Consider the following 72089-nt stretch of genomic DNA (forward strand, 5'->3'; position numbering starts at 1 on the left):
GCCAGACTCAGATCAAATACCAAGAACTCGTTAAGCGTGTTATGTTGAAGTAACCGCGGACGCCGTCCAGGGCCAGGCCCACCTCTCGCCTAGGTGGTCTCAACCTGCCCTTTCGCTCCGCCACAAAGATCCACTTGCGGGTACTCCTACGAGCCGACCCGACTTTAGTCACCACATGTGTCATGTATAGAGTATATAAGTGTATACCCGTGATCACCGCCCAAGTGATCACGGCCCGATAGTATAGCACAGCAGACGGACAAGAATGTAGGGCCACTGATGGAAAACTAGCATCCTATACTAAGCATGTAGGATCGCAGGTAAAGGTAACAACAGTAGAAGCAAGGACAGGCTATGCATCAGTATAGGATTAACGGAAAGCAGTAACATGCTACACTACTCTAATGCAAGCAGTATAGAGGAGAATAGGCGATATCTGGTGATCAAGGGGGGGGGGGCTTGCCTGGTTGCTCTGGCAAGTAGGAGGGGTCGTCAACTCCGTAGTCGAACTGGGCAACAGCAGCGTCGGTCTCGTAGTCTACCAGAGAGAAGAGGGGGGAAGAAACAGTAAATACAATGCAAACATAAGCATGACGATGCGTGACATGACAATGAGCGGTGCTAGATGTGCCCTAACGCGGCAGTAGGTGGTATCGGCGAAGGGGGGGAACATCCGGGAAAGTATTCCCGATGTTTCGCGTTTTCGGACAGACGGACCGGAGGGGGAAAGTTCCATGTTCACTATGCTAGGAATGTGTGGCTGACAAACGGACCACGTATTCGGATTCGTCTCGTCGTTCTGAGCAACTTTCATGTACAAAGTTTTTCCATCCGAGCTACGGTTTATTTTATATTAAATTTTAAAGATTTAAATCATTTTTATAATTAAAATAAATAAATAAAATTCGAAATTTAATTAATGCATCAGCATGACGTCAGCAGTCAAGGTTGACCGTTGACCTGGTCAACCTGACAGGTGGGTCCCAGCTGTCAGGGGATGTTAGCTAATTAACAGTAGTTAATTAGGTTAATTAGTTATTAAGTTAATTAATCTTAATTAGTTAATATTAACAGGATTAATTAAGTTAATTAATTATCTTTATTATTTATTTATTTATTTTTATTAATTTAATTTAAATTTTTTTAAATCATTTTTTAACAAACGTTCTGGGGGTGGGGCCCCACATGTCATAGGGCCAGGGGCACTGACCCAGTGGTCAGGGGCACTGACCCAGTGGTCAGTGGCCCTGGCCACAGCGGGTTTGGTCCAGCGGGTGCGGGCACACCCGAGCGAGCGCTCGCCCGCAGGGCGGGACGAGGGCGCCAGGGCACCGATGGCGGGGCTCGCCGGCGCGGCCAGGGGCCACGGCGGGTGGAGGCGAGGGGTGGCACCGGTGCGGGCGCAGGACGCGTCCCGAGCGGGCGCACGCCTAGGTGCGGACGGACCCGGCAAGGCGCCGGAGCAGGGGACGGTGGCCACGGCAAGGCCATGACCGGAGCGGGGCGCGCTGGCCATGGTCGGTGGAGAGGCGCCCGCGGGGAGGAGCGCTGGGCAAGGGGCCGCAGCGGGCGGACGGGGCGTGTGCGCTTAGGCAGGAGCACGGTGCTACGGGCAAGGAGGCTACCGGGCGGGGAGGCCACGGTGCGGGCGCTCTGCACGGCGGGGTGGCCGCGGGCACCAGGCCGTGGGGAAGGCTACGGGGCGAGGGTCGGGCGGAGCTGCGGGAGCACGCGGGCGAGCGAGTCCCGTCGAGGACGACTCCGGCGTGGTGTCAGAGAGGGAGATGAGGGTGGCGCTCACAAGGGGTTGCAGGGGACTGGGCAGCGGGGCTCGAGGTGGGGGGACAGGGACGACGTGCGTAGAGGGAAGCAGGCCGGCGAGGGGGGGTCCGGCGAGGTCCAGGCGTCGGCGGTCGTCGCGGGGCGCAGTGGTCTCCTCCTCTCGATCCCGATCCAATTGGGGGAGAGGGGGGAGGAGATATTTTCGTGGGGGGAAGTGGGGCTGTCGGTGGAGTACTGGGGGAGTGGGGGAGGTTATGGCGGCGGGGTGGGCCGGCCTAGGTGGTGGCCTGGTGGGCCGAGGCCGTTCGGCCAAGTTGGGCCACGGCCCAGTGGGGTGGCTCCTTTTCCCTTTTTTTTTGTTAGCTTTCTTTTCTTTTTATTTATTTTCTTTTCTGTTTTACATCATTTTAAAATATTTAGGCATTTTCTAAAAATGTGTTTACTTCACCATAATTAACTATGCCTTATTTGGCACCCACCGAACATTTTTGTTTTGACTTTTGAAAACTTTGGGTGTTTGCCACTATTTAGAATTTAAATTTTGGAACGGTTTCGAATCATTGTGAGGTTAACAACAGTAACAGAGGTGACGTGGCATGATTAGCGTGGGATTACTGTAGCATGATTATCCGGGCGTTACAATGTTATGCATTATTTAGTTAGAAGTATGTGATGAGCCTTACAATTTAGTCTTTTGGAATGAATGTTTTGTAGAAATATATATACTATAGTATGTGTGCTTGAATTTGTCAATGTATCAAAGATTATGTTATGCATGTTAGTATGCATGATAATATCCTTAGCAGCCTTCTTTGGAAGAGGATTAGTTAGAAGTGTTGCTAGTTTTGTATTGATGATATGCCAAGCCCGCCATAACAACATGAGAAGCATAGAACGTTCAATTTCTGGAAGAGGTTCTAACACATGTAGAAGCCACTCTTTCCCAGTATGGAGCATCGTAGAAATACTTGGCAATGTCCAAACTCCAGCCATTGTATCCCATAGTACACGTGAAAAGGTGCAGCGGCAAAGGGCATGAAAACTATCTTCAGTTTCAGTGGCACATATAAGACAAAGTTCACTAGTCTCAATTCCACGAACATATTTATTCTTCCAGGTTGGCAATGAATCAGTAGCAACTCGCCATGCAAAGTTGCGAACTGTTGGGGGAACATCCGATGACCAGATTAGTTGCCAGCAAGAACGACGTCCGTCTGGTCTGTAGCTGGAACCTGTTGCTGACCCCCTGTGCGCTTCATCAAAGCCTAGTTGATAAGCACTTTTTACTGTAAACATACCGTATTTGTCAGGACCCCATGCCAAGGTGTCATCCTCCAATCTGGGCGAGGCCCTAATCTTTATTATCTCTGCTACGTCCGCCGGTACAAAGTAGTTTTGCAGTAAAGCCTGATTCTAGGAGCCATTACCGTTAAGTAATTCCGAGACAAAACGAATTCTGCACCTCCCTTGAGACGTGATGGTTTTATAGGAGTAGGGACGCGGAATCCAACTATCTCGCCAAACTCGAATACTCTGCCCGTTACCCACCCGCCAGATGAGTCCTTTCTTCAAAAGATCAAGACCATAACTAATGGCATGCCAAGAAGATGACGCATTGCCTGAAAAAAACGGTGTCCTCAAGATTACCATCCAGGTAGTATCTAGCTTTTAAAACTTGTACACACAAACTATCCGTTTTAGAGATCGTTATCGGAAAAAAAATCCGTTTTAGAGATCAAACGCCAAGCTTGTCGAGCTAGCAAAGCTTGGTTCAAAATATGGAATTCTCGAAAACCAGCACCTCCTTTACTTTTTGCACTACAAAAAATAGACACATCCGTGACATTTTGGGCTGAACAATTTTTTTCTGTCATATTTATGACACCTCTATGACAATAATTATGACAAAACACGGTATCATCATAGATGTGGTGGGGTCCTACTTCTATGACAAAAAATCATGACAGAAAATGGGCTTTCCGTCCTGGACGGGCCGGAGACGCAGCTGCATGACATTCTTTGGGCGGCCATGATGGGAAAAACCGTGGTAGAAGCGAGGGCGATGAAAATATCGGGGTGTTCCCGGTTACGGTGGGTGGTCGGGGCCGAGCGATGCGCGTTTCTCTCATACACGCACGCGCGTGGGTGCGAGGCTTTGGGCTCTAACTGAACCCGAGCGATTGCACTGTAGGCTACGTGTTACTGAACCCGAGCGATCGATCAATGGCTTTTAACTGAACCCGATCGAGCGATTCCTTCGCTACTGCTGCTAACTGAAGCCAATCGATGCTGCCTCTGGATGAACAGTGAGCGTTGCGGGGGGGGGGGGGGGGGGGTTGGATGAACAGTTTCCGGTGGGGGTGGATGAACAGGACCCCGTGGTGTTGCCTCTGGATGAACAGTACCCCGATCGATCGAGCCGGTTGGGGTTGGATGAACAGGACCACCCCGTGGAGGGCAGGATGAACAGTAGATGATGGAGGGCTGGATGAACAGGAGTCCGTGGAGGGGTGGTTGAACAGGAGCCCGTGGAGAGGGCTGGTTGAACAGTAGCCGGCGGAGTAGCGCGCGGTGGAGGCTGGATGAACAGGAGCCCGTGGATGAACAGTCGCAGGTGGAGGCTGGAGGAGGTCGACGGTGGATGAACAGTAGCCCGTGGAGGCTGGAGGGGGTCGACGGTGGAGATGAACAGTATCCTGTGGAGTCCCGTTTTATGGTACGCCACACCACTCCCGATGAACAGGACCCCCGTTTCGACCGTAGCGCTCCAACACAAGTCTGTTTCCTCCGTTTTGTGGTACGCCACACCCCTCCCGATCAACAGGACCCCCGTTTCGACCGAGGAGGTCCGTTTCCTCCGTTTTGCGGTACGCCAGACCCCTCCCGATGAACAGGATCCCGTTTCGAACGTGGCCGGTCGAACACAAGGCTGTTTCCTCCATTCTGCGGTACGCCAGGCCTCGTTTCCATTGGCTGTTCCGTCCAAGCCGGTTGGCTCCCAAGCGTTCCGTTGCCTCCCGATGAACACGACGCATTCCGTTCCCTCCCCATGAACACGACGACGACGTTATTTCTCCGTTCTGACCCAGCCATGTACACGAGCCCTGGCCGTACGTACGCGCGAGTAGGCGTTCGAGACCTCGCCCGTATGTACGTACGTGGCCGTATTTACTTTCTTGCATCCTGGCCGCTGTACGTACATGTACATGCTACGTGCGCGCCTCTACTACGACACGTGCGCGCCTCTATATTGACCAGTATGTACGTACACGTTCGCGACCAGAATGACAATGCTACATACGCTTCGACCAGGTGGGTCCCGACTGTCAGGCACTTCCTTGCGTGCGAAGATGTAGCTGGTGGGTCCCAGGAGTCAGGGGGGCGAATCATTTTTATTTTTTTTGCCCGGACGCACTTCCTGGCGTGCGAAGATGTAGCTGGTGGGTCCCAGCAGTCAGGGGGAAACGTTTTTTCGCGAAATACGGTGGCCCGTCCGGTGGGTACCCGCTATCAGGTGGATGAATAATTATTTTGCGCGTAATAAGGAGGCACTTCCTTGCTGCGGCCGTGGACCCAGCTGTCAGCCTCTCCACGTACAGTCCACGTCCGATGGAAGCCGTTCCTTGACCACGTTGACCACGCCGCGCCGAGAGCACCAGGGCGGTGGACGACGGCGAGGCCTAGGAAGGAGACGACGCAGAGCCGGGGAAGACGCGGCAGTGGAAGCCCGAGCGGAGAGGAGTACGAGGGTTCACTGGTTCGACTGCGGTGTGAGGTTGCCGTCGCCGCAGGGCCTGGCTAGCGGTGGGAATAGTAGGGGCGGTGAGGCCTCCGCAGCAGCACAGCCGGCCACGGGAGGCAGGAGCATGCGGCACGACCGACGCTACTTTGGGCGGCTGGAGCAAGAAGACCGGAGGTTGAAGAAGCACTACGGCCATTGGATTGACATCGTACGGTCACTGGAGCTAGAATCGTTCATATTGACTAAGTTGACAAAGCACTCCGTCCCCGTCAACTTAGTAGGCCCACAAGTCAGCCTCCCACCAAGGTGGGTCCCAACTAGCAGGGGGGTATTCATTTTTTTATGCGTAATAAGGAGGCACTTCCGGTGGGTCCGAGCTGACAGCGGGGGGAACGTTTTTTCGCAAAATACGGTGGCCCATCCGGTGGGTCCCAGCAGTCAGGGGGAAACCTTTTTTTCGCCAAATACGTTGGCCCGTCCGGTGGGTCCCTGCTGTCAGGTGGAGAAATAATTATTTTCCGCGTAATAAGGAGGCACTTCCTTGCGTCTGCTGTGGACCCAGCTATCAGCCTCTCCATGACAGTACTCTTCCGATGGAAGTCGTTCCTTGACCACGTTGACCACGCCGCGCCGAGAGCACCAGGGCGGTGGACGACGGCGAGGCCTAGGAAGGGGACGACGCGGAGCCGGGAAGACGCGGCAGTGGATGCCCACGTGGTGAGGAGTATGAGGGTTCCCTGGTTCGGCTGCGGTGTGAGGCTGCCATCGCCGCAGAATAACAGGGGGTGTGGGTGAGTAGCGGGATGCCCCGGCCAGCAGTGGGAGTAGTAGGGGGCGGTGAGGCCTGCACGGGAGGCGGGAGCAGGCGGTCCCGCCGGCCCTGGATTTGGCGGTTGGAGCAAGAAGATCAGAGATTGAAGAAACACGACGGCCGTTGGATTGACATCCAACGGTTACGTCAGCTAGAATCGTTTGTTGACGTATATAATAACTAAAAAAAATCTTGCATACGCGTCAACTTAATAGGCCCATAAGTCAGACCATTCCCTCTTTTTTTAATAATTTATATATAGCTCACTGCGACTTCTTATGCAATTTATTGCAGTCCATTTTTTGGTTGGCCAGGGCCAATTTCGCATAATTCTGTGGGTTCCACACTATTTTTAATACCGAAATGTCGAGCCAGATTTAAAGTACTTTGAAGATATATTTAAATTAGGTTAATACCGAGTGAAATAGGAATATGAAAGTGTGAAAAAATTCAGAAATTATAAAGTAATTGCCAATTTGTCATCTGTTTTTATATTTACAACCCATTTCATATTACTTTCAAGATTTGCCGGCGTCTTGAAGGAGTTGCAGCCCACCAGGGCGTAGAAAAATAAGTAGCCTGGATTGGGTATTCTTCAGAAAAAATAAACTGGGCTCATTTTCACAAAGAAAAAATAGCTAGGCTGGTCACATGGTGAACATAAAATATAACCCTGGGCTAGACGGGCCACAGCCCAGTTCAAACCCTGCTCCGTCTTAACAATAACAAAAAAATTACTGCTCGAGCTGCTACGTCCCAGGTGTCAGCCGATCTTGTGTTGTTCTCTTATCAATTGACTATATACACTCACAATGTCGTGGGTCCCAGATGTCAGGAAAACACTAGGAGGAAGCATTTTATTTTTCCATACGCCACTAGTAGAAAAGAGGGCTTTGGTTCAGGCCGGGTCAGCCCATTAGTCCCGGTTCAGTCCAGAACCGGGACCCATGGGGGCACTTGTCCCGGTTCATGAGGCCAGGGGCCTGCGGGGCCTCGTGGGGGCATTGGTCCCGGTTCATCTGGCCCCTTTGGTCCCGGTTGGTGGGACGAACCGGGACCAATGGGCCTCGCTCCTGGCCCACCACCATTAGTCCTGGTTGGTGGCTTGAACCGGGACTACATGCTGCCTTTTAGTCCCGGTTCATGCCACGAACCGGGACCAATGAGGTGCCTACATATACCCCTCGTCCGCGAGCAGAGCACTCCAGTGCTCTGCTTTTCTCTGGCCGGCGAGGGGAGGGCTTTGTGGTGCTCTAGCTCACCTCCTATGCACATGAGGTGTTCGATGAAATGCCCGAGCCACACTAGTTAAGCTTTTTCCTCTCGAAGCTCTGATGAACCGGCAATGGATGTACGGTGACAGACACACCTCCGAGTACATTAAGGGCGTGCATGATTTTCTCGAAGTGGCTGAGGCAAGCAAGCAGAATGGTTTTATGTGCTGTCCATGCCCTAAATGTGGGAATACGAAGTCTTACTCTGACCGGAAAATCCTTCACACCCACCTACTTTACAAGGGTTTCATGCCACACTATAATGTTTGGACGAGGCACGGAGAAATAGGGGTTATGATGGAAGACGGCGAAGAAGAAGAGGACGATGACAACTATGTGCCCCCTGAATACGGTGATGCTGCAACGGGGGAAGCTGCTGAAGATCAAGAGGAACCAGACGATGTACCCAATGATGCTGCAACGGGGGAAGCTGCTGAAGATCAAGAGGAACCAGACGATGTGCCCGATGATGATGATCTCCGCCGGGTCATTGTCGATGCAAGGACGCAATGCGAAAGTCAAAAGGAGAAGCTGAAGTTCGATCACAAAAAGGGTTGTACCCCAATGGCGAAGATGGCAACACAAAGCTCGGTACCGTACTGGAATTGCTGCAGTGGAAGGCAGAGAATGCTGTGCCTGACAAAGGATTTGAGAAGCTACTGAAAATATTGAAGAAGAAGCTTCCAAAGGATAACGAATTGCCCGACAGTACATACGCAGGAAAGAAGGTCGTATGCCCTCTAGGATTGGAGGTGCAGAAGATACATGCATGCCCTAATGACTGCATCCTCTACCGCGGTGCATACAAGGATCTGAACGCATGCCCGGTATGCAGTGCATTGCGGTATAAGATCAGACGAGATGACCCTGGTGATGTTGATGGCGAGCCCCCCAGGAAGTGGGTTCCTGCGAAGGTGATGTGGTATGCTCCTATAATACCACGGTTGAAACGTCTGTTCAGAAACGAAGAGCATGCCAAGTTGATGCGATGGCACAGTGAGGACCGTAAGAAAGACTGGAAGTTGAGAGCACCCGCTGACGGGTCGCAGTGGAGAAAAATCGAGAGAAAGTACTGGGCTGAGTTTGCAAGTGACCCAAGGAACGTATGGTTTGGTTTAAGCGTGGATGGCATTAATGCTTTCGGGGAGCAGAGCAGCAATCACAGCACCTGGCCCATGACTCGATGTATGTATAACCTTCCTCCTTGGATGTGCATGAAGCGAAAGTTCATTATGATGCAAGTTCTCATCCAAGGCCCTAAGCAACCCGGCAACAACATTGATGTGTACCTAAGGCCATTAGTTAAAGAACTTTTACAGCTGTGGAATTGAAACGGTGTACGTACGTGGGATGAGCACAACCAGGAGGAATTTAACCTGCACGCGTTGCTGTTTGTAGCATACAACGATTGGCCCGCTCTCAGTAACCTTTCAGGACAGACAAATAAGGGATACCACGCATGCACGCACTGTTTAGATGACACTGAAAGTATATACCTGGACAAATGCAGGAAGAATGTGTACCTGGGCCATCATCGATTTCTTCCGACCAACCATCAATGTCGAAAGAAAGGCAAGCATTTCAAAGGCGAGGCAGATCACCGGAAGAAGCCCGCCATGCATACCGGTGATCACGTACTTGCTATGGTCAATGATTTACACGTAATCTTTGGAAAGGGTCCCGGCAGACTAGCTGTTCTGAATGACGCTGAGGGACACGCACCCATGTGGAAGAAGAAATCTATATTTTGGGACCTACCCTACTGGAAAGACCTAGAGGTCCGCTCTTCAATCGACGTGATGCACGTGACGAAGAACCTTTGCGTGAACCAGCTAGGCTTCTTGGGCGTGTATGGGAAGATAAAAGATACACCTGAGGCACGGGAGGACCTGCAACGTTTGCACGAAAAAGACGGCATGCCTCCGAAGCAGTATGAAGGTCCTGCCAGCTACGCTCTTACGAAAGAAGAGAAAGAAATCTTCTTTGAATGCCTGCTCAGTATGAAGGTCCGACTGGCTTCTTGTCGAATATAAAGGGAATAATAAATATGCCAGAGAAAAAGTTCCAGAACCTAAAGTCTCATGACTGCCACGTGATTATGACGCAACTGCTTCTGGTTGCATTAAGGGGGCTTCTACCGGAAAACGTCCGATTAGCCATTCTGAAGCTATGTGCATTCCTCAATGCAATCTCTCAAAAGGTGATCGATGCAGAAATCATACCAAGGCTAAGGAGTGATGTGGCGCAATGTCTTGTCAGTTTCGAGCTGGTGTTCCCACCATCCTTCTTCAATATCATGACGCACGTCCTAGTTCATCTGGTCGACGAGATTGTCATTCTGGGGCCCGTATTTCTACACAATATGTTCCCCTTTGAGAGGTTCATGGGAGTCCTAAAGAAATATGTCTGTAACCGTTCTAGGCCAGAAGGAAGCATCTCCATGGGCCATCAAATAGAGGATGTCATTGGGTTTTGTGTTGACTTCATTCCTGGCCTTAAGAAGATAGGTCTCCCTAAATCGCGGTATGAGGGGAGACTGACTGGAAAAGGCACGCTAGGAGCGGACTCAATAATATGCAGGGACGGGCATTCTTGGTCTCAAGCACACTACACAGTTCTACAGAACTCTACCTTGGTGACCCCGTATGTCGATGAACACAAGAACAGTCTGCGCTCCAAACACCCGGAGTAGTGCGACTACTGGATTATATGTGAACACATCAGGACTTTCAGCAGTTGGTTGGAAACACGTCTCAGAGGTGACAACACTGTTTGTGATGAGTTGTACTCGTTGTCCAGGGGACCATCTTTGACTATATTGACTTACAAAGGATACGAGATAAATGGGAATATATTTTACACGATCGTCCAAGATCAAAAGAGCACCAACCAAAACAGCGGTGTCCGCTTTGATGCAGCAACCGAGAGGGGAAAGGACACATATTATGGTTACATAGTGGACATATGGGAACTTCACTACGGACATGATTTTAAGGTCCCTTTGTTTAAGTGCAAATGGGTCAATCTGTCAGGAGAAGGGGTACAGGTAGACCCACAGTACGGAATGATAACAGTGGATCTGAACAATCTTGGGTACACTGACGAACCGTTCGTCCTAGCCAATGATGTGGCACAGGTTATCTATGTGAAGGACATGTCTACCAAACCGAGAAAAAGAAAAGATAAGGAAGCGAATACATCATACGATGAGCCAAAGCGCCACATAGTTCTTTCAGGAAAAAGGGACATCGTGGGAGTGGAGGGCAAGACAGACATGTCTGAAGATTATGAAAAGTTTCATGAAATTTCTCCCTTCAAAGTCAAGGATGACCCAAGCATCCTGATAAACGATGAAGATTATCCATGGTTACGGCGCAATAAGTAAATGACACAAGCGAAGAAAAAGTGAAGACTTTCTCCCGCAACTATTATGATGATACCATGCCAACTTTGTAACAGACGAGTATGATACCATTGTCCGTTTTGTACACGAAGTGCATCCAATTTTTGCCGTAACCCTCTCAACTTTCTTGCACATGCTATGTGGATGAAATGATGATACCATGCCAACTTTCAACCTTTTCAGAGTTCATTTGAAATGCTTTTCAATTTCAGGGTCTTATAGCTCAAAATAATCAATAAATGCATGAAAAATAAAAAATGAAGTCGGAAAGGGCAGAAAGAACAGGTACTAAAGGAATCAACTAAAAAGCTTTTATAAACCTCTAGTATTATTGAAACTAAAATTATATAGAATTTATGCAACTAAAATTATCAAAGTATTTTCTGTTCAAAACATTAAAAGCAAAAAAGAATTTTCATAAAATAAATACAAAAAGCAAAAAAGAAAATAAAATAAATAAGTATAAACAAAATAAACTTTTATAAATAAGTAGATACAAAATAAAATAAATAAGTAGAAACAAAATAAAATAAACTTCTATAAAATAAATAAGTAGAAACAAAATAAAATAAACTATAATAAAACAAAATAAATAAACCTTAATAAAATAAATAAAATAGCAACACTAAGTATTTTGTTGTAAGTAGAAAAACAAAATAAAAAAATAAAGCAACAAAGAAAACAAAAAAACTGGAAAAAAAAATAAAAAATGCCACCTCCTGGGCCACCACGGCATGAATACGACTAGAAACCCAGCTAGTTGGGCCAGGATTCAGGCCTGCAGAAGGCCCAGCAGGCCCACAGGCAAAGCAGTGTCAAATTAGGCCCATAGGCATGCAGTTCAGAGGAGTTCGAGAGAGAGGCAGCAGTGCTTATAAACAGGTAGTCGACGCTCTCAACTAGCAAGGTGGGACTAAACTCCCACCATCACGCCACTATGCAAGGCCATTGGTCCCAGTTGGCGGCACGAACCGGGACCAATGCCACCCTTTGGTCCCGGTTCGTGCCACCAACCGGGACCAATGCCCCCCCCTTCAGTCCCGGTTGGTGCCACCAACCGGGACCAAAGGCCGCCGCTTCCCGCCCTTTGGGCTGCTGAAAAGAGGCCTTTGGTCCCGGTTGGTGACACCAACCGGGACTAAAGGGTGGCATTGGTACCGGTTTGTGCCACCAACCGGTACCAATGGGTTTGCTATATAAGCCAGCACTTGTGAAAATTTCGTCAGTTCTTCGATCCCTCCGACGACGCCGCCAGGCTGCCCGAGCTCGCCGTGCCTCTGCCGCGCCCCCGACCACGCCGCCGTTGCCCCGCCCCGACCACGCCGCCGTCGCCCCTGCCCCCCAACCACGCCGCGCGCCCTCGCCTTGCCTCTCCCGCGCCCCGACCCACCCCGTCGACGCCGTCGCCGCCCTCTGCCCCGTCGACGCCATCGCCCCTGCCCCGACCACGCCGCCGTCGCCCCTGCCCCCCGACCACGCCGCGCGCTCTCGCCGTGCCTCTGCCGCGCCCCCGACCCGCCCCGTCGACGCCGTTGCCGCCCTCTGCCCCGTCAACGCCATCGCCCCTGCCCCGACCATGCCGCCGTCGCCCCTGCCCCGACCACGCCGTCGTCGCCGCCCTCTACACCGACGTCGGCGCCGTGCCTCTGCCCCTGCCCCGACCACGCCGCACCTCTCCTTGGTCAGGCCGGCGCCGCTCCCCTGTCCTCTCCTCTGTTTTTTCACATATTTATGATGTTTTTTTCCAGATTATATGAATATGTGTGAGTAATGTATGTGTGTACATCTGATTATATGTCCTTTTTAGATTTTTTGTTCATATATATGATGATTTGTTTTTTGCATTTTTATAAAAATGTATATATGTATGTATGTTCTCTGTGCATATAAAAGTTAGATTTTTAGTACATCTGGGTACATTTTAGATTAGTTTTATCTATATATGTTCTCTGATTTAGTACATTTTAGATTAGTTTCATTTTTAGAAAAGTTTTGTATATTTACAAAAAGAAGGAAGAGAAGGAAGAAGGAAGAAGAAGAAAAAGTTTTATATATGCAAAAGTTACATTTGTAGAAAAGTATTATATATCTAGCTAGGAAGATAATGAAGAAGAAGAAAAAGAAGGAGAGGAAAAAGGAAAATAAAAAGAAGAAAAAAGAAGAAAAATAAGAGGAGAAGAAGAAAGGAATAGAGGAGAAGAAGAGAAAATACAATATTCTATTTTCTCTTCTTCTACTCTATTCCTTTCTTCTTCTCCTCTTTTTTTCTGCTTTTTTTCTTCAATCTTCTCCTCTATTAATATCTTCTTCTCCTCTTTTGATTTCTTATTTTTTATCGGATATGTCGTTGTCGATATACCCCGTGTCCGATAACTTCAACACGAGGGGGGGGGGGGTTCGACCTACCCCCTCCCCGATAACATTATTTTCCCATGTATGTATGTCGTCGTTGTCGATATAACCCCCTCCCGGATAACTTCGATCGTGATAACTTATACCACGGGAGCAGCCCCCGGCCCTCTCGCTCGACCAAAACTCTTGAGGACACCCAAACCCTAGAAAAAAACGATGTCGGTCTCCTACCCCCTCCCGCCGCGCCCCTACCCTTGAAGCGTTGCCGAGGCCACCCCAAACCCAGAATAAGCTAGGTCTACGTTTGCACTAATATATCCACCTGCTGTCATGTTTGTGTAATAATTGCCATGTTGTAATATTTGCAGAAACAATGGAGCACGGACGAGACGTGGAAGCAGAAGAGGTGTTGGGGGACATAATCTTAGCCGGAGGTGATGTCTTATCGTATCTTAACGACAATGATGGTCTGGAAGAACAGGGTGAAGAAGTAGGCTACGGTGATCGAAGAGTGGAGGAGGAAATACATGATTATGATGGCTCCGGTGACCCAATGCTAGTGCAAGAAGGAGCCCGTGGTGACGGCTCCGGTGACCGAACAGAGTCCGGCCAGGTAAATATATTAGTTAAGCCTGTGCTGACTAGCTAATTGATGCATTCATTGTTTTGGTATGTAGACATATTAATTAACTCTTGTCTTTCTTCTATTTTCTAGCCCTCCGGATCGAGCACAACTTCGGTAAAGAGACGAGGCCCGAAGAAAAAGTTGTGCTCGGATGAAAGGTTTGAGATCACAGCAATCGCACGCGACGGCCAACCGATTGAACCCATCCGGACAAAGGAAACATTTGCTGCTCAGTGCGGGGTTCTTGTTAGGGACAAGATCCCGATCAGCATCCACCAATGGTATAAGCCTAAGAAGGAAGACCCTGAGGTGTCTTATGTCAATGATATGCAGAAAGAAGATCTTTGGATTGAGCTGAAGGCAAATTTCACCCTACCGCCAGAGGAGGATCCGGAGAAGCCAGTTAAAGAGCAATTAATCAAGTCTCATGCTCTTAAAAAGATGGCAGACCTATTCAGGAGGTGGAAGAATGAGCTGAAAATGTTTGTCGACAAAGAAGAGACACCAGAATTCATCGGCAAATATGAGAAGATCAGAGATCACTGGCCCGCATTTGTGGCCCACAAGACATCGGAAAAGAGTAAGAAGATGTCAGCGACAAACAAGAAAAATGATGCGAAGAAGAAGCTTCACCATCGCACGGGGTCAGGTGGCTACCTCAAAGCCCGACCTAAGTGGGCCAAGGCTAAGAATGATCTGCTTGATAAAGGGATCGAACCAGAGACAATGAACTGGCCAGACCGTTGCCGGACTTGGTTCTTCGGGGCTGGCGGAACCTTGGACCCTGTATCAAGGAAGTGCGTTTGGACGGACAAGCAAATGTGAATACCAGTCAAGAGGCTTCAGCACTATATCGATGCAGCGCAGCAAGGGACGTTCGTTCTAGATAGAGAGAACGACGAGCTCACAATGGCCCTCGGGAATCCCGAGCACCCTGGACGGACACGAGGCATGCCATGCTCCGTTCCGTGGAAGGCTGGTTTTCCAGACGCAGGCGGTTACAAATGCCAGGAGAGGAGGAAAAAAGTGGAGCAGACCCAAATTCAGAAGCTGCACGAAAGGGTTCAAGCGCTAGAGGAACGAGACGTAGCTCGCCGCAAGTGACCTGCCGAAACTACCCCCGAAGCTACCCCGCCATCTCAGCGGAGAAGCAGCGTGGCTTCCACCGAGCTGCTTCAGCCGGAGCATGTCTTGACGGCTCCTACCAGCTACCCCGTGGATGCTATCACAGAGTCTCAACATTGCCACCTTATGACGCAATGGCAGAACTTCAAAGTCAAGGCGGCTGTCGGCTCTGTTCGACCTCCTAAACCCGACGCAACTTTTCACTGTCGTCCAATTCCAGAAGGATATGCTAGGGTGACAGTGGACGAAATAACGGAGGGATTTGAGGACCTCCAGCTTGACCACCCTACCGGTGAAGGGGAGACTCGGCTGGGTTCTGCTCTGAAGACTCCATGCCTATGGCGGAAGGAGCTCATCAACCTTCCGAACTGGACGCCTCCGCCTCCTCCTCCTCCGGCGAGTAAGGGCACTCCGCCTCCTCCTCCGGCGAGTGATCAGGGCACTCAGCTTCCTTCTCCGGCGCGTGGCAGCACTCCGCCTCCTTCTCCGCCAGCGCCGGCGCGCCCGAGCAGCCAGCCTCCTCCTTCTCCGCCTCGTCAGCAAGGGCGGAAGAGACCCGCCGCCGCTCTGGCTGCTTCGGTGGGTCGTAGTCCTTCTCCTCCGCCTCGTAAGCAAGGAAAGAAGACAGCTGCAGCCGCTCCGTCTGCTCTGCCTGCGTCTAGCAGTACAGCCAGAGGCGGGAGGCAATACAGATTCGGTCCTTCTCTGAAGACTCCAGAGAAGTTACCATACGAGAGGACCCCGGAGGAGAACGCGAAGATCGTGCGAGCCGAAATGACGAACTTCTTTGAAGGGGTGAAAGCAAAGAAACATCCACCTCCGGAGGAGAAGGTAGATCCGGTGAAAGCGAAGCGCACTCTTGCTGCCCTGACAAAACCACCAAAGTCTCCGCCGAAAGGCAACTATGAGCGCATTATTGCAAAGACATTTGTCGAAGCAGAGCGGTCGGGAAGTACTGTCAGTGATCAAAGGTTAAAAGAACGACGAGCTAGGAAAAAAATTGCCCAGCTCAGCAAACAAGCGAACCAATCGGGGCCCCCGCTCAAGGTGTCTAGCGACATCGTCGCTAATGATCCGAGGATGGTGCCCGGTTATAGGAATCTTGGAGATTACCTGCCCGACGATGTACATTATGATTTCTTGGAGGTGGAGGAACACAGATACGAGTACGGGAAGCCTCTCGTCAAAGATGAAAGATCTCTACCAACGATGATGCGAAGATTCCATGATTGGTACATGAAAACCTGCAGAGAGTCCGGGGGGGGGGGGGGGGGGGGAATACTTTGACGCTGAGAGTTAAAGAGGAGCATGACCTCGTTGGAATTGAACTGTTGAATGTTCCATTTGAGGAGTTCTTCCAGTTTTTCAATCAAAAGGCCCACGATAAATCAACGGTCACTTGCTACCGTCTGTAAGTAGAACTACTTCTGTCATTAAGTCTCTCTATATAGATCAGCTCTTTCATTGCATGTATTTATAATTATCCTCACTATATTATGCAGACTGAAGATCGCCGAATTGAAGAAAAGACAAATCGGTGATATTGGGTTCATTAACACAAATCTCATGATGCAACTGAGGTTAAATATCATGCCGAAAATACCGAGGCCAACTTGCTACGATCGTTGGTAATAAATGAAAACAAAGATATAATACGCTTTCCTTACAACTTCAAGTGAGTGTTACTGTCTTGTGCATATTCGGTTTCCCTTATTAGTCCAGGTTATAGTAATGTAATTGATGACTTATGCATGCGTGCGCAGCTTCCACTATATTCTCCTAGAGATTAAGCTTGAGCAGGCAGTAGTAACCGTCTTAGACTCGAGACGAAAAGATCCCCAGGACTATGCGGACATGACTCAAATGCTCGAGAAGTAAGTTAAATCGATCATTATCCACCATATCAGCAACTTTGTTCATTTCCTGATATCAAGTAATTGTTTTCTTGTCTGGCAGGGTTTGGAGAAAATTCACCAAAAAAGCTCCGGGACTGCCGAAGAAGCTGCAATTTAGACACCCGAAAGTAAGTACTATAGTAGCATGTTCCGCGCATCTCCTAGTGATTCAAGCGTTAGTTTCATCAATACCATTTAGCATGCTTGCTTATCAGTTTGATTGACCTCTATTTCTTGTAAAGTGGTTGTGGCAGGAACAAGGGAATGATTTCTGTGGATACTACGTTTGCGAGTCCATCCGCCACACGACCTGTGAGCGGGGCTACTCTGACGAACAATATGAAGTGCGTAAGCAATAATATTCACAATTTTATTTTATTACCATCATTTGTGTTGAGTTTCATTTATTCATATATATATGTATTGACCCCCTTCTTCAAATTAGATCTTTCGGATGCGGGATGAACTCCTACCACCAGATCGTATGCGAGCAATTCAAGAGGAATTGGCGGCATTCTTCCTTGACCACGTGATCGCTGAAAACGGAGAATACAATGTGGACCCTGTGTTCATATATAATTAGGAGATTATATTGTAAGAGATAATTATTGTATATATGTAGCCAGTAGTGTCGGATAGATATACGAGAACTTGTTGTTCGACCAATCTCTCGGAGAAGAGAGGTGGTCGATATCACTTCTCTCTGTATGCATATGTTCATGACGATCTTGTGTTTCCTTCATTTGCTTACTAGCTAGCGTGTCTAGTCCTCTCTATACGTATATAGTACGTAGCGTCGACCAAGCACGGAGATTAGAGAGGACACTTCTCTCTATTAATTAGCTAGCTAACACTATATATGAAACACCTAAATTAACCCCCCAAAACCCCCAACCCCCCCCCCCCCTTTCAAAAAAAAACAAAAACCCCAGCCCCTGAAATGCTGACGCGTGGATGCCTATTGGTCCCGGTTAGTGCCACCAACCGGGACCAAAGGCCCTCCTGCCTGGGCTTGCCGCACCGGCCAGTGCAGGCCCATCTGTCCCGGTTCGTGTAAGAACCGGGACTAAAGGGCTAGGGCATTAGTAACGACCCTTTAGTCCCGGTTCAACAACCGGGACAAAAGGCCCTTACCAACCGGGACAGATGACCCTTTTTCTACTAGTGCGATGACATGGTGGGCCCTAATGTCATCCTCTCCACGTACTTTTGCTAATTCATGTTGTTTGTTGACCATGTTGACAACGCGAGAGGGCGGCGCCGTGGCGAGCGCACCAAAGCGCGCGGAGGACGACGGCAAGGCCTCGGACGTCGGCGTTAACGATTTAGGAGACGGTGGGGCGGTGATGCGTGCGCTGAGGCGCAGCCAGCCGTGGGAGGCAGAAGCAGGCGGCCCCACCGGCGCTGGTTTGGTTTTGGCGGCTGGAGGAAGACAGGACTGAAGAAATACGACAGACTGTAAAAGCAGAAGGAGTACTTAACAACAACCAGCAGGGGCACTTAACAACCATAGCTGAAAGCAGTATGAGTACTTATACAGGTTCAACCGTACAAAGCACGCCTCGAACAGTGCTACTTTGCCTACAGTTAACCAAGGGTGAGGCCGCCAAGCCCCAGGACAAGGCCCAGGCGCCACCCGGCGCATCCACAACCTTCTGAAAGCGGCTTCATCTCGCAATGTGGTCAATAAACAGGATATTCGCTTTAGATCCATGGAAAAGCAGGAACATAATCTTCTGTCCTATTCTCCAAGATGGACGGGCCTTCATTATTTGAGACCACCCATGAATAAGTATCTTTTCACCTCCAAGGGAAATGGAGTAGGTCGACATAAACATCATGTTGTGACCAAGCGCAAGTCTGACTCGACCATGGTCAGGCATCTGTATAGGAACAATAGAACTGGGCAGTTTCTGTTTTAAGAAGATCACAGCTGTAAAACTGTGTATAAGCAATAGTTTATGAACAACATATATAACAGAAAATAGCTCGTACCATAAGTTTCTCGACACAGTTGGACCTGTTCAACGAGTGCAGTAGTGGCACACATATCCCACGTGGCCTTCCACCATTGAAACGCCCCACAAGGACCTCAAGACGATCAATAAAGTGTAGGAACTTGTGGATGTCGTCCCAGTCAACTTCAGTGCCATCAGTAACAGCCGAGTTGTTACAGAATAACAAACGACCAGCCTGCTTAACTCTGAAAAAACCAACACGTGCCACCAATTATAAGAAAATATTAGTTAGAAGTAGCATCTTCGTGAGAGATTTGTTGCTACTTCTAAAGTTAAATTGTGATCAGTTAGACAGAATAGGTGGATTACGAAGTAATCGAGGCAACAAGCAAGAACCAGATACAAAACTAACATGGATGAAAAATTGGAACGACGTCGGGGTGGAAGATCGCAGTGAAGATGAGACCAGGTTCTGCTATTTCCATCAACATTCGTGCGCCAACTTTCAGTCTGTAACACTTGAGAAAGTTTATCCAAGTTCGGCCATAAAAAAAGCAGCGATCTTCTTGGTTCATGAACCCAACTCGAAACTTATATCCATGGCTTGTCTTCACTGTTACCATTAAACTGGTGTATTTAGTTATGGCAAGGCTAATCATCTTGAGTACATGTGTTCTGGCAGAGCAAGGAATGCACTGCAGGAAAAATAATATGAGAACACAATGTATACCCTATATCCAAATCTAGAAATACTTTCCTCCTTCACGTCAGTGTTCATCATGGTACTAGTACCTTTTATCCAAATTTCCAAATTAGTCGATATCATGTTCAAAAAACCCCACCCTCCCAGATAGAAAAGAGGATTCTAGGAACATACTATGCGCGTTTGAAAATCCTTTGGTAGGATGAGAAGGAACAAGTGTGGCGTCTCGCCGAGGGTGCAAAAACCTGTAGGGTCCTCGCACTTTGGGCACTGCAAATGAAACACACTAGATTCAGTAAGAAGAAAAATGCATCAACGACGCCGGCTGCCATCCTAGGAGTACTCGCGACCAAGGGACTTGGATTTATCGGGGATGGATGAAGAATTCGTACCAGGTTCTCCATGAGAAAACCCTATGCAATCGCCGAGCGGGGGTTTTCTCTGAACAAGCAGACAAGGGAGAAGGGATTCAGGCCGAGTGAAATATTGCCGCTTCGTCCGTCCAGCTTACTGCTAAAGCTGGAAAGGTGGGGTTTTTTGTGATTTGACGGCTCATTGGCATTAATGCGGTGCTACGACCGGGGTGTGTCTATCGTGCAGTTGTGCACTCTAATTTGGTGCATATGGCATGTGGACCCCGTTGTTGGATGCCCCACATATCAGTGCAAGGAAGTAGAAAGACAGGAGTAACTAGTTATTACACATAAATATATTTTTGACAAAGAGATATTCCCTCTAAAGAAATATAAAGATCTTTTATATCACAACTTTATACATACGAAAAATCAAGGGGAATATATATAACATATATAATTATAAAAAACAGTTTTTTTAACATGGTATAGATGAGTTGGTGATGATGGTGTGCCTGTCATCCTGCAATATAGGCCGTCCGATTTATATCTGACGGATAGGAAGGAAACTATGGCAATTTTGCAAAAAGGTACCCACACACCTCTCCGCATTTGCAAATAAGGCCTTCCCTCGTTCATCCTTTTCTCTCACAAGATAAAATACTCATACAAATGCATCTTGATGTTATGTGCAACGCACGGGCATTATGGGGGTTCAGCTGAGAAATACTCAGACAGGCTCACAGTTCTTGACTTTGGGCCATAGGCCGGTGGGCCTGCATGTTTGGGGGTCCATGTGTTCTACCTCAGCGCTTTTCATATTGCAAGCGGTCGGTACGGCGCTGGTTTTAGATGCTGTCGCAAGGCGAATACACAAAATTGAATAAAGCATAGCAGCTGTTGGAATGAAATCAAATGATAGTTCCTAACCAGCAATCAGAGTTGCAATTCTATCAATGATACTGTCGTACTACTTATACACACAGGACACTTATTTCACCATGCCAGAGTATTACATCAAAATCTCTCGGCGGATAGATCAGTTCGGCAGTACTGAAGAATTTCAAAGTTGATTTGGACCAGCTCTCCTTGCGGAGAAAGTTCGATTTTGACATCATCCCCTACCGCAAGATATGATTTAGATTTGAACCTTGACCATCCTTTGCATCAATCATCATGCGGCCATCCTTTGTACTTACGGTATATTGAGCAGGGTCATTCACACTAAGGCTGCGCATGGTAAGAGAAACTTGGCCGCTGTCACCCGGATTGTTGAACATGATGCTTTAGGACCCCAACCAGTCGAGCCTCCGTGTTTCGAGTCGAAATATCTGGCGGCCAGAATTCCAGCCCTAGAAAATTCCCCTCATGTCCCCGGTCCATAATGACTACCGATGAACAACGGAGGGATGCTTTAGTAACTAGACAACATTGTGTTCAAAAAAAAGTAACTAGACAATGTTACCTACCGTGCAGAGCATGGTTCAATTCCCTCGGTCGCCGCTCGCCAAGGTCACCCATCAACTGCATTGCCTAGTACTACTACTACTACTACACCAGGATGAGCACATAATTGAGCCCGTTTTTTCGTGCCTAGTACTTGAGTTAATATATCTGGCAATGCACTGGTACGGAGGGATTATCCTTTTGCTCTGCATATATAACATTCCTGAAGTCTAACTAAGCAAAATGTTTGACCAAATCCTTTCTTAAGAAATACAACAGGACAGATGTATGGCTTGAAAATTTATTGCATGATGCAGGTTATGATATTGTTTCGAATCCTGAATCTTAAATTTCAGAAAATCCAAAAGTGACCATAAATTCTTGAAGCCGAGCAAGGTCACTATGGCACAAATATTACTTCGTAATTTTTTTCTTCAAATTGAGACAAGCTGCTTATGACAAGTTGCACAAATGAAGAGCCAAGGTATTTTGGAACAAAGACCTGTCACGTTAAGGCGAACACTTTCACTATTGAAACCATGGGCGTTTACGTGCCGCCACGAGTCCCGCTTCTCATCGGCAGGTGCCGTCCGAACAAGCGTGTGAGTCAACAGGAGGCATGCGAGCAGACCGCTGCGCCGGCTGATAGGGAGGCGTGCGAGCAGACCGCTGTGCAGGCTCACCGGGAGGCGAGCCCTTTGACCAGGCTCCGCCGCCCACATTCGTCCCAATTGCTCCCACTTTTAATGTCGCCGGCGCCGCAGTTTAAAATCAACCCCGCACTACCCGGTATCGCTACAATCTTCTCTCTTCCTCTCCGATTCTCCTGTCGTCTACCTCCAACCAGCCTGACCTAAACATACGCCATGCCGCATCACGATGGTCTGCCCTTAGTCTTCCAGTTTCCTGAGGAAGACACCCAGCCGGAGTCTCAAGAACATAAGGCGCTTTGGGACGAGCTTGAACTGCCTTGCGGGAAGACGCCGCGCCTGTCCCCGCTCCCGTTCCGGCTCCCGTCGCCCCGACTGCGCCAGCGCCCATCCCCGTGGGATTGATGGGCTGGTAGCCGCACATTGTCGCCGAGCTTGATGCCACGGGGTTCCACGAGGTCCCCGCCGACTATCACGCGCCCATGCACCTGCCAGGGCATGCACCTGCGCGTGCCCGTGCCCGTGCACACGAATGTCTCCGCCGCGCCTTTCACAGCGCATGTCCCCGCGCGGGTGCCAGTGCCCCTCTCAACGGCATGGATGGCCGCCGTCGACCGCTTCCTTGCACCAACACCAGTCGCCTCCTCCCGCCAGTTGACTCGCTCCTGGAGACCGAAGTCCAAAACATTGTGGCCTTCTTTGAAGCTAGGGCCAACGTCCAGGAGTACGCCAACAACGGCGCAAGACGCCGCCGTCGCCGTCGGTCAGTGGCCCGACGACACACAAAGCACAGCAGAGGAGTCGCTTCCCACCGCAAGACGCCCCCGCCGCCACCGCGTAATCTAAATTTGCCATGAAAAACGTTCGGATTGCCATGCTTAAAATCCGAACGTTTATCATTTCCGTTTATTTTAGATCGATCGTCGTATAATTTAAAGTTGGATCAGACTGAATGAAATCTATGGTTTGATTGATTGAATGTTCTAATAGAGTCGTATCAAATTAAATATAAAACGTCATCAAGCCACATGTATTCCTTGTCATCCAACGACCTAGACGGCTTCAATGTCGAGCGCTCAACACGTTTAGCGTGCAGTTAATTTTATGCCAAAAATTGTGCTAATCACATAATAACACACAAATAATATCCAACTTAATATCCGCGTGCACTTAATATACTTCCAAATTAACGTGCATTGCAAGTACACACTGACTAGTGCTGCTAGCACGTGAAACTGGTGCCGTAACTTATGAATGGGTCCAGATATGGTCAACGGCAACATCGCCCGCGAGTTCTTCATGCTTGCCCGTGCGTCTAAACGCAGAAGGGGAGGAGAGAGAGAGCACACATGGAATTCACCAGTAAGTGAAGGCAAACAGTACTAAAAATAATATTACATGTTAACAATTAAATAGGCTGTGGTAATATAAAAAACATTATGTGAACAAAGGGAGGTCCAACAAACATTGTTGTTCTACGTATGTTGCCTATTGACGTGCGGCTTGAAGGCCCAGGTCGCATGTTCGATCCTCGTCCTTTATTTTTTTAATTAGTATATGGGTCCAAATTTGTTTCATGACATGTGGGCCCCTCGGTGTGTAGTTTGTAGCACTTTAATTTGTGGGTCCAAATTTGTTCCATTCCAAGTGGACTATCGGTGTGTAGTTTTGTAGCTTATTTATAATAATTAAAGAGAACAACAGAGTTTTTTGCAATAATACCATGGTGCGACATTGAAGGCGAGAAAGGACGTGCGAGAGAGCGATGACCGAGCCAGAGGGAAATCAACTAGGGGAGTTGCGGGGGTTGCAATGGTGTTTCGAGTAGTTGTGGGCCGAATGCTACAAAAATATAGTCTAAACCGACCGGAATAAATGCCTACACAAATTAATCCAAGGTTGGAGTGCCCCTCGCAAAATGTAAATAGCTCCGACTTTGCGAGATATGGAGAGGTAGCTTCAATGTGTGGAAGATACGGCATGAGAAAGCGAGGTCAATCGAGAGACATATAGATAGAGAGACAAAGTGAGTGTGGTCCGACATTCATGGAACAAATATATATGCTCTGGAGAGATATTGTCCGGTTGAGCTTTTGGCAAGGGTGAGGGCTGTAAGATAGAGCTTGAGAGATGATCCAGTCACAGACGTGTAGATATATTTTGTGCGTGGGAGGAAGCAAGGTCGATCGATCACATAGGGTCGTCGTGCGATCGAAAGAGTGAGACGGGTTGGAGAGAATGACCTAGATAGACAATGTGCGTGAGAGAGTATACAATGTGAATAAGTCGACTTGGGCTCAAACATGGTGATATATCGTTTTTGTCCGAGAAAGAGCGAGGTCAATCGAGACATACAAAGAGAGAGATGGAGAGAGAGAGAGAGATAGAGAGAGAGCGTGGCGCGCCACAAGGTCGAAAGAGTGGGGGCGGCTTCGATGGACTGACCTAGATAGACAATCTGTGTGAGAGAGTATAGAGTGTGTCGATCGAGGCCCAAATAGGGAGATATATCATTTGTGTGTGAAAGAAAACAAGGTTAAACGAGACTCGGATAAAGAGAGCGAGATTGAGCGAGTGTGGCCCGCCGTGCGGAAGAAAGAGTGAGACAGTCTTGAGGGAGTGACCTAGATAGACAACGTGCGTGCGTGCGCACGAGAGGTTGGGGGGCTAGACAGGCAATGCATGTATTTAGCGTGAGAGGGTGAGAGGGAGAGGGAGAGAGAGAGAGAGAGCTCGGCATGGGGTGCAATGGCGGGTGTGTGAGGTAAATACATTTCATAACAGAGTGGAAAAGGGGGGTTGTGTAGTCGAGAGAGTTGGAGATCGAAACATGGAGAGAAAGAATGGATGTGTGTTGGAAACCGATAGCTTCCTAAGGTGGTTAGGAGAGGCAGATTGACCGATACAGGAAGTATGTAGCGTTTGTGCGGGGGGGGGGGGGAGGGGGGCTAAAAACAACATTTGAATGTAGATAGTACGAGACTTAATATCGATGTTTCAATTCGGTGTACATTGTAAGATTTGAGCTGAGGACCATGCATATGGGTAATTATTTCGAATTCATGCCATACTAGGTTTCGAAAAGTTGACATTGACTCGATTTGTTGTGCTATTTTGTAGGTCATATGTTTGAATCCATCCAAAAGTTTTCTCACTACCATGGTGTTCATCATATACATATGAACTTGTATTAAAAAAGTAGCATGGATACAGTGAAATCCGAAATCCACGTTAGAATTGGAGATCGATATGTGACACACACTCTAATTCAAATAACTAATTATGTGACACCCACTCTAATCCACGTTAGCGTGGATACCGTTTTGATTTTTTTTCAAATAACTCCTCATTAATTAATTTATAGTATCTCATTTCGAATGACTAATTATTGCAAGGAAAACACGGGCATGGTAATACATACAGATTCGTTTGCAAATGAAAGAAGATTCGTTTGCATTCTCAAACGTAGGCGCACCAGGGTCGTGTCGTGGTGGTCGCGTGTGTCGGACGGACACGTAGCACCCGGCCACCCACCCCCCTCCCTCACTACCCCCCTCCCCCCAAAAAGGATGACGACAAAATAAGTTCGCGCTTCCACGTTTCGGATTGAAATATCTAGCAGCCCCAATTCCATCCCTGCAAAATCTCCCTTCTCCACCGTCCCCTTCCGCGCCCAAATTGCTCAAATCCCTAATTCGCCGCCAACCCAAGAAAAGTTCGAATCGCCCCTCGTCTCGTCTCTTTCCCCACCTCTGTGCCGGACGACGACGACGAAGACGACGGTCGCGCTTCACCACTGCACCGGAGCTACCTCATTTACGCCCTCGTCCACCGCACCGGGTGGTCCACCGACAACGTCGGCCGCCGCAACCGACGTGCCTCACAGACACCGACTTCCACCGCATCAGGTGCGCTTGACCGACGCCGTCTCCCAGCTCACCGGGGCTACTTCACCGAGCACATCGTCGCGCCTCCGCCCCCCGAGGCTGCTAGGGCTTCACCAACGGTCTCGTCCACCGCATCGTAGCGCTCCGCTGCCACTCAAGATCTGCATCCGTGCGCGGCCAGCCAGCGCATCACCCTCAACGGCTCTGAAGTGACCCGCACTCTAGCTAGGCGAGCATGCCCAAATGCCGGCCCGAACTAGGTATCCACACATCACTCCCTTGTGCACTGTTCCGACGATGTTTGGATATCCTTTCACTACTCTCTTAGCTTACACGCCTATCCAACTCTGACTTTAACTCTTATTCTTCTGGAGATATCATCTAAAACAAGCAAATCCATTTTTTAGCGAAGCATGACGGCGCTACAGGATCTGGTACACATCCTGCACACCCGTATAACCTTGTAAGTATCTGTCCTCCGGTACAACAGCAAGGTCGATTCCTCTTATTTGATCAGCCATTCGCCGTGTCAAAAATGCAGAGGGGGATGCAAGGAGCACAAGGCCTGCACATCCAAGCAAGTGGTAACATGGACTTGTACATGGAACATCCCAAGCGCAAGCAGAGCTGCAGTGAGCCTGTACAACGAGCTAGCGTAAGTCCCTGCATTTCATTTAATTCGTACTGGCATTCGTGTATGATTTGTGTGCAGTGGCGGATCCACGAATTCAAGTTACCAGGGGTGAACATTTAACTTAAAAAATACGAAGGCACTTGCACTCCGGAAATCAACATAACTTGAGAAATGTGAAGCTACATGCACTTAGAAAAGCAGCTAATGATCCAAAGTAGTTCAGATTATAAACACTAAATGATGCAAGCACCAAAAAACACAAAATGCAACATGGTGTACAAGGACTACAAACATGGTCTGTACCTGCTTGAATTATTCGTTCTCTGGCTGAAAATATCGAAGTGTAATTGCACCTATAACCAGTGCGCAAACAGCATATCAATATATCTATCCTGCACAAGTATGCCAATAGTTTCAAACAACAGATTAGAAAAGTATTTATGCTACGTTGTCATGATACGGGGACTTTCTGGTAGATGGCCTCGACGTTTCCTCAAGCCATGAAAATGCACTATAATTTGCTTGTCATCAATGCCTGCAAATCTCTATGTCTCTCTCAACATAGCAGATCATCATTAGACACTAAATCCTTCAATGGGAGCTTGCAAAATGCTTGCATTAGATGCCTCATTAGACACTATATGTTCATCACCAGGACCATGTAAAATGTTTGCATCAAATCCTTCATTAGCAGTCTGTTCATTAGACACTTCAGGCTCAAGAACAACATTAGCTTGGATGTTTGCACCGGAAACTTGATTAGATACATCAGATTCAGTCAGTTCAGTATTGATTGGGGGAGTTATAAAATAAGTAGAAATTGGTTTCATTTTCTCATAGATTCCCTACATACAAGCAGTTTTACAACACCGTCAGGTTTAACTATTGGCCAGAAATTGAAGAGTTGAATTAGAGATAATTAGGGATGTGATGTACCTGCTCGTTGCGCATGCTACTCTTGCAAGCTGCGACTGTCCGTTTGCGCAAGCTCGATGCCATGCTCGTGCTGTCGCCGCTGCCTCCCACGCAGGCTACACCCAGGGTTGGATCTTCATCTTCTTGTCCTTCCGTTCACTCGAAGCCCGGCGACCGCCCTCCAACGAGGGCGCGAGGAAGTGTTGTGTCGGTCTGTCCAGCGGCGGCTAGGTTAGGAGCGAACCAGACTGGTGGCTGGAGCGGATGCATTGGGATTTTTCCTGCTGTCGATCGATATGGGAGGCGCTCGTTTGGACCGCGACCTGCTATAGGGCCTGTCTTGCACTTATGTTATTGGCCTATCCAAATTGAAACATTTTTCTTCATTTTTTACATTGCCTGCTCGTGCGTTGGGACGAACAAAACTAGCCTGGGCCAACCTGGACGACTCAAACTAGGTGCACACTTTCGAGCCACCCGAGGCGGCCGCCCATACCAGCCCCTATGGTGGCGTCGCCCCTTTTTGCGTGTATGATAGGGGTAGTGAAAAATATTCCAGTGGCGCTTTTGATTTACCCACAGAATGGTTGAATTGCTTGTTTCTATGAACTGAGTTCGCCAATAATGTGAAGGATGCCAGTCTTTTCATCCTATTGTAGATTACTTAGATCTCGATATGCCAAAAGTAATCACATGAAATATACAGTAAAAGCCAGTGTGATATGTGTGGCTACAACTAGTCTGACTACACGTCCTCATATAACATATCAAGGACGCACCATCTTACCAGATTAATCATTCGACTTACCAATGCAGTGTGGGAACAAAGAAGTATTGGGACTGCGTATCCAAGCAATTGATGCCATGGACTCCTTCGTACAACCTTGTAAGCGAAAAAGAAGTTGTAGTGTGCCTGTACAAAGAACTAGCTTAAGTTCAGTTACCTGTTTCTCGGAATTTTAGTTAGCCACTTATTACAAAATTGTTCAATTACGTTGCTTGGCTTAATTTAGTTTTCTACTGATTACATAATGCCACAGCCTGTTAATCCTATTATAGACTGCACCTATCTATGTGTTTGATACTTACTGTTAAGAATTACATGTTTGCCTGAACTTAAATAGCTACTTGTTTGTTTAACTGCTTTGCAGCTGCAACAACGGGTTACAATTATGTTAATAACTACTTTTCAGCATCGATTGAAACTCTTTAATTCCTTGTTTGTTTAACTGGTTTGCTGTTATAACTCCCAGTTGAGATGTTTTGGTAACTTCAACTTTTCTGAATCCAATCGGAACTTTAATGGCAAAACAGGTTAGCCCAAGTTCAAAGAGCGAGGTCCCCATGGACGTTGTATCATCCCACAGCAGTGGCACCGGCTCAATCGTGCATTATTAGTTGCCAACAGCTGATGCTCTAGAAGCTAAACTAGTGGTAGAAAGAGATTCTGCTTCTGCACTTAGAGATAAAGTTGACATGTTGAGGAAGCAAACAACACAATCAGTAGCAGTACTCAAGACAACTATTAAATATTTGGTGGATTTCAAAACGAAGCAAGCTGAGACTGACCACATTGTTAAGGTCCTGAAGGAAAAAAGGAAATTAAATTCCCACTTGGTAAATCATAGGTGAAATGTTCTTTCCATCGTTGAAGAACCTTTGTGTTGTTTGTTCATGTAATCAATCAAACCATTTGTTTTAGAGATCATGTAATAATTGTTTTTTTTTGGTTTTTGGTTTGTAATTTTATTTGAGCACGAGTCTGTATTAATTGATAAGACTCGGAAACATTTCATTTTGATTGTCGTGCCAGACCTACAAATATGCCAATAGGGCTGAATGTGCATTCAGCAATAATAGTAGTATAGATGAACCATAAGTGACACGCATTGGAAAGGGCCTAGATGCTGTAGTAGCTTGGCTAAAAAAAGGATGTTGTTGTAGCAAAGAAAAGTACAGCGGCCTGGCTTATGTATGTTAGTTGATATTATTGATCCATATACTCTATAAGTGTTTATATGTCTGTTAGTTCTGTACATTCTTGGTTGATTCACTCGGTATTTGAATCTTGATACATCGCTTGTGTACATATCTAAATGGGAGTACACATTATGCTGCGTGTGACATTTGAGTTGGACATGAAGTGTTCCAAATATACGAATTCACCTTAAACTGGATTCTAGCTTCTGAATTTGAGTATCGGCATTTGTAAACCATATTCATATATGACAGTGGAATACATCTTTGTCGTCCTTTTGAAGATATATAAAAACACATAGAATGATTTATAAAGATTCGTATAGGAATACAAAATGGATTCGAATTTAGTTGCCAGGGTAAACGTGGATGCTTATTGTCCCAAAATTCAAAAGAAGCGGCAAAATGTCCACTCCCATGTCGGCTGCCCGAAGCCAAGTGTTTGGGAGATGGAAATTACTGTCTACCCATTATACGGACAATCCATCGGCCCGATTTCGACTGCTCTAAATAGGGGTAGGATAGTAACTTCAATAAGATGTGACACGACCGCCTCTGAGGCCATTCCGACACGGTGGGCACCAAACATGGGCGGCAAAACACATTTGATTCAAGCTCGTCTGAAAGACCTCTGTTTCTCCCACCATTTCCCCATTCATACACGGTGGGCAGCAAAACAAACTTGACTCGGCCGAAATCGATGTAGGCAAATATTTTCAATAGGGGCAGGTTTGTAACTTCACTCAGACGTGACACAACCGCCGTACCTGTCAGCCCCGTTCATACACCGTGGGCGCCAACCACCCTCTCCTCGCCCGAAATCGCTCTGGGCGAATATTGGCGAGATGCGAGATTACCGTCGTATCCCCAACCGACGAGACGTCCAAATTTTAAACGGGGGCTAAGTTTGTAACTTTCCCATATTTCAGACAGGCGCGTCCCAAAAACATGGTTCCCCGTACCTCTCCCTCCATTTTCCCATTCATACACCGTCCGCGCTAGAACACCATCCCCACACCAGCCTCCGTCCGCCACCCTATCCATTGCCGATGTCCTCCACCACATCCATTGCCGCCGTCCTCCACCACATCCATCGCCACCGTCCTCCACCATGTCGGAGCGCCTACCAAGACCGCGTTGTCCACTGCTAGAGATGGACGTTTCTCATCCACGGCGATGGACCAAGAGCCTTGTATCACGTCCTCTCGCTTCATCGGCGCCGTCGTCCTCTTTGCCGGGGCCGCCCACACGACCTTCTCTTCCACCGCAACGGGACTTATCCCCCGATGCACCCGTCTACCATCACAGATCTGCTTCAACGCCACCGACAGCCATCGCACCCCGGATGCCTACACGGCGCCACAAGAGAGCTGGTACTTCATATCTCCTCAACTTTTTGATCTCAACCAGAAAATAGATCTTAACTTGGTTACTCTACTTTCTTTTCAGCTCTTAGAATTTAGTTCTTAGTTCCAAGCAAACAATGGCTTCTAAATATAATTTCTCTGGTTTCACCCTTTTATGATCACTATACGATCAGAATACGTGCTTCGTGTCATAATAGCACTGCTCGACCCATCAAGCTAAACAAGCTTAGTTGTTCAAATACGGATCTGATATTATTAAAACAGATTCATTTAATTGGTCAGCTAAATGTTCCTAAATTAGTTTCAAAAATGCATGTTCGTCGCTGGGTGTGTATCTCTACAGGGTGCCCACGGTGGGCCGGCCCACGCTGGGATTTTGGGTCGTCCCAGGCCCCGATTCCCCTCTGTTCTGCTACGGGCTTCCGATCTCTACTCGACCCCAGCCGCCTGCCTCGCCGGCGACTTGCCGTCCCCGGACGGCATGACTCTAGGAGGAGACGCCGGACTAACAGGAGGTCAGGAGCCGCTCGCCCAACAACGTCACCGCTGCCCGGGCGCGCCGTCGTGCCTACCTTCCCAGTCCGTTCAGGGCTCAGGCGTGCAGCACCCACTAAGCCAACCCGATTTATCCTGAGATAAGTCCTCAACACTCAGCAGCCACTCCTCATCACCCATTTTCTAATTGATTCATTACCCATTAGGCACGACTGTCATTAGGGTTTGTTGTGTGCTCAGTGCTACCTACACTGAATGGTTCAGATGTATTTTGGTAATCTTTAGTACCTGTAAAGTTCATAGGGTTTTCAAAATTCCGGCCCTAGGAACAGACACTAGTCATTTTGGATTGTTGGTCGTAGTGACATTGATCCAGATTACTACTGCAAGCCAGGTTTGTTGAAAATTTTACTTGTCTTTCTTACTCATTCGATATAATATCCAATTATTCACGTCAATATGCTTGCCTTGTCATATTTGTTGTCAATATTCTTTTAGGGTGGGCCACCCTGTTTCTAAATACTGCAACCGTAGACATGAGTGAATAGTATTTCTCTATGTGATCTCTTCCATCATGTGTGGGCAACGAACACTGCATTGTATAGAAAGAAAGTGTCATTTAAAACTTTTACATAGGCTTCGATCTTTTACATGGAATACAATCTGCCTACTTGCTTTGTGTCGCACTACCAACACTCCACCCTTTAAGCTAAACATTATGCCACTCATAATTCCTTAGTTTATTTGTTCAAATACGAATTTCATATAATTCTAATGTTCCTACTTCAGTTTTGAAATGTGTGTCTGCCTGTTATAGAGACATAAGGGGTTTGTATTTCTGTGTGTGGTCTGGTCAGCACGGTTGGGGGGTGAACTTTGCATATGCAGGGGTTTATAGGGAGACACTCTTCGAGTTGAATCTGCAATGCATTCCATAGATGATCTGACTACTTTTTATGTTTTCATATCTTAGATTCTGAATAGCATCATAATGATTATGAGCTTGCGCGCATGAAAAGAATAAAGCAGAACAATGCCATGGCTGTCAAACTTGGCATTAAGGGACTGAAATCAAGTCTGGATGCAATGCAATGCAAACGCTCTCCACCTACAGATTCATGCTCAGAATATGATCCTAACAGTGATTTTGAGCTAGAGGGAGACCTAAGTCAATGTAGCTCCCTAGTGGAGGAGTCAGAGGAAGATGCCCTATCTTATTCACCCATCAAGGTGCTTGCTCTAACTTTCCAAGGTTATATTTGTCGCACATATCTTGCAACTGATGCTTTGCATTGCTTCTACTTTGTTGAACTGCCATTAGCTTAGTTTACACATCGTGTATGTGAATACGGCTTGCCTATCCATTTTCAGTACATATTCCATCTGTCATCATACCATATTTATCCATTCAAATGTCGTTCTTGTGTATCAGACGTTCAAAAGGAAGAGGGTGATTGTTGATCGTGGAGGAGAACAAGCAAAGTATTTGGAAAAGGTAGTGGCACCTGATAAATCAAATAGCCCATTAGGTGTAGTTGCAATATCACCTGACCCACCAAACACCCCAACTCTAGCAGACTCTAGCCCTACTACACTGGTCATTTCTGATGCCCCAACTCAGCAGACCCCAACTGCAGCAAACATTATGATTATGCCAGTTGACATAGCACCAGCTCTACGATGCAAAACCCCCATTCCAGCAAAGAGTACACCAAATCCAGTTGCCAAATCCCTTGTCAAACTAGAGAGAGCCCCAATTGCAGCAAATAGGACCCCTGTTCCATTTCTTCCCAATTTAGAAGACAAAGCTTATATTGTTGTCAGGAACTTTGTGCGCATCTTTGCTTCATGGAAAGATTATACCGCAGACACAGAACAATTTCCAGTCTTCCTCCGCAACTTACGCATAAGTAATGTACTAATGTTATTCATGGTCATTACTGCATATGTTTCTGCTGACAGAAGACACAAGATTTCATTCTTTTAAATAGGCGAGGACCAAACTGGATTGTGAAGACGAGCAAGGGTTGGTTGCGCTTTTCAAGCACTCGTTGATGAAGTATCATTCCTACCTGAGGCAAGCGCACTTCGATGGCAAGCCTCTAAACGAAATTTCTGTAAAGCCTCCAGTGCTCCATTTATCCGACGGTGACTGGAATAATGTTGTTACACATTGGTCTTCGCCACAGCATAAGGTACTATCTATGATATCACATCACAATTTGAACTACATTTTTGCATTTGCCTTAACGTCTCACTTGTACGAAAACTGTTAGCACAAGAACATTCGTTCTCAAGGGACCACAGAATCTCGCAACTATACTGCACACTGCATTGCTCTTGTGAGTACCTCTTACCCTGTATGACCATACTTACTTTCATAGATGTTTGATTATGTAGCATCACTGCACATGTTAGCCTCGTTATCGTCCACTTGGTGGACATTATAAGATCTGTATGGACTCTTACATAAATTTAGAATCAACCCAACGCTTTTGAAGAGGTTTAGCTCTGCAGTCCTCTTGTAAGGACTGAACGTCGTCTATCACTGTACTTACATTAACAGCTACTCCCTCCGTCCCATAATATAAGAACGTTTTGTACAGTACACCAGTGTTCAAAACACTCTTGTATTATGGGAAGAGGGATTGGTTCATTGTGTAGCATTCTGCATCTTATCTCCCTCGCCCACAATTTACTAACAAAGATCAGATCTATATTTAATCTTACCAAAAAGTAGAATACACAAACAATGCTAGTGCAGAAGTGTAGCCCATTGCTCTTGTCAGTACATTTTGTCATGTAATGCTTGTACTTCCAGGGATTGGTAGTTGATTATGTAGCATCAATATGCATCTTATCTTCATTATCCTCTATCCCTTCCAGTATTATCATATCTATAATTACTCTCTACAAAATGTAGAGTACAGGCAATGCTTATGAAGAAGATTTTGTGCTGAAATTCTTGAGTTATCCTTCCCTTGACATGGAGAAGGGCATTATAAATCCGGTGTTAACTGTTAATGTAAGTCAGTCCTTCTAAAGCCATTATCCTCAACTGCTGTTTAATTTGCTCATACTCCCTATCGTTTACTGCTGTTTAGTTTGCTATTTCTACCAAAATGCATGTTCGCAAGAACCGTAAGTTCTAGTTTTTACTTGTAAAACCAAATTCCTTATTCATACCATGCACATTACTCAATACTCCCTATATGTATGCTTGTTTTTGTGGATCTATAATCCAGTGTGTGGTGAAGCAGCCCACGTTTGCACCTTGTCATCTCCTGTTTTATCTTACTGATGTGGCTGATGATATGAACAACATGCCATGCATATTAACCAAAATAGATACAATGATTTTCTTTGCCCTTCATCTATGCTTGTTATGTTGACATGGTAATCCAGTAGTGTGGTGAAGCTCCCCCCATATGAACAATGTCAAATTATGCTATTGATATTTTGAACTTACTCTTTATTTTCTAATTTGAAATTGGATGGAATTGACAGCACAGTTATCATCTTTGTTTATACACGTGCAAAACCTGTCATCTCTCTGCTTTGTTTCAGGGTGATATGCCTGATGGCATGCACAAGTCTGCTGAAAGCTGTGCGACAAACCCAACATATATTGCAGCAAAGAAGGCAAAACATCTTGAAGATAGCGAGACAACCCCAAAGTCTTGTCTTGATGCAGTGTTCAAGTTACTTGAGACTAGCAGTCAGGCAAGCTCACATAATTCGTTGTGTGAATCAGTTCGACTTCTTCAGTCCCAAGTTCTAGCAGAAAGGCATTCTGCAACTCAACTTCGACTTGAAGTCCTATCTCTAAGAAAGATTGCGGAGAACACCAATGAGAACCTCATCGCTAAACAGCTACACCTGGAAGCTATGACCGACATGCTAGGCCGGTCTCACAACCTTGCTCAGCAGCTTGCGCAGCAGTTCCCACGCAAGGCTAACCTTTCTCCAACTGTCTTGGAAGTGGTCTCGGTTCAGTATTATTTTGTTACGCTGCAATGGTGCCCAGTTTTTGTCATCTACTTCTTCGTTGCGCTTTATGATCACTGGTGGCGAACTTCGATGCCCAGTGGATGTAATATACCATAAATCCTTTACTGTATAGTGTAGGTTTATTCTTAGTTACTATGTCGTAATTTCTTTATTGTATAGAGTAGGTTTGTTCTTAATTCCTACTAGTTACTGCCATCATTCGCTATCTGAAAAAAAATCAGATCTAGTCGACCGGGCCGAAACATTCGCCTCTAACGGGCCTGGTGTTTAGCGGGGCCACAATTGGGCCGGCCTGCATCTTTCTTGGGCCCGAATGATGGGGGCCTTCACACTTTGCGCGAGGCCCACAACTTACACCGGCCTATATTTTAGTTGGGCATTTTGTGGACCCAGCGCTTAGTTTGGCCCAGGTAGCGTTGGGCCATTAACAGGCTGAATATTGTACTGGCCTGTTACGGCCCAGATGAAACCATGGGCCTTTAGCCGGCCGAAATGCATATTGGGCCTCAATTTTCACTAGTCGTCGACGGGCCTTCAGCAGGCTGAAATGTAGACCGGGCCTTTTTGGGCCCAGTTATATCACGGGCAGTTACCAGGCCGAAACATATCTCAGGCCTTAGTTGGCCCACTGATATCATGGGCCTTTAAGAGGCCGAAAGCTTAGTACAGACATCAACGGGCCGAATTATGCGACAGGCCTTTAACAGGCCCAAAGTCACGTTGGGCTTAACTGTTGCCACCTTTATCACGGGCCGTTAGTGGGCCCAATGTCCGGTCGGACCATATATGGCCCACGGGCAGCACAGGCCATTCCCAGGCCGAAAGTCACGCCGGGCTGAAATGGGCCCATGTCTACATCGGGCCTCTAACAGGCCGAAAGTCACTCGGCTGTAATTGGGCCCAAATATTCGGCGAACAATTAACGGGCCAGATCTGGCTTCGTCATGGAAGTGGACACTTCCGTGATGATAATTTTGGTAATGTCATGGAACACTTCTACGACAGCACAGGTATGACTATCTTGATTCTGTCATAAATTTGTCATGGATGTACATGCATGACAGAAAACGTGACCTACTGTGACAAACACGTATCATCACGGAAGTGTATTTTTTTTGTAGTGTTGGTTGCAACAAATCGTCCAATGCTCGCCAATGCACTTTCCGTTTACCCTTTTTAGCACCTTAATAAAACCCTCTCACCATACTAGTTAGTTCATCGCACACTAAAAAGGGAACCTTAAATACGCCCATAATATATGTGGGCAAAGCCTGAGCAACAGACTTAATGAGAGTCTCTCTCCTGGGCTGAGCAAGATGTCCATCTCCCCACTGAATCAACCGTTTTGTCAAGCTCATTTGAAGGTTTTGGAACCGACCTTTAGACATGCGACCATCTGGAGTAGGGAGGCCAAGATACTTCTCTTCAAAGACTAAGCTAGTCAAATTGAGCACCTGCCTAACTTCCTCCTGATTAACAAAAGGACAAGCAGGACCAAATAATATCGAACACTTGTCAAAATTCAAACTTTGACCTGTAGCATTGCCATAAATATCCAAAGCCATTTTAACTTTTTCAGCCTGGCCACATGAAGCCTCAAAAAATAGCAATGTATCATCAGCAAACAGTAGGTGCGAAATACCGGGGGCTCTTCTACACACCTTCACCGGAGAAATATCACCCGCAGCCACATAATGCTTTAGAATTGCTGACAAGCCATCAGACACAAAAAGGAACAAGAAGGGAGAGAGAGGATCACCCTACCGAAGCCCACGCGACGGTGCAAATGAATCCAAGAGGGTCTCATTAAGTTTGACAGAATACCTCACCGATGTGACACAAGACATAATCCAGTCTACCCATCGTTGAGAGAATCCCAGCTTTTGCATCACCTGCTCCAAGAACTTCCAGTCCACCCTATCATACACCTTAGAGAGATCAAGCTTGTATGCACAGAAACCTTTCGTTGGGTCCTTTTCTTGTTTGATGTGATGAATGCATTCGAAGGCCACCAGTGCATTGTCAGTGATCATACGTCCAGAAATAAATGCACTTTGCTCCGGAGAGACAATATCATCAAGGAGAGGCCTTAGACGGTTCACAAGACACTTAGATATAACTTTATAAATAACATTACAAAGACTTATTGGCCTGTAATGGGTCAAACTTGTAGGGTTAGGAATTTTAGGAATAAGTACGATAGAGGTAGAATTTACCCCTGCCGGCATGAGTCCTGTAGCAAAAAATTCCTTGACTGCTGAAATAACGCTGTCCTTCAGGGTGTCCCAATTGCGCTGAAAAAAATCTCACCGGCAAACCGTCTGGCCCAGGCACTTTCAAAGGACCAATTTGAAAAGGCGCATCCGAGATCTCCTTATCACCAAAGGGAGCGCAAAGATGCACGTTGTCCTGATCTGAGACCTTAGCCTCAAGAAGCTCAATAACCAAGGACGCATCAAGTGTAGGATCAGCCGTGAAAACACCTTGGAAATACTCATTCACCAAGGCCGCCATATCATCAAAATTTGTATGGACCACCACAATACTATCTGTAAGCTCTCTGATTTTATTTTTGCGTGCTCGCCAAACAGCTTTACTTTGAAAATATTTTGTATTTCTATCCCCCTCTTTCAGCCACATAATTCTTGACCTCTGAAGCCACATCATCTCCTCCCGGTAAATCAACTCATTTGTTTGAGATCGAAAGTTAAATCTCTGTCTTGATTGATGGTTACAGGCGCTACTTATACCATCTGGAGAGACGCGATCGAAGGGAGGCGTCGGTTCCAGGGGGCAGGAGCGAGAAGCCGCCTGCGCGGGACAAACCGCACGACGGTTTGGGCAAGGGGAGATTTCCCCTAATTACAAATTGTAATTAATTCTAACACTCCCCCTAATCTACACTTGACCATGTAGAACCATCTTCACGATTATCCGGGAAGCTCTATCATCTCAAAAGATTCTCCTTCAAAAGTTCTTCATAAAATCTTTGATGAGATCCTGAAACATATACTCACAAAGAAAGATAGCACAATGTGATGTCATTAAAATGAGGATATCTCAAGAAGAGACTCCCCCTGACACCTGCAAGTCCCTAAGTCTTCGCATACCAATTCCATGAACACATTTCTGGAATGTAGAATTTGGTAGAGACTTGGTAAATAAATCAGCAAGGTTGTCGCATGATTTGACTTGCAGAATGCTTATTTCCCCGCTTTTCTGAAGATTATGGGGAGAAAACCATTTAGGATAAATATGCTTGGTGATATTACTCTTGATGTATCCTGTTTGCATCTGCGCAACACAGGCCGCATTATCTTCATAGATAATGGTAGGTGATTTTATCGAACCAATTCCACATGACTGTTGTATGTGGTTTATCATTCTGCGAAGCCATACACATTCACATGTTGCTTCAAATAATGAAATTATTTCAGAATGATTGGTAGATGTTGCCACCAGAGTCTGTTTCGAAGACTTCCATGATATAGCAGTGCCACCATGTAGGAACACGAAGCCGGTCTGAGATCTGGCATTATGGGGATCAGACAAATAACCGGCATCTGCATATCCAATCATATCAAAGTCCTGATTTTTCTGGAACTGGAAAAATAGGCCAAGATCCTTTGTGCCTTGGAGATATCGAAAGATATTCTTCACTCCAGACCAATGACGTTTGGTGGGAGCTGCGCTATGTCTAGCAAGTAGATTCACTGCAAATGCAATATCAGGTCTTGTGCAATTTGCAAGATACATAAGCGCTCCAACAGCACTAAGGTATGGAACTTCAGGTCCCAACACCTCTTCTCCATCATCCCTTGGTCTGAACGGATCTTTCTCTATGTCTAGAGATCGAACCACCATGGGAGTTTTAGATGGATAGGATTTGTCCATATTGAATTTCTCCAATATTTTCTGGATATAGGCAGATTGGTGTACCATGATTCCTGAGGGAAGATGCTCAAGTTGAATACCTAAGCAAAATTTGGTTTTACCCAAATCCTTCATCTCAAATTCCATCTTTAGGTGATTGCGTGCTTCATCAATGTCTGGTGTGCTGCCGATGATGTTGAGATCGTCAACATACACAGAAATGATGCAAAATCCTGTAGAGGACTTCTTGATGAAAACACATGGGCAATCAGTACTATTGGAGTAACCTTTCTGAAGAAGGAACTCACTGAGTCGGTTGTACCACATCCGTCCCGACTGCCTTAAGCCATATAATGACTTATTCAGCTTTACACAATACATGTTGCGTTTTGCATTTTTATTCGGGACAGAGATTCCATCGGGAACCTTCATATATATGTCCGAATCTAGTGACCCGTAAAGGTATGCGGTCACGACGTCCATCAACTGCATAGATAGACGATTTTGCACTGCCAAGGATATAAGATATCGGAAAGTGGTTGCACTCATTACTGGAGAATATGTTTCAGTGAAATCAATGCCGGGTTTTTGCGTGAAACCTTGTGCTACGAGCCTTGCTTTATATCTCACCACCTCATTGTTCTCATTCCGTTTCCGGAGAAAAAACCCATTTGAATCCCACATGGAAAACACTGGGAGGTGTAGGTATTGCTTCAGTGAATACCTTTCTTTTGTTAAGCGAGGCAATTTCTGCTTGGATTGCATCCTTCCATTTAGGCCAGTCGGGGCGCTTTTGGCACTCAACGATAGACCTTGGATCATGATCAGTGAGAAGGGTATATGCAATCTTTTCGGCAAAATATATGTCGACAGTCGTAGTCTTACGGTCAAATGATTCTCCAGAATCAACATAGTTGATGGAAATTTCCTGCACCCCTAGTGACTCTTCGTGATTTCCCAATACGATCGAGTCTGGGTGTTCTGATGTCCCAGTTAGTTTGTGCATACTGGAACTGGGTTGTGGAGATTGCCCTTCCACTGGGTGTATACTACCCATCAGGTGTTTGTCAACGTTAAGTTGACCTGCATTTACTGACTCGGAGGTTTTTTTCCTCGATTTCCTTTGCTGCTTGCTAGAAGCATGCTCCGGGTCAGAGGTCGTACTACTCCCCCTCTTTTTAGGAATAGGGAGTTGAGTGGTTTTTATTGGTACCTCCACTCTTTCTGGCGCGTTTCTGGCCAGGTTTAAGGATTTTGTAACACCTTTCAAATTAGTAAATGAATCTGGCAGATTATTTGCAAGATGTTGCAAATTAATGATCTTCCGAACTTGAAGTTCGGTCTCATGGGTACGTGGATCAGAGGATGAAATGGAATGAGCATTCCAATCAATTTCCGGGCATTCTTTCTGGTACTTGAAATCTCCCCCTAATGCCGGAAAATGTTCCTCATTAAATATGCAATCAGCGTGATGGGCTGTGAACAGATCCCCAGTCAGGGGTTCCAGGTACTTAATAATCGACGGCGATTTGTACCCCACATAGATCCCCAACTTCCTGTGTGGGCCCATAGATGTCCGCTGTGGTGGTGAGATCGGGATGTATGCAGCACATCCGAACTTACGCAGATGGGAAATGCTTGGAGGATTTCCACGTACCAATTCCAGAGGGGAAGAACTGTGATATGCAGTTGGCCTCAATTGTATCAAGTCAGCAGCGTGTAAAACAGCGTGACCCCAACAAGAGGTTGGCAAGTTGCAATTCGTCAACAAAGGTCTTGCAATGATTTTGATCCTCTTAATCAACGCTTCAGCCAAACCATTTTGTGTATGGACATATGGAACAGAGTGCTGAACTTCAATCCCCAAAGCCATGCAATAATCATTGAAAGCACGTGAGGAGAATTCTGCAGCATTGTCCATTCGAATTGATTTAATTCGACTTTCAGGATAATGGGCTTGCAACTTAATGACTTGCCTCATTATCTTGGCAAATGCATGGTTTCGTGTGGATAGAAGACACACATGTGACCATCGTGTAGATGCGTCAATCAGAACCATGAAATACCGGAAAGGTCCAGATAATGGCTGAATGGGACCACAAATGTCTCCTTGAATACGTTCAAGGAACTGAAGTGGTTCAGCTTGTATTTTGAGGTGTGAGGGCCTCAAAATTAGCTTTCCCGTGGCACAAGATGTGCACACAAAATCAGAAGATTGAGGAAATTTTGACTCAAGCAAATTATGACCAATGGAATTGCTAGTAATTTTTCTCATCATCCCTATTCCAGGATGGCCTAGGCGATCATGCCAGGTTTGGAACGCGTTAACATTCTGAAAAATTACTTTGTATGCAACATGTTCCACGGGTTTGATGTACGTATAGTACAAACCAGACGATAGAGAAGGAATTTTCTCATGTACCTTTTTGCCATATCCGTCATATTTAGTAAAGAGTAGATACTCCTCTTTGTTGTCTTCATGGGTTTCAATATGAAAACCATTTTTACGGATATCTCGATAACTGATCAGGGTACGTGCAGAATTGGGATATAGTAAAGCATCCTCAATTGTCACATATGTACCACTTGGGAGGGTGAATATGGCACGTCCAGTACCAACAATCACAGTATCGCGTCCAGCGATAGTTATAATATCTCCATTCGTCTTTTTCAGAGTTTGGAAAAATTTCATCTCCCTCAGTATGGAGTTTGTGGCACCACTGTCCACAAGGCATAATTCCTCTTCCATCGGATTGTTCCCGTAGAAAACTATATAAAACAAAGAATTTTCAATAAGAAAACCTCATAGTAATATATAGAATACAATCTTTATTATATCAAATGTGCTGATACAATACAATATAAAGACAACAACAAACTTATGTTCTTATTACAATCATCACAAATGAACATAATTAAGTAGATCACTAGGAGATTGGGGGACTAGTCGGAGTCGCCAAACACGTTGTTTGCGGTGTACTCAATCAACGTGTTCTCCATTTCAGCAGTAGCCTCAGGCAGACAAGGAACCACGGCGTTGCTCGGTCCAGGAGGAACATCGTGCGAACCACCAGCTCCTTTTGCGCTATCCGGATGAAGGTTGAAGTTGGCTTCAAACCTTTTCCCTTGAGGTGCTTTGCGTCCCTGAGATTGCTGGTACAGCATAACCAGATGCTTGGGCATTGTGCACTTTTCAGTAGAATGCGTGGAGCATCCACACTTGTTGCAAAGCTTAGATTTATCAAGCCTGGGCTTTGAAGTGCCTTTTCCCTTGCCTGGGTATCTAGATCTCATGTTCCCATTGCGCTTTCGCTTATGCTCGAAATTGGATTGTTTACCCCGAGGGGTACCATTAAACTTTTGTCTATTTGCCACATTCAGATGGACTTCAGGTAAAGGTTGTGCCCCAACTGGGCGCTGAGAGCCATTCTTAGCAAGTAGCTCATCATGCTTTTCAGCCTGAAGTAACATGTGAATAAGCTCGGAATAGACAGTGTAGTTATGAGCACGGTATTGTTGTTGGAGGATCCTATCTGAAGGGAGCATAGTAGATAAAGTTTTCTCTATCTTCTCCCCCTCAGTAGGTTCCTTCTCACAAAAGCGCAGTTTGGAACATATCTTATGAACAGCATGATTGTACTCACCGATGGACTTGAAATCCTGAAGACGGAGATGAGTCCAATCATGGAGTGCTTCGGGCAGGACTACTGCCTTCTGCTGTTCATACCTCGTTTTGAGGGCCCGAAACAGAGTACTAGGAGATTCCTCCTGTAAATACTCAGACTTGAGATCTGGATGAATATGATGCCTTATGATGAATAAGGCAGCATAGTTCTGCTGTTCTGTGAGCGGAGTGGCCCCAGCCGGGAGAGGAGTCTCCGGGGGTTGTATTGCACGCGTTATCCCACGGGACGCAAGACTGATCTTGATGTCCATAGCCCATGTAGGGTAATTGTGGCCATTGAGGGCAAGCTCCTCAAACTCTTTGGCAGTCATCTTTGCCTACATGGGAAACCAGAGATAATTAATTTACGGGTGGTAAATTAAAAACCATCATGGTTGTGTAATAAGAATGCAAAAATTTGCTACTCAAGTGTAAACTTGAAAAATTCTCAACCTCAATTGTGTGAACATAACACTTTGAAGATCACTTAGATCTCACAGTAATAGGCTACATCGCCATTACCTTGTGTATGCTACAATTCAGATATAAGGAATACACGTTGGAGGTAATCGTTTGTCGAGAATGACAAAGCGTAGACCTCACAGTAAGAGAGGATAGTCTGCAAATGAGCAGTAGATCACAACTCATTACCTTGTGATTCCAAATAAGATGAGGGAGAAACATTCAAAAATTTGCAAGTTTGATATGCGAGAGAAGATCTCAATCGCAAAGACATGTTCAATAAAAATGAGATGTTGTAAACACATGGAACATGTCATTCTTCCCAGATGAAATCCGGTACTTTATTTATATTATCAATCCATTACATAATATAAACACACTAATAATTACACAAGTACTAGTCAGATTTAATCTAGAACTGGACTAGTATGTAAGTAGCAGTCAAACTAGATACTAAACAGGGTCTAAAACTGCACCATATACAATAATTAGTACTAGACTAATAAAAACAGAGATTTTAAAAAAAAAACTGGAAGGGAGCAGGTCGATCGCCTGGGCCTGGGCCTGCCACCGCCGACCGAGGCCAGCCCGCAGCCACACACACCGCATAAGAGGAGGCGAGGGGTGGGGCGGTTACGGATAAGGACCCGTCCCGACCACGCTCGATGCCCCACCACCACCAGCGCTCGCAAGGAGCAGGGAGCCCAGTCGCCGGCGATTGGGGCAAGTGCCGGCGCCTCCCCTCGCATCTCCAGTTGTCAGCGACGCGACACCGACGAGGCCTCTTCATCTGAAGAGGAGACGACGACGGTGGAGGCCTGGCGCAGTGGAGTAGCGGTGAAGCCGAGGTTCGCCGGAGCCCATGAGCCTGGGCGACGTCCGGGGCGGCGGTCGAGGGCTGCGACGGCACGCCCGAAGAGGCGGCCGAAACGCCGTTCCGCGCGGCTGCTCGAGCCCGCGGCTGTCTCCTGTCGAGGCGTGCCGGCGGCGGCGGCGGCGGCGCCCTCCATGCCGACTCCAAGGCGGACGACACCAGAGGCGCCGGATGGAGCGGAGATGAAGGCGAGCGCTTCCTCTGCATTCACCATCGAGCGCATCGGCACCGGGGCGTAGCCAGGCGGGCGGAGGCTCGGGACAGCGGCCACGGCATCAGGCGTCGGCGTTGACGGCGGGATCCATGCGGCCGGCGGAGGAGGTGGTGGAGGCGGAGACCCAGTGGGCAGGGCAGGCGCGGTAGCGGCCCCGTGCATCATGGGGGCGCTCGGGCCGGCCACCAGCCAAGGGTCATACCCCATGGGCGCCTGGCCACGGGCGCGGGGAGCACCGCAGTGGGCGCGTCCAGGAGCACGGGAACCATGTCCAGGGGCGTGGTGAGCACCGCGACGGGCGCGTCCAGCGGCGCTGCGGCCGAACCGTCGGATGGCTTGCATCCGGCGACGGAAACGCCGGAGTCCACCCACTCCATGGTAGCGACGACGGTATCGACGACCATCCTCGCGGATCAGGCGGAGGAAGAAGGAAACGAGGTTAGGCATCTCACCGGCGGCGAGTGCTCCCTCTCTTCTCCTTTCTCTGATGTTTCTTTTGCTCTCGCTGGCTGTTCTACGTGCGTGATAACGTGTTTGAGATCGAAAGTGAAATCTCTGTCTTGATTGATGGTTACAGGCGCTACTTATACCATCTGGAGAGACGCGATCGAAGGGAGGCGTTGGTTCCAGGGGGCAGGAGCGAGAAGACGCCTGTGCGGCACAAACCGCACGACGGTTTGGGCAAGGGGAGATTTTCCCCTAATTACAAATTGTAATTAATTCTAACATCATTCATCTTAGCAGTTATGCTTCTTATTTCTTGTCTATCTGCGTTCATACTCATGAGCTCTTCCAGTTGTGATCGTGACTTAGCTAGTTCCCTTGAGATGTTGCCGAATTTTTTATTACTCCACGTGCTAAGGGTGGCTAGCGTCTTGCTTAGAGCAGATTGAAGCTTTTCCAAATTGTCAACGTCACCAACGGAGTCCCATGCCTCTTTGATCACATTCGGTAGCGCCGAATCCCTTTCCCAGAAAACCTCATAACGCCTACACTTCTGTCCCGGCTGACCCGAATCTGGCGCACCTTTCAATACCAATGCAACATGGTCGGAACAAGGCGAAACAACATGCTGTACAGAACAAAGAGGGAAAAAATTACGCCATTCATTGGTCGCTGTTGCCCTGTCCAAACGCACCTTCACGTTGTTTGCTCCAGCTCGCATGTTATCATAGGTGAAAGGGATTCCTGAGAATCCCAAATCAATAAGTTCACACACTTCAAGGGTATCTCTGAACGCGATCATTTGTGGTTCCGGTCGTGGGTTAGATGAGAGATGTTCAAAATCCCAGAGAGCTTCATTAAAATCACCAATTACGAGCCACGGTCGATCACTCACATTTTTTAAACTATGCAACTTTGACCACATCAAGTGCCTATTTTCAGCTCGTGGTTCCCCATAAACAAGTGTTACTCTCCATTGCTCTGCATCAACATGCAATCTCACCATAGCATCAATATACCGATCATCCTTATCTAAAATATCGACCACACATGATTCGTGCCAAAAAAGGCCAGACCACCACTCAAACCATTGCTATCCACTCCCACAAATCCTTGGAAACCGAGACGTGCACGGATCCTTCTCATCTTAGCTGCTTTCTGCCTAGTCTCACATAAGAACACAAACATGGGGGAATGCGACTGAGAAATCGTCGCTATTTCACGAACTGTCCGGGGATTCCCCCCACCGATGGGGTAGATCCGGTCGCCGATGTCGAGGTGGTGTCGGTGCGACCGACGCCGAGGTGGTGGGGGCGCGTCCATCATCGAGGTGCCGGTGGTGGAGGTGTCGGGTTTGGATTGAGGTGGTGGAGGAGGCATCGGCCGGCCGATGGAGAGCACGTGCAAATGGAGGTGCAGGCGGCTGTGGGAAGCCATGTGCCTGGGAGGCGGAGGACAGAGTTGTGTGATGTACATGGTAAACATCAACGGCGGGTGCGCGGGATATATCTGACAGTAAGCCAAGTGCCCATCTTGAGGCACTCGGCTTACTTGGGAGATGATATTTTTGTGGTTAACAAAAATAAGACAATAGATTAACCGACTCGGCTTATGTCACCTGCCATCACAGAGCCATCAAGTGGAGGAGGGGGTATGGCTACCTGACAGGGAAGTACGCCGAGTGCACCCTATAGGCCGACTATGTTTCTCGGAGTAGGCCGACAGACTTAGCTACGCCAAGTGTTTTTTCGGTTATCATCGGCGTATAGAGATATAGGCTATGAGCCGGCTTACAGTTACAGCTGAACAAAAGGCAACAGATATTTTTCCTGTAGTAGTGTTTGTAGGGCGTTTCTCATATTATTATTTTGATAAAAAGCAACTTCCTTGCACTACAAAAGTGGAACATTTTACATCAAATATTCCGTACGGACACGAGGATTTGATAGCGAGAACAAGTCTGATCAACACACACACACAAAATATCAAGTATGATAAACGATCTCCTTTATTCTCATGCATTTGTTCGAAATAGATATGAAAGTCCAGGAACACTGGTCACAAAGAAGACCCGAACGAGCTTAGCCAGTAGGTAAAAAAGGAACACATGAAGATTGCGAAGCATGGGAGCAGACGGCTTGTGCTTCCACATGAGGGAGGATGGCGCAGTAGGTGACCAGCACCTGAGCGAGGCTGAAAGGACGAGCAAGATAGCTCTCGCTCTCGGGCACCAACAGACCCGAGATCCTCTCTTCGCTTCCGTCGGCGAGATCGTACCTGTAAATACCCTCGTGCTTTTGCAGGCCATCGTGCATTGAATGGATGTCTTTGGTGCCGTAGTATATGCAGTTGCTGTCGATCGATGGTAGCCTGCTTGCATTCACAGCAATGCACCTCTCGCCGAGGAAGAGCGCGTGGTTGCTGGCAATCTTGTTAACGGGCTCGAGGGCGCCCCGGTCGGCGTCGACCCTGAAGACCTCCATGGTCTGCTGACGGAGCCGCGGACGACGGACGAGGATCAGCTCCCCGTCAGAGTGCACCAGGAAATTGTTGTGATATTCTGACGGACCGTATCCGAACCGAGACACGAACTCGTCCAGCCTCTGGACTATTCTCTGTTGGTAAGTGAAGAAATCGTCCCAGACGATCTCGTACACGTTGGCCGCCGAGGTGATCATGTATACGTGGCCTTCATGGGCGGCCATGCTCGCGAGGTTGGTCGACCTGAGAGGGCCTGGTCCTGGGTCATCCATGAAGCGGAAAGAACCACGAGTCGGGTCGGCACTCCACACCGTGTCGCCATTGAACTGGCAGTTCTGATGCCAGAGGACCAGCGACGTGTCTGCACCGCCCACCGCGGCCTTGATCTGAGGAAATTTCCTTGGAGAAGTGCTAGTGCTACAGCCCATTATCTTAGGGTAACGCAGAAACGAGCCGGTCATGGGGTTGACTACGACGGCGGCGTGCGGACGCTTCGTGTCCACGAGGACGACGAGGCCGTCGGAGGCCGCGGCGACGAGGACGTGATTGCGGAGCATCGGGACTTGCCGGCGGACGAAGCTTCCGGTGGAGACGTTGAGGAAGAGGCGTCGTCCAGCGTCGTCGCCTTCCTCCTCGTCCAGCATGACCCACTGCCGAGGGCGAAAGAGGAAGTCGGTGCCTGCGTAGAGGCCGCCGTCTTCCTTGTACTTCTCCGCCTTGAACAATCGCAGGAAGAGCCGGCGGTGGAACGGGAGGTCAGCGCCGGTGCCGAGTGGGCATGGCTCGGCGATGGCAGAGCGCCAGTTGTGGCAGACCGCCCGCATGTCCACGTAGCAGTCAACGTCGTTGGTGGTCAGGTGGCAGTCGGCGACGCGGCGGACGAGGTCACACGGAAGCGACGACCAGTCGGCCATGGCGGATGTTACTGTGAGTTGTGATCAGTGGACTGCAGGGGAATGTGTGTGGTTGTGGGCATAGCACTCTGTAATATACTAGACGATTGATGAGCAGAACGCCTGGAATTCCGTAAACCCTCGCCGCTTCGTTCCCCAATGCCTCCGTCTCCTTAATGGACTCGGGAAGACGAGGAGAAGACTATGCCCACGTATGGGCTTACAAGCCTCAGAAGACGCAGGAATCGCCAACGATCGTGTAGGTGATTGACAGATCTCGGTGCGTAATGCAGCCCAGTTTGACACGGTAGCGGGCACACTTGCATGCATGCACCGTCAACAGGAGTCCCGATAGGTTGTTTGGTACGGTACCCCTTCGTTCACTCGCGTCCCTCTCGCGAGCGACGTAGTGAACCCTAGCGCCGCCAGGTCCTCCCCTCTCTCCCACATCTCTCTTCTTCCTCGCCGCCGCTCCAGGACACTGCCGGACAAATGCCGGTCAGCATCAGCGACGGCGGGGCCACTTCTTCCTGCGCAGCATGAGATGCGGCAGCACGACGGGACGCAGCGCTTTGCGCGGTGCGGGTCGCCGTGGACTATGTCCTGGGAGGGTAAGCATCGCAGGGATCACATCCCCAAGCGATGCTGCCGCGGCCGCTGACCTCTGCCGCGGTGATGGGGTCCTCCGGCTGTCTCCTACGGGCAGCGGAGTGATGGAAGATGGGCGGCAACCCATGGGCTTCTAGGTGACGGCGACTGTCCGTGGCCATGTGGTTGGCGCGGTGGTTGGATCTGATGTTGGGCGGCAGCGGCTTTGACGTTGTTCATGTTGACACGGCATGGTTGCCCTGATTCAGATCAGGACGGCTTGGTGGTGGCAATTTGGATCCGGTCGGCCGGATGGCGGTGGCTGCAAACTGTGTTGCAACGACCTCCCACAGCTCCACAATGGCGGTGGTCACTGAAAGGTCTTGAGGAGGGTTCATCTCTTTGGACCTGGTGGTTGACTTTGGCGGTGAGATGCAAACTATGGACGATTGCTTGACACGGAGGGGTGATTGTGCAGCGGCGACGGTCGCACATCGCATGTAGCTGCCGCGATCGTGGAAAAGTGATGGCGACAACACATGACTGACGTCGATGGTGGTGCTACTCGAGCACCTGGTCTCGAGCTCCGGGTTGAAAGCCTAGGTCTGATCTGAGTTGGTTCAACTAGGCAATGACGATATTTTTTTACGCCGTTACCTTGTTTAAGGCATTGCTCAAATATGCTTGGGCTGATTCTGCAAGGTGAACATCTAGATTCTGGCCTTCGTGGTTGGATTCGGTGACAGCGGTATTTAGTGTCGCTCCCTTCTTGAAGGTGTTGCGGTTGAAAAATCTCGTCATTTGCGTGGTGTCATGATATGGCTGATGTGGATAAGGTCATTGCCGCATTTTACCGATCGCAGATCTGATCGCTTTTGTTATTTTTTCTAGCCTACACATAGATTTGATCTCACATGACTCTGCTAATTATCGACGTTTTTGTGTGCGTGTGTTGGTATTGGTTGTGTGCTTTCTAGCTATGGAAAGACTGGGTGTGTGCTCATCGTGTTTGTATCCTCTTGATGCTCCATTTTGAGTCAATAAAATCCACCAGTTCTTCAAAAAATAGGATGCCTTGATGTTAAATGCATCACGTTCCCTAAACTTCAGGCAATTGAAAGATAACATACGGTTCAGTCGATTTGTCGCGGTGAGGAGACGACACACAAGTCCGAGACAAAGAGGGCGTGGAGGCAAGGAATGTTGGTTCAGGTGTGGGGATCCCCAACGCCGAAGTTGGTGGGCGGGGTTTAGATGAAAGGTCGGGGGCGACAAAGTCAGAGTGGAGGCTGGGTGAGGCGACGCGCCACACCGCTCGTGGGTCGGTGGAGGTGCGGTCGGTCGGAGGAGGGAAGATGAAGGGCAATTGTTTGCAATGGAAAAATTGACTAGAAGTAAATAAAAATCAGGCAACTATAAAATAGATGTTCCCTCAATATTGTATTTTTAGTTTTGTACTCCATTCATTTCAAAATATAAGCCTTTTTAGAGATTTGAATACGAACTATATACGAATGTATATAGACGTATTTTTGAGTATAGATTCACTCATTTTGTTTTGTATTTAGTCTGTAGTTGAACCTTTAAAAAGGCTTATATTTATGAAAGGAGGGGTGTAAAGGTGCACCATCTCTAAAAAAGGCTTATATTCATTAGATGATCTTATGGTAAAATGCTATGTATCGTGTCGATAGCATGCTCCCGCATTAAAAAACCGTCATACAGTTTTTTCGAAACTGACACAGCCTTACAGAGAATGAATGAATGAAACGACCGCACTTGTGCTGTGCGACCCATAGTTTTAAAAAGCATGCTACGCCTTCTAGCGGCGGACCTTTTTAAAAAGCATGCTACGCCTTCTTCGGCCAAAATCTCTTAACACATGATCTTTTTTAAATGTTATAGCGTGCTATAGCGCGCTACTTAAAACCAGACCTGACCATTATAGTTGTCCAACTGTTCTTAATGTTGTGCACCATCAACAAGACGGTTCACTTGATTGTGTTTTGGTGCAATGTTAGTTATATCTTGTGGATAGCATGAAGTTTTTGTGAAATTGATAGGGGGGCGTCGAATGCATGAGATATAACAGTTTCTCTGAAATTGACACAGGGAATACATGAGTCTGCCAATCGCATTTACTCAGTGTGACCTAACTCTTATAAATTGCACAATTGTTCCAAGCGCTTTCCATTTCTATTGTAGTAGTATACAATACAATTTTGTGCCAAGGAGTTGTCAGTTGAAAAAAAATGTGAATAAGTGAGATTGGGGCAAACCAAAGAGAGTACTACGATTTAGTTAGGAACTCAGGGCACAGCTTGGGGTGTCGCAGATTACCTGCAATTAGCTCAAAATTGTATTACAAGTTCTACTATATGGCAAAAGAAACCGGTGGTAACATGGATATCCATCCATCCCGACGCTTTTGCATCCACTTGGCACAATCAAGATCACGACAATATCGAGCATTCCCCTGTAGAGCAGGAGTGTAAATAATATAGCCGGGCATAAATCAAGAAACTCGGTGGTGCACGCCCAAGTGTGTACATTTTTTCTATCCAAAGAACATATGAACTTCTGAATATATTATGCTTTTATGTTGATGAAAATGCTTGTCCCGCACAAACAAATTGTAGAGGCCATTTCCACGTGTCACGGACAGATTGTTTCCTTATTTATTTTTTCTTTGCATCAAGAGTGCTCTTTATTAACAACCTAAGGGCATCTCTAACAGATCCTCTATAATTTAGAGTAAACGGCCAAATATCCTTTAGAGGAGTACCTTTGCTTCTCTAAAAAATGTCGTTTCTAATTGTTTCTATAAACATTACGGAGTAAAAAAATGTCAAACCTTTCTAATTTTAGTTTACAAAGTACATTTCAACTACATATTTGTAAACGGCGTGATTCACTTCATCAAAGGGCTCACACTTATCTCTCCAGATGCACTCCTTCTAAGCCTCACCCAGTCATCATGCTTCTCCGTGGATTTTGCAATGGTTAGAAAGTGACTTGTGTGCATCTGAAATCGCCGGCACAAAAAGTTCACCGCATTGATTGGATTGGGCTCGAAATAATCTTTCACGTTTGATTGGCCCTCCAATCTATCTCGTTGGTGTGCATGCAGTTGACTTGCGATCCTCTCCTCGGCGGCCAAAAATCTTCATTGAAGATCGTGCCAATTGCCATTTCCAAGTCGTTGTTGGCTTCTTCCTCCTCCGACGAAGAAGAGTCCTCGAAGATGATCTCTCTCAATCTCTTCAACTTGAATTTAAACGACTCGGATAAATTTAAATGGACAAAAGAAAAAACAAGATGAAAATGCAAAAATAAAACTCAACTAGGCAAACCATCAAACACTTGCAAGGCAGCTGAGCTATCACGGCCGACTGGCGATGTTGAGCAGATGCAAGCGGTCGGCGGAGCCTTGCGATGGCCGGCAGTGGACGATCAGGCTAGGAGCAAGAAGATCCGAGCCTCTTTCCGACGACAGGATCAATGCGGCTGCGGCGGTGTTCAAGCTCAATTCCAACGATGAAACGGCCGGTGACCATCTCGGACATGGGTAGGAGGCCGACGAGGGCAAATGGAGGTAGTGTGGCGTCAGCGAAGACGGTTGTTAGTCCCTGGAAGCAACTCGGTGACGACACAACATGGGGTGGGGAAGACGCGGGTGCTGGTGAGAGGCCAAACTTTTACCCACCGCACTGAAGACCGAGTATATTTAGGAGCCAGAGTGTGGTCGAGGAGGATAAATTTTCCTCCTCTAACGGCGAGGGGGTTCGGTTAGATGCCGGTTAGAGGAGGATAACCCAATTTATCCTCCTCTAATACCGAATAGAGGATCGGTTAGAGATGTTGTAATAGCTTTATAGAATCTACTACTTCGTATATTTATATAGAGGACCCCCCCCCCCCCCCCCCACCCCAATGCGATTTCTCTGTTACTGTATGCAGCCACGTGAGCCCCTAATAGCCAATAGTGCCCACACATACATTCCGCCTCTCCCTCAGTTGTAACAGAAGGTGAAAGGCCATCAATCATCCATATTACATTTAATTAATTAGCCTGCAATTCGTTTCTATTCTTCCTCCATCAATCTCCTATTTTCCATTTAAATAACTAGGAAACATGCCCGTGCGTTGCAACGGGAGAAAAACATCACCCCTATAACCCAAAAAGTATGGCTCAAGACCAACCGCCTCCACAGGTTTATGCCTCTATTTCAACACCGCACCACAGTGTCTTAGCTTGTCCTCTCTCTAGTGCTTGCTGGCGTTGGCCGTGGAATTCACCTGGTTACAATGTCTCTGAACATGGCCAATCCCAAGGAGATGAGCTCAGCCACTACATGAGACACATGTCACTGAGTCGCGCCATCCCAAAAGAATGTTTAAAACTTTTTATATATACATATACATATACATATATATATATATATATATATACATACTAATAAAGCAAGGCGCGTTTCGTCAATTTTTTCAACCGTTCACCGCTGAAAAGAGTTTTTTTTATCCGAGGTGGTACTAAATTCTTATGCGTTTGTCTGCTAGAAAAAAATGCTTTTCCAGAATTTCATACGTGGGCCGCGCGTTGTGCCCTAGCGAAGCCAGCCCACTTATTTTTCAGCCACTGTAAAAGAATTTTTTTCAATCCGAGGTGGTACTAAATTCTTATGCATTCGTCTGCTAGAAAAAAAGGTTTTTCCAGAATTTCGTACGTGAGCCACGCGCTATGGCCAAGCGAAGCCAGCCCACTTATTTTTCTGCCCAAGCAGCTCTAGAAATTCTATTTTCCGCACATGGCGACAAATAGTTGAAACTTCGCATAGGACAACCAATAATGGGAGGACCCATTTTTCTTTGTTTCTGTGTTTTATTTCTATTTTTATTCCACTTTCCCTATGTCTTTTTTCACTTCCAAGTTTATTTTTCTTATATAATTTATTTCATAAATTCAAAATACTCAAAAATTTAGAATTTTAAAAAAATCAAATTATAAAAAAATTCAGAATTCCAAAATTTTGTTGCTATTTTGTAAAATATTCATAACTTGAAAAAAGTTTCCCATTTTTCCAAACCTTTTATTTTTGTAAAATTGTTCGAGATTTCTAAAAAGAAAATGGCAATTTCAAAAATTCCCCAAATTTGAAACATTCTTTTTTAATGAAATTTTCACAATCCAAAATAATGTTAAAAGATACACATTTTCAAAAAATGTTATGAATTTTAACACATGTTTCCTGTCTAAAAAAATGTTCACAAATTCAAATAAATTGGTGTTTTCAAAAAATGTTTAAGAATTTTAAAAGATGTTCCTGTTTGAAATTTTGTTTACATCTTTCTAAAAGTGTACATAGTTTCGAAAAAACTGTTCAGGATTTAAAAAAATGGTCCGTATTTCCTACAATATTCAGAAACATCATACCTTAAAATCTCCTCGATTGAAAGGAAATGTAGATTGAATAATTCATGGGCCTTCTCTGGCATACGATGATGTAACAAAACTTTTAAATGCCCTCAATCAATGAATGAAAAAATAGCGGATTAATTACTTCACATCCGGCGAAACCGAGAAGCTAAATGATCATTTTTCAAGCGCACACAGGGTTTTGCTTGCACATATACTTCTCACTAACTTTAAATGCATACTAATTTTTCTCCCGTTGCAACGCACGGGCATATGTGCTAGTAAAACTAATCTCGTTGAGCATGATGTGAGGGACGCCCTCCGCGAGTTACTTCCTAGCACAACGTATGTGCTCCGCTACGGAGGAAATGTCGGTTGCCATGAATTAGGGTTGGCTGGGTCTAGGACGTGTGATAGTAGATTGCCTTTTTGTAGCACTAGCACCCACTGTCTAGGCAGCGTGACCATGGCGTGATCGCGAGCTTCTCGGTCTCATGATGGTTGCGTTGCACGTTACCACTCGCCGGCTATCCTCGCAACAAACGCCTTGAGACTGTGGCCACTTGGTGGTCTTTTTATATAAATTTATGTTATGCTTTCTTTGGGCATGTATGCGCTAACTAACAAAAGCGAGAGCAAGCAAGCACCAGTAGTATGTAAATTATGTCACTTGTCCTCTGTTCACGTTGATTTATTATTCCTCAAGAACATTGCAGTAGGTGGGAAGAACCTGAACAAGACTAAGAGGGCGAACGAGGAGGGTGAAATCATTCACATTCAGGCTGCCGCCGTGGATGTCCTCTTTCTTGCCATGGTTGCTCAGGTCATACATGTACATTGCACCCCACTCAATCATATCAATTCCGCATTCCGTGGGGGAGTAATATATGCAGTTGCGATCGATGGATGGAAGATTGTCGGCAACGACGGAGAGACACCTTCTGTGGCCGAGAAAGAGTGCACGACCGCTTATGCCCTCAACGGGTTCCAGCACATTCCGCTCAACATCGACCCTATAAACTCGGGCGGCTCACCACCATAGGCGAATAAAGAGCAGCTCCCCGGCGGACACAAGAAGAAAGTTATCGGAATTGGAATCCATCTTGGCTATCAACTCGCCGTGGCAGTGCCCCTTCTCGGTGCCAACGATCCTGAACATGGATCCCTTCTTGTCGACCACGTAGACATGGCCTGCATGGGCGGTCATGCTTTGGAAGCGGAACCGGGCGCCCTCAAAGTTCACCGGACATTGTTCTCTGCTGGGATCAGCGACGAAGTAAACCTCATTCTTGGTGTCGTCTTCGTAGCCGGGCCACATTCCTAAGGGACCTAAGGGTATACAGCCAACATGGAAGACCAGCGTGGGGCGGCGGCGGCGGCTGGCCGGTCAGCGTCACGATTACGTCGTCAATGTTGAACATGTGTATATGTACATAGGTCTGAGTTTTGTATATCGCACCTGTAGTGCCTCTCTCCACTGTATTTACTTGTATCTTGGGAGACAAGGCACCGGTCGCACCCCTTGTATCTATATATATGTGCCTAGTGCACGATGAATCAATTATCGATGCACCAAATCATTCTCTACATGGTATCCATCGTAAGTCGATCTCCCCGCTTCCGCTAACCCTAGCCCTAGCCGCCGCCGCCGCCCCACGACGCCGCCGCTACCCACCTCCCCGCCGCGCCGCCCTCTCCACCCCGCCGCGCGCCCTCCCGCCGCGCCGCCCAATCCACCCCGCCGCGCCGCCCTCTTGCCGCGCTGCCCCCTACACCACCTCTTCGCCGCCATGTCGTCCAACGCCTCCACCTACTCCAACCCCTTCGCCGTCGACCCTGCGGAAATCCGCGACATCAACGTCCATGCACGCGTTCCCGTCGTCCTCGACGCCTCCAACTCCACGTACTTCGCGTGGAAGACGTACTTCACGCTGCTCTTCCGCGAGAACAACCTCGTGGATCATGTGGATGGCACCGTTGACTCCCGCGCCATGGTGGATGACGCTGAGTGGACCGCGATCGACGTCACCATCATCCGGTGGTTCTTCACCATCATCTCCAAGGACCTGTTCCACACGGTCGTGAGCGCCGGCGACGACGCCCGCGCCTTGTGGGTCAAGCTGAACGGCCTCTTCACCGACAACAAGCTTCAGCGCCGCGTTTTTTGCAGCAGGAATTTTTTGACTGTCACCAGGATGAACAGTCCATTGATGACTACTGCCGCTGCCTGAAGACGTTGGCGGATGAGCTCCGCGACATTGGCGACAAGGTTGATGATGACCTCATCCTCAACACGCTCACCGCCGGCCTCAACGAGGACTTCGGCAACGCCGCCTCCAACCTCACCTTGATGCCGAAGCCCTCCTTCCCCAAGTTTGTGGCGTACTTGCGGTTGGAGGAGCGCCGGATGAAGGGGGTCAAGAAGCGCGTGCAGCATCACGCCCTCACCGCCGGCACCTCCCGTGGCGCCCAAACACCCCCCCCCCCCCCGCGCCTCCGGGGTACTTCCCCCTGCCGCCCGCGCCCCCCGCCCCTCCCGCTGCCCCCAGCAGCCCGGTGGCGGGCGCCGCGGGGGCGGCCGCAAGCAGCAACAGGCGCCGGGGGGGGGGGGGGCTCGTCAGCAACAGCAGCAGGTCAACCCTCCGTGGATGTACGACACCAACCCATGGACCGGCGTTGTCGACGCGTACTCGATGCCGGTCCATCGGGCTCCCGCTCCGGGCATCCTTGGGCCTCGTCCAGCGAGCCATCAGGCCCTCTTCGCCGCGCAGAACGCCGCTCTCTACAGTGGCTATGGTGCCGCACCTCAGCCCGCGCCCGCCTACGGGGCCGCGCCTACCTACGGCGGCGCCGCCGCGCCGGCCTACGGGGGGTTTTACCCTCCTCAGGTGCTGCCGCCGTGGGACCCGGCCCTTCTCGCCGCCCTGCACTCCGCCCTTTCACCGAGTTCCTACGGTGGCGATGGTGACTGGTACATGGACTCGGGCGCCACCGCTCACATGACTGCTCATCCCGGTAACCTCACGTCTGCCACTCCTGTTCATACTCCCACTCTCATCACCGTTGGTAACGGTTCCTCTCTACCCATTACACATGTCGGTCATATGTCGTTTCCTTCTACTTCTACTCCCGTTAACATGTCTAATGTTATTGTGTCTCCCAACTTAGTCACTAATCTAGTTTCTGTTCGTCGTCTTGCTCGTGAGAATCGTATAACTGTTGAATTTGACGATATTGGCTTTTCTATGAAGGACGCCCGTACACGGATGGTACTCCACCGATGTGACAGCCCGGACGAGCTTTACCCAGTGCATCCCTCCGGCGCCACCACCACCCGTCGTCCCGCCGCCTTCGCCGCTAGTGTCGATCTTTGGCACGCCCGCCTCGGTTACCCCAACTCCATCGTTATGCGTCAGATCGAGTTTTTCTTTCTCATGTAATAAGGTTAACGACCACACTTGTGAGGCTTGCTGTCTTGGCAAGCACGCTCGTCTCCCCTTTAGCGAGTCTACAAGCATTTCCAACTTTCCGTTTCAGTTATTGCATAGTGATGTTTGGACGTCCCCGGTTGCGAGCAACACGGGCTATCTATACTATTTGGTGATATTGGATGATTTTACCCATTATGTGTGGACATTTCCTCTTCGTCACAAGTCCAACGCTCTCGCCACACTCACAGCTTTTTATTCATATGTCACCACACAGTTCGGTCGTCCCATTCTCGCCTTGCAAACTGACAACGGCAAGGAGTTTGACATGTCGCCGTCCGCAATCTTCTTGCGTCGCATGGCACCATTTTTCGCCTCACTTGTCCCTACACGTCACAACAGAATGGTCGCGCCGAGCGCGTCATTCGCACCCTTAATGACTATATCCGCACGTTGCTCTTCCACTCCCACGTGCCTCCTCGGTTCTGGCCGGACGCGCTCGCTACCGCCAGCCTTCTCATTAACATTCGCCCGTGTCGTTCGCGCTGGAACTATACTCCTCACCAGCTCCTCTTCGGTGCGGTTCCATCTTATGATGGTCTTCGCATTTTTGGGTGTCTCTGTTATCCTAGCACTGCGTCCACTGCTCCTCACAAACTCGCTCCCCGGTCGCTTTCATGCATCTTCCTTGGTTATCCTCCCAACACCAAAGGTTACCGGTGCTATGATCCAGTGTCCCACCGCGTTTTCACTTCGCGACATGTGTACTTTGATGAGCTGGTGTTCCCATTTCAGCAGGTACCATCACCCTCGGCGTCTCCCGCGGCACGGTTCGCCCCTGCCTCCTCCTCTGGCGAACCGACCAGCCGCGCACTTGGCTCGGCCCTGCCCGCGCTCCCCGCGCTGGCGGCCCCCGTCGCCGCGGCCCCCATGGCGGCCCCCTCGGTGGGCCCCGTCGCCGCGGCCTCCTCGGCCGCCCCCTCGGCGGGCCCTGTCGCCGCGGCTCCCTCAGTGGCCCCTGCCGCGGCCCCCTCGGCGGCCCCCGCCACGGCCCCTGCCGCGGCCCCCTCGGCCGCCCCCGTCGCCGCGGCTGCACCCCTCACCGGTGTGGTCACTCGGGCTCGGACTGGGACACTTCATCCTAGCATGCGCTACACGTCTGACGAGTACGCGTGTGCTGCATCTACCTCGCACCGTCTCCACTCCCGACCTCCGCTCGCGCAGCTCTTCGGGATCCGAACTGGCTTGCTGCGATGCGTGAGGAGTTTGACGCCCTGCAGCGCAACCATACGTGGCAGCTTGTCTGGCGGCCTCCTCGTGCCAATGTGATCACTGGCAAGTGGGTCTTCCGCCACAAGACTCGCCCCGACGGTTCTCTCGAGCGCTACAAGGCGCGTTGGGTGGTGCGCGGCTTTTGCCAGCGTGCCGGCGTGGACTTCACCGATACCTTCGCCCCGGTTGTCAAACTGGGCATGATTTGCGCTGTCCTCCAGCTTGCTGTTTCTCGCGCCTGGCCAGTTCACCAGCTTGATGTGTCTAATGCTTTTTTGCATGGTCATCTTGACGAGCAGGTGTTTTTTCAGCAGCCTACTGGTTTCGTCGACACCGACTATCCAGACCACGTGTGCTTGCTTTACCGTTCTCTCGATGGGTTGAAGCAGTCGCCTTGGGCCTGGTACCAGCGGATCGCGGCCTTCCTTTAGCAGCAAGGGTTCCGGTCCACACGGTCCGATGCCTCCCTGTTTGTTTATTACCAGGGCGTACCTCCTCCTGTACGTCGACGACATCATCCTGACTGCCTCCTCGCCAGCGCTTCTTCAGCAGATCACGGCTCGCCTCGGCACTGAGTTCGCCCTCAAGGATTTGGGGGCTCTCCACTACTTCCTCGGCATCGAGGTTGTGCGCCGCGCTACTGGCTTCTTCTTGCATCAACAGAAGTACGCCTACGAGCTTCTGGAGTGAGCGAGCATGCTTAACTGCAAGCCTGCTCCTACGCCTGTCGACACGAAGGCTAATGTGTCCGTTGTCGAGGGATCTCCGGCGTCCGACGCTCCCTTCTACCGCTCCATCGTCGGTGCGCTTCAGTACCTCACACTGACGCATCCGGACATTCAGTACGCTGTCCAGCAGGTGTGCCTTCATATGCATGCTCCTCGTGATACTCATTGGGCTCTGGTGAAACGTACCCTTCGGTACATACGTGGCACCATAGCTATGGGTCTCACCCTGACACTAGCCTTGTCGCCTACTCCGACGCCGACTGGGCTGGGTGTCCCGACACTCGACGCTCCACTTCCGGCTACTGCGTCTACCTTGGGCCCTCTCTGATTTCGTGGTCGTCTAAACGACAACCCACAGTCTCACGATCGAGTGCCGAGGCGGAGTACAGGGCCGTGGCCAACGCCGTTGCGGAGTGCTCTTGGGTCCGACAGCTACTTCAGGAGTTGCTATGCGAGGTTACCAAGGCGACGCTTGTTTACTGCGACAACGTCTCCGCGGTGTATCTCGCCGCCAACCCTGTCCATCACCGACGGACGAAGCATATTGAACTCGACATTCACTTCGTCAGGGAGCACGTCGCACTTGGTCGTGTTCGAGTTCTCCATGTGCCCACCGATCAGCAGTTCGCCGATGTCATGACGAAGGGACTACCCACCTCGACGTTTGAGGTCTTTCGGTCTAGTCTCTGCGTCACCGGCGACGCTTCGACTGCGGGGGGTGTTGAACATGTGTACATGTACGTAGGTCTGGGTTTTGTATGCCGCACCTGTAGTGCCTCTCTCCCTCTGTATTTACTTGTATCTTGGGAGACAAGACACCGATCGCACCCCTTGTACCTATATATATATATATATATATATATATATATATATATATATATATATATATATATATATGTGTGTGCGCGCGCGCGCGCGCGCGCCTAGTGCACGATCAATCAATTATCGATGCACCAAATTATTCTCTACAGTCAAAGCACTCACATATTGGTGAGGCAAAGTGGAGCATGAAGCCTGTGAAAGGGTTGAGGAGGACGCGGATGGCAAACGGGGGCTCCATGTTCCTGATCCTGGTCCTGTTCCGGAGCACGAGGAGGCCATCGGGGGCACCGACGAGGACATGGTCGCGGAGCATCGGGACGCGGCGGCGGAGGTAGCGTCCCGTGCGGATGTTGAGGAAGAGGCGGGGGCCGTCGGCGTCGTCCTTGGGGTAGTCCTCGTCCAGGATGACCCAATGACGAGGACGGAAAGGGAGGTCGCTGGCGCCATCGCCGGGTGAACATGGGTCGGCCATGGTGGAGCGCCAGTTGTGGCACTCGGCCCTCATGTCCATGTAGTCGTCGACGTCGCTTGTGTCCAGCAGGCAGTGTCCGATGCGGTGGACGAGGTCCAGCAGGAGCGACGACCAATCCGCCATTGTGGATACTCTATCGATGGCTGGTATTGCTGTGAGCTGTGACGACCAATCCGCTCTGTTTTATAGACGATGGATGCAACTGGCAGAGCAGAGCGTGGCCAGTTTCCACGGATACAAGCTCGGCGGCGCCGGTTCGTTGTTTGACCACTGATTGCCTAAATGCATTGGGAGGATGAGAAGAACGAGATGCCGTCCCACCATGACGTATGGAGTTGATACCCAACTATAGGCAGGCGATCGTTCTACTGATGCCTAGAGAAGTTGATACGCCAGCTTGCATGCATAGTAAAGAACTGTTCTTAATAGTAGTGTGCACCATATACAAAATCGTTGACTTGATGGTACTTTGCTACAGTGTTTGTTAACTGTTAATTATATCTTGTGGGCAGCAGGGAGTTTCTGTGAAATTGCCTCGAGAACAGAGAATGCATGAATATAACAATCTCTGTGAAATTGACACAGGGAATGCATGAGTCTAACCATCACATTTACTCAATGTGACCTAACTATTATAAATTGCACATTGTTCCGAAACCGCTATCCGTTTCTATTGTATAGTGGTACACAATGTTGTGACAAGAAGTAGTGAATTGTAAAAAAACATAATGTGAGTAAGTGTTGAGAAAATGGAGGAAACCAAAGAGAGTCCTACGATTTAATAAGGAACCCAGGAACTTCTATCCACCGTGTAATCATCCAGACAAATCAGTTTTTCTTGCCAAGCTCTCTGGTCATACTTTCAACGCCGTGGGCAACTTCAATCTTACTCGCTCCCTTGATCGCAATAATGATGATTTCTCCCGCTCGGACTCCGCCCTTGTCGCTGCGGCCGATGAGCTCCCTTCCATTCCGACCGAAACTATGTTTATCGCTCTTGCTTCTGCTAGCTACATGGAAGGTCCCAATCAAGGAGGTCATGGTAATATCAAGCAATCTCCTAAAGAGCACTGCAGTGGTAGTGCTGTTATAGTAGTAGAGCATAAGAATTTTAATAGTTTTTCAAGCTATGTTCTCGTGTTATGGCCAGATAATAGATTTGGAAGACGGGAATAATAACACATGTCATGCCACCATAACAAATGAGTGACTTACGAATTCATAGGACCCTAAGAAATGAGGGAGAGTGAAAGAACCAAAAATACATATAAACTAGTAGAAATGTCTAGGACGTTGCAGGGTGTAAACCACGAACCCTGAGTCTTCCAATATCTTGCGCTCAAAGATCTAACTAGCAACCAATGTTCATAGTCTGAGACAAATGATTGAGAAAACATTAACTATTAATTTATGCTAATGTTTTGGTCATGATGATTTCTAAAAACATAAATGCAATAACACATAATAGTTCTCATCTCGCAAATGCACGAGGCATTCGTTTAGTTACGTCGACACATACAGTGTTGCTTGATTGATCAAAAATAGCCGGGCCACACGATTTGTGTTATAAGATCATGCTTCATAGCTCAACTCTACTTTTGAATGGCGCACTATACCTTTTTCTTCTAAAGTGAGAAGAACATTTGAGGAACAAAACCTTCCTCCTATTTTTTTCTATAAAAGACGGTGCCAACAAGACATTACACGCAAATTCTAGGGTTCTAATTTTTTCGCAAAAGTAAGATATGAAAATACCTCATGTTGATGTTAGTCATTTATATTAAATTTTTGGATATATTTGTACCATAAATAAGACAGTTTGCTTGAAACAAGGCAGATATGGTGGCGGTTCATGGATGGCCGCATGATCCTAGATGCCAGTTGTGTCTCTAGGCACGGAACAGCGACCCACATGTGCAAGGCCTATCCCTTCTTGGTGGCAGACTGGAATCACGACTCCGCCTGGACGCATGAGGATTTTCCGGTTACGAGTTTCCTGCCAGACCCTGCCAATGTCTCCAAACTGGTGGGACGAGTTAATCGCCAAGGAGTTGAAGGACGGACGCGGATGGCCCAATGGTAGGTTCATCAATACCATCTGGAACATTTGAAAGGAGAGGAACATGCATATTTTTACGGGCCACGGAATGACGCACTATGACGTTGCGATGTTGGCCTTCGACGACATCAAGCAGAGAGAAGGGGCCTTTGCAGGACAGTTGCCCATGATGGGCATTGGCTGACGCTGAGTCGTATTTAGAGGGTTTACCACGATCCCTTCAAAACGTGTGCCATTCTGTATATACTGGTTTTTCACCTCTCCCCTTCTATTTTAATAGCTGGTGCTCTTGCCGGTTGCTCGAGACAAAATGTTAATTATATCTTGTGGCATAGAGTTTTTTCTTCCAGAAGATTTTGGAACTGTTTGGCATAGAGTATTTCTGTTGCATATGGTCTGCCAAGAGGCATATGAAAAAACAAGAGTGCCAAAGTAAGTGCTGAGATAATGGAGGAATCCAAACAGACGCCTAGACTTTAGGAAGTCATGGGACGGCACGTGACGCTGCTTATTGCTTCCCTTTTCCATAGCAACAGATGTCGGCAATTCCATAATATATGCAATTCCCGTGGAGATGCTGAAGCTGGAAATAGACGGGATGGCATGTGGCTCAAGCGATGGTTGACGGTGTTGGAGCGCCGATTGTGACAGACAACTGGCATGTAGTGATCGACGGCGTGGGCAGAAGCCAAGACTCATCTACATCCATAGCTGGTAGCCTGGTACGTGTTGCTGTGGCTGAGCACTTGACAGGGAAGCGTGTGGGCAAAGCACCCTGTTTATAGACGACGGATGCAACTGTCCAAGCAGAGCATGTAAATGACCCCCAATCGGATTTCAGTAGCCAACCAGTGATATAATTGTCAAACATGCTAATTATCCGCCCAGAAGGCTGTGAACTGAGGCAAGTCAAATGGAACCACGTTCGTATTTTAAAGTAGGGCCTTGCTGAAACGAAGATGTTTCTCCATAGTTTTCCCGTTCCATGAAATGAAAAAAAAGTAAGTGCACGAATATAGGACATTGCAAGTAAAACTGATTGTTTAGAATTATGCTATCACGTCAGTGTTTGTCTAGGTGATTGACGGCATCCTATGGAGGGGATCATGCCGCACCATGCTTGCTTCCTCTGGTTCCTTCTCCGCCCAATGAAGCTCAGTCAGATGGTGCTTCGTCAGAGAACTTGCGAGGCCGTTTGTGCCCCCATCATTTGTCAAGTCGAAGTTGGAATTATCGTTGGTGTCAGCTTCTCTGGGATTACAATCTATCAAGATCGTGATCACTGGCTCTTCATCAACAACTTTTCGGCCGCTGCATCTTCAAGATCCTAAGTTTCAACAAAATTGCTCACGGAGGCCCAAGGACTACAACGAGCTTTGCTCGCGGTGCACTGCCCTAGCAGCACTTATAAGGCGGAAACTACCGATTGGCCGTCCCAGGATACGGTGACACACCGGGATAGGCCGGGTTCACGTATCCTGCAGTATCCCATGATTTGCGAATTAAAAGAAAGAAGAAAACAAAACATGGACACGGCATGGCCCAAAAAAGCCTGACAGAAAATGGCACGTTCCCGTTGTTATCTAGTACTCCCTCTGTTCCTAAATACTTGTCTTTTTAGGCATTTTAACAAGTGACTACATACGGAGTAAAATGAGTGAATCTACACTCTAAAATATGTCTACATACATCCGTATGTGATAGTCATTTGAAATGCCTAGAAAGACAAGTATTTAGGAACGGAGGGAGTATCACGTTTGCCTCCATTTCGACTGAGTAGAGGAAACAAATGGTTGCCTTTTGTTCCTTGTGACTGAAGAAAAATATCTCAGTTCTGAAGAGTAGCACTTTACAGACAACAGCAACAGCTGAGCGATACCAAACACGAGTACTACTTTTGTGTCTACGGCCCTCGCTGTGGGTTACTCTGCCGCGGACGTGGCTTCTTTCGTCGACGATGCAGGTTGCGCAGTAACCACGGAGGACCTCGTGCTGCGGGTGGCTAACTGGAGAACGGCGGCGGAAAGCTGTGGTCTAGCTGCTGGCGTGGCGACAACGCTAGGGGACGGATTGGACAATGCGAGGTGCTCACTTGATTGATCAAAAATAGTTGGATCATGTGATTTGTACTATGGATCATGCTTTATAGCTAAAATCTAATTTGAATGATGTGCTACTTTTTCCCCTCTTAAGTACTAAAAAACAACATTTCAAGACCAAAGCCTTCAAAAATATCTGATTTTTTTGTTTATGAACATCAACAAAAGCTCTAACAGCCTGCAAATTTCACTTTGAAAAGACATTAATTAAAAAATAAAATAAAATTGGGGACTCAAAAAAGACGCATTTTTTAGCACTCATTTTTTTTCGCACACGCAACTACGGATGACTCTTCAAGGCGAATTTTTGCAGGATGTTAGAAAGTTGTTGGTTTCATCCAGGAAAAATTAAATCAGATTCTTTGAATTTTTTTAGAATTTACTGTTCATACAAGTACATTTGTGCTCGAGATTAGAGTAACACTTTCGGGAAAAAATTACTAATTATATCTCATGGCACAGAGTTTAAAAAATAGACATGAGGACAGGAAATGCATGAATAACAGTTTCTGTAATATTTGACACAGGGATTGCATGAATGTGGCAGTTGCATTTGTTTTGTGTGACCTCGCTATTATAAATTACTAAGGGTTCCAAAACCTTTACTCCAGCACATTTCTGTCGTAGTAGTATATGATGTGCCATGAAGTTGTCATGTTAAAAAAAGCAAAGTGCCATAGTAGGTGCTGAGATAATGGAAGAAACCAAAGAGACGCCTACGATTTAGTAACTCAAGGCACGGCATATGATGGTGCTTATTGCTGGCCTTTTGTTTCTTGGGATTACTGGGGCAAAATAGAGTGCAGAAAGGTGGCGTCTTGCATCGGCTAGGCACAGTCCACATGAAGCAACTCTCAAACACACAGAGGGTGATGAGAGCGCTTTCCACTTCTCCTCGGTCTTCTGTTTCACCAGGTGCCAGAAAAGTTTGTCTGCTGGGCTCACCATTAACTTTTTGCCACCATCCCGCTGTTTCTTGGTGACGTACAAGTACAACAACACAAAGTGATGTGTTGATGCCTACTGCGTCATAATGGAGAGTATGATGCTTAATGGCCTCTTGCATCTGCTAGGCACAGTCTACATGAAGCAACTCTAAAAAAGATGGTCTGCTGGGCTCACCATTAACTTTTTGTCACCATCATCACTTCATCATGTGACGGAGATGCACATGGCTCCCATCCAAGGGGCTCGACATAATTCAGTAGGAAGGAAAATGACGTGCCGATAGTGTCTGCTCCTTTCCTGAGAATAATATCATGAGAAAATGCACCCTACTCAACTTCATATCATCTCTTTTCACAAACAGAAAAAACTTCATACCATCTCTTTTCACAAACATAAAAAAATTCAAATCATCTCTATTCCCTAGCAACAATAACAGCGAATCTTGCCCACGCCGTACGAACGCATGCCCTTGCATGACACAACACTATATCCAAAAAAGATATTTTTATATAGAGCAGAACGAATATTCAAAAATATAGACCGCTCGGGATGACACACTAGCAGTGGCAGAGTTTCTCAAATGACATTCTGTGCCACATCCACAGAGACACGACTTGAGTGAAAATGTTGAATAAAAGCCAGCCCAAAACACATTGTGTTGCCCAAGCAGACGTTGACAAAGTGGCAGTCGTCGTATGTGAGTTCCTCCTAGTCTAGCATGACTCAGTGCCTAAGGGCGGAAGCAGAGGATATCAACGCCAGTGCAGTTGCTGCATCGGTCGACGGTGTCGGGGCACCAGTTGCGACTTGCAACAGATAGCCCGCACGGAAATAGCCGATGCGGCGGACGAGGGGAACGCGTGGTGTTGCTGTGACTGAGCACTAGACAGGGGAAGGCGTGGGCTGGGCAGAGCACTCTGTTTATAGAAGACCGCTGCAACTGGCCAAGCAGAGCAAGAATCACAAATCGCCTTTCAATACCTACTACTCCAACCAGCAATCATTCAGATGTGCCAGCTTTCGGCAATAGGTTAGATGAAGATTAACCTGATCGTATAAAATTGTGCTGCCATAGCAGTGTTTGTTGCTCCTGGAGATCAACTTCCTGTTTGTTATCTGCAATCACGTTGGCCTCCATTGGCACTACCAATCATGAATCAACAGAGTTGAGGGAACAAATGGTTGCCCTTTGTTCATCTCATTCAAAAAAGGAAACGCTCGTAGTTCAGTCATAAAAAAAGGAAACCATCTCAATTCTGAAGACTGAAGCATAACACTTCACAGACAACAGCAACAGATCAACAGTACCAAACACAGCACAGGTATTACTTGTGCCTTACAAGAATGAACAGGTAAATGGATGGAAAATAATGGCTAGCTGTGCTACTTTATTTTGAACTAGTTTACTCTAGATTGCAACATGTATAGAAACATATGGAAACTCAAACAGCGGTTTATTTTGTAGTTTATTCTAGATTACAACATGTGACACTCCCGAACACACAAATTCATAAATGGTGAAGGAAATGATGTAACAAACAATAAATACACAATAAATAAAAGCATTACGGAACAATCTTTGAAGCCCTCATCTTATTGATCCATGAGTTGAAAATGTTCACTGTGTTACAAAAGCCAAGGAGCCAATGCTCCTTGCTCTTGTTCATGTTGTGCAAATGCTCGCTCTTGAAATTGAAAATGGCATCAACAAACCACCAATTGGCGATCTCCTCGAGCTCGGTCGTGACAAGCTTGTTCTCCTGCTGGAGGATCTCTGTCCTCACCGCCTCCTTCCCAGCCATGGCGTCAACGAGCATGAGATCTTGCGGCTGCTGCAACTTATGTACTTCTTCATCTCTTATATTCCTTTGCAGACCGAGCGAGCGAGACGAAGAGGATAGAATATGACACATGGGCTCACATGATTAGTGAGAGAAGCGAGTAATCTTGCTCAGGTCGTCCTGTTACAGATACAACAAACAGGTGTCAGGTCAAAATTTACCAGGATTACTAAGTACAAGGTGCCGATTTCAGAGATTGAGAATTCAAGGTCTGATTCCAACGGCCCCTATGAGTTCAAGGTTTGATGTCAGGCAAAGGTGACAACTGACAACTACGATGCAGCAGCTTCAAATTTAGATCCCCGGAGAGACTAATTGTCGGGTTTAAGAAGATTAGAGCCATTCTAAAAAGGGGGGTTAGATCCCAACTTGGAGTATATATCGAAGATGAGAAACCAACTCCATATTTGCCACTCTCGAAAATAATCCACACTTTTTGTATAGCTGAAGCCAAAAGGACTGCATAGGATTAATGATAGTTCTGATAATTAGTTTCTTGGCGCTTAGGTTGTCTCTTAGGGTGACAGGACCACCACTAACAGAATTCCTTATAAGAGTATAGAAATACATAAATAATTCAACAAAAAAACATACATATTTGAAACAGCGGGTGCCGATAAGATGTTGCAAACCAATTCTCAAGTTCTGAATGTTTTGTTCCCTGGATCAACATTTGACAATCCCTCATCTTGATGCTAACTGTTTATATTTTTCGTTGTGAATAAAAGATGTGCTTCAACAATCTGACAATTTACTAGATGGTGTGTTGGTAAAAAAAACTTATTGACATACGAAGTTTTTGTGATGGCACAACCCCACACAGACTGCATGAATCTAAATATCGCATTTCTTATGTGTGACCTAACAACCATTATAAATTGTTCGTTGTTCCGAAGCCACTATATTTGCTTTGTACATTGTGCTGCCAAGAAGTTGTCATATGTGAAAACAGAATGCAAGTGTTGGGAGATTGGAGGAAACCAAAGGGTCTCGCATTATTTAGGAACTAAGGCATAGCATGTGTGAATGCAGACCGCTTGGCCATTGTTTTAGCATTTGTTTTTGCTAATTGCTAACTATTTGCATACCATTTTTATTTTGTTTCCAACCACATGGCAAAAGAAGCCCATGGTAACAGTTAGCTGCGATGAATTACATCCTTCGCGATGCATGTGTTCGGTAGAGCAGTCTGCTGGTCACAGTCAAGGTCATGTCAATATTGAGCATTTTCCTAAAGAGCAGAGGCGTAAATGACATGGCCGGGCATAAATAGATGAAGAGATCAAATACTTTTCTTATATCTAGCGTCCCAGGATCACGTTGCAACCCTACACCCCAGCCAAGCTCTGGATCCATGGCCAATTCCTCCTCCTTCCCAGTGAAGGTGAGATGGCTACGGCTGAGTATCGACGCCCCCTGTTGCTCGCCGGTGAAGCTCCTCAGATCCCAGAGGTCCAGAGGCCACAGGATAGGTCTCTCCCTGACGGCCCTGCCCAAGCTCGCAACAGCCACGGCGAACCTCTCCTCTCTTGCACCGCTCAGCTGCAGCCTCCCGCGGCCCACCGCAGCATTCCAAACTTAACACGTGGCAACTGAAGAGAGAGAAAACCACTTTCATGCATCTTGTTTTTTTCCAAGCCTGGTTTTGGACGAAATTTTGGAACTTGAGCGATGAAATGCGATCCAACAAAATCTTAAGGGACCAAGTGTATAATTTTTGTGAACTTGAGGGATCAAAAACATACTTTTCTCTATTATTTAGGAACCAAGCCATAACATGTGTGAGTGGAGACCGGTCAGCCTGTGTTTTTGCTGACTGCTTTAGTTTTGCCGATTGCTGACTACATTCATATCGTTTTTACTACATTTTCAAGCATATGGCAAAAGAAGCTAATGGTAGCAATTAGCTCCAAGTAATTACAACCACAACTACATTCTTCGTTGATACATCTGTTAGAATAGCTCGTCCAATCAAGGCCATGGGAATATCAAGTAATCTCCTAAAGAGCATAGGTGTAAATCACAGGGCCGGCCATAAATTCAAGAAACTTTTTTAGTTTAACAATGCTAGTACAGTCTACAATGCCATAGCACTAGCGTGTACATCTTTCATACCAATATTACTAACTTTTGAACATGTACTATGTTTCTGCGTCATCTGGTCCACGTAGCTAGCAGAAACAAAGCCGCACAAGAAAAACATCCAGAGAAAAAAATACAGGATTATTCAGATTCTCGTCACCTACCGCGCGATGCAAGTTATCTGATATGACCCAAAACTTGTTCATTTGCAGTCCTTAATTAACTAGTAGGACGATCATCATTGTTATCTGCTACCATAGCAAGTTAAACTGATCATTTAAAATTGAGCGGAGGTGGCCTGGGGAGGGCTTCAACGATGGCGCCACATTCATATTTTAAAATAGGGTCTTGTTGAAGTTTTCCCTTGTAACAGAAGCTGAAATGAAGATGTTGCTCCTTAGTTTTCCCCTTCCGTGAAATGAATAAGGAAAAAATTTGCACGAAGATAGGATTGCAAGTTAAACTGATTTTTTAGAAATGTGCAATCATAGCAAGATTCTGATGGTGATGGTGATGGTGATGATAATGCACTGGTGAGGACTCACCTCTCAGCTCCTCTCTGACATTGTCTATCCGTGTCTCCTGCGGCCCTCGCTGCTGGTTACTCCGTTGTGGATTTGCCTTCCCTGGTCGACAATGCGATGCTCACCTCCGATCCAGCTTGAGGTTGTGCGGTCCACGCGGGACGAAGGAGGAATTTTAGAACGAATGATATGTTTATGTACCAGCGATAGGCAGCAGATGGTAATCGCTTCTGCCCGTGGTCTGATCTACCATCGTGAATGTTTTTTGTTTTCTAAAGTACCATTTGACAATATATTGTTTTGAGTTAAACATTTATATTTTTTTTAATTTTGAATATATGAGCACCAATAACAAGATAGCTAGGCTATTTTTGGGGGAGAAACTTTCGAACTATTCCTAATTTGTCATGAGTCATGACTATTTTATGGTGTTTTGGTGAAAAAATGTTTAAGTACATCTCATGGCATGGAGTTTTAGAAATAAATGCAGTGACAGGGAATGCATGAATAGCAGTTTACATAAAATTGACACAGAGATTGCATGAATGTGGCAATTGCATTTGTTTTGTGTGACCTCGCTATTATAAATTGCCCAACTGGTCCAAATGTCTACTCCAACAAATTTCCGTCGTAGTAGTATATGATGTGCAAAGAAGTTGTCATATGAGAAAACAGAGTGCCATGGTAAAGTGTTGAGATGATGGAGGAAACCAAAGAGACGCTTAAGATTTAGGAATTAATTGAAGGCACAACATATGACGGTGCAGATTGCTGGCCATTGGCTTCTGCGCTGTGGCAAAATATATCGGCCTCTTGCATCTGCTAGGCACACAACAGGTCGCAATCAAGGAGATCTTGATAATATCAAGCAATCTCCTAGAGAACACAAACACAGAGCACAAAACATCAGTGCATATATGAATTGTAACTATTTAACATGCTATTGTTATCGTGTTATGTTTCCAAACATGGGGCTAAAATGTTGGTCCCACGCTAAGGAGGCCTTGTTCAGCAATGTAACAGGATTTTGTTTGCATTTTTCTTCAGAGGGAAGATAGAGCTTTATTAGCCAAGAAATAATGCTAGTACACTCCACACATTATTAGTCACCAAATAATGTTAGCGGGAGGGAGCTCCGCCGTCACCGCTCGATCACCTTTCTCGGGCCACCTCCTCCACAACAGAGAGCAGATCCGGAACCCTCTGACCATCCTCTCTCCATCCCATCCGGACCCCTGCGTCTCCCCCGCTCGGGCGACTCGGGTGGTGCCGCAACCCTAGCCGCCGGGGGCGTTACCCCTTTCTCCCTCCCACCGTCGCTGCCGGGCTATGTCCGGGGCCGACAGCGGTGGTGGGAGTCTCCCTCTCTCTCACCGCACGGGGGTGGTGCGAGGCCCCTCGGCGTGAGGAGGCGCGGCCGTTCAGGTCTTGGCAGCTCGGCGGCCGACCATGCTTCGGGTGGCGGCAGGCCATCTGACATAGGATCGGCTTCGGCGGTGT

At 47.5% G+C, this 72089-nt stretch overlaps 1 protein-coding gene and 1 long non-coding RNA gene across 2 annotated transcripts; one reads left to right on the top strand and one right to left on the bottom strand.

The window, feature by feature from the left end:
* Positions 1 to 42221: 42221 nt before the first annotated feature.
* Positions 42222 to 43274, bottom strand: LOC109768393 (uncharacterized). Its single transcript, XM_020327114.3, has one exon. It carries the CDS (start codon positions 43272 to 43274, stop codon positions 42222 to 42224), a length of 1053 nt encoding a protein of 350 aa, XP_020182703.3.
* Positions 43275 to 43434: 160 nt separating this feature from the next.
* On the top strand, positions 43435 to 45257 carry LOC141042562 (uncharacterized). The gene is made up of 2 exons (XR_012205763.1): positions 43435 to 44930; positions 45070 to 45257. It is a non-coding gene; the product is annotated as an uncharacterized lncRNA (long non-coding RNA).
* Positions 45258 to 72089: the final 26832 nt, after the last annotated feature.

This window comes from Aegilops tauschii, chromosome 3 (assembly GCF_002575655.3).
Source record: "Aegilops tauschii subsp. strangulata cultivar AL8/78 chromosome 3, Aet v6.0, whole genome shotgun sequence".
Lineage (NCBI taxonomy): Eukaryota > Viridiplantae > Streptophyta > Magnoliopsida > Poales > Poaceae > Aegilops > Aegilops tauschii.

Excerpts from the sequence above, each read along its gene's own strand:
- LOC109768393 (XM_020327114.3), bottom strand. The coding sequence starts at position 43,274 with ATGACTGCCAAAGAGTTTGAGGAGCTTGCCCTCAATGGCCACAATTAC.